Genomic DNA, 60,948 nt, shown 5'->3' with positions numbered 1-60,948 from the left:
TATTTTATTCACTGATACCAATAATGGGGCATAATTCCCTCCAATGACACCAATTATGGGACACTATTCCTCACAATGACACCAGCAATGGGGCCAAATGACACCAATGATGGGGCACAATTCCTCACAATGACACCAATGATGGGGTGCTATTCCTTCCACTGACACCAATGTAGGGTCATGGTTTACTTCCACTGACATCTGGACCTTTTCTACTTCCACTGGCCGCAGTCCGGCCCCCTCATAGTCTAAAGGACAGTAAACTATTCCTTTGTTTAGAAAGTTTGGAGACCCCTGGTTTACAGCTAAAGCTGTCCTTATATGGGCCATTTTTTGAATCATCCAGTGGGCCACACAGTGAAGATGTTAGGAAAAGAGATGAAGATATTTTACTACATGGTCTTCACTGAGTGGATTGGGGAGAAGCGTCCACTAAAATTGAAGTTGTCTTTTTTTAAATTTTGAATAGTGTAAAGGAGAGTTAGAATCCCTGACAGGTTTTTTTGCCATCTTTGTCCAATTAGGGAGATTTCCCTTCACTTCCTGTCCCATAGCCAAAACAGGAAGTGAGAAAAAATCCATCCAAAGTCAGAGAATCCCTGGTTGTCACCAGGGTCACCAGAACTAGTGTCCTCATTGGAAGATCTCTATTCTAGTTCTAGTGACAACCTAAAGTTTAGAATTTTCTTTTCACCTTCACTTTCGGCGATTACAGTAAACAGAAAAAATAGAAAAGGTGAGTCTCCATAACAGGGGGCACAAACAGGAATAAAGACCTGACAAAAGTAAGCAAAAATGTTTTGACCTTAGTTATATGGCACATGTGCTCTGCATACTTATTCATTGAACTTTTAATCAGTTTGTAGTTTGGATTTAGACAGGAGTTTATATTACCTGCAAAAAACTGGACTGGGGTGGAAAAAAATCTACACAGCATTCCAAATGATTTTCATGCAAACAACTAAAAAGTATTACACCCTTGATTATAAACAAATGTAAACAATTGTGAAAAATTGCTTAACCACTTGCCTTCCAGAGGATTTACCCCCCTTCCCGACCAGGCCATTTTTTGCGATACAGCGCTGCATTACTTTAACTGACAATTGCGCGGTCATGCAGCGCTGTACATAAATGAAGTTTACATCCTTTTTATTCCCACAAACAGAGCTTTCTTTATATGGTATTTGATCACTAAAATGATCATATTTTCATGCAAAAAGCTGAAAAGTATTACACCCTTGATTGTAAACAAATGTAAACAATTGTGAAAATTTGCTTAAACACTTGCCCTCCAGAGGATTTACCCCCCTTGCTGACTAGGCCAGTTTTTGCGATACGGCACTGCTTTACTTTAACTGACAATTGCGCGGTCATGCAATGTTATACATAAATGAAATTTATGTCCTTTTTTCCCCACAAATAGAGCTTTCTTTTGGTGGTATTTGATGACCTCTGCGTTTTTTATTTTTTGGTTATAAACAAAAAAAGTTCATAATATTTTTGACTTTTTGCTATAAAACTTATCCCAAAAATTAAAAAAATAAAATGTCTTCATAAATTTTAGCCAAAATGTCTTCTGCTACATGTCTTTACTAAAATATATTCCAATATATATAAATTAATTGGTTTACGTGAAAGTTGTAGCCTCTACAAATGGCGGTATATATATACTGGAATTTTTATTTTTTGTACTAGTAATGGCGGCGATCAGCAACTTATAGCGGGACTGCGGCGGATATTCTGACACTGGGTGGGAACTGACTAACTGCCACTGACATACCCACGGACAGTAATACAGTGATCAGTGCTAATAAAAATCACTGACACTGTACTAATGACACTGGGTGTGGGGGAAAAGGTTCATTTCTAATGCCTGTCTAAAATCTACTTTAATAATTCTGAAAAATACCAACATCTAATTTCTCCCTCACAGATAGAGAACTTTGATCAAATCAATACTGAATGTTTATTCTGCCACTGTTTATTCATATCTCTAGAGTGTCATTTTAACCTGCCCGAAAATTGTTAAAATCACTCCAGCTACAGATACTGAACTTTGGATTCCTGCAAACCATAGCACTTTTATATAATAACAACTATTAGAATGAGATCATTTTATAAAATATGCTTAGCTATTGATGTTCTGATTGGTTGAATTGGTATTGGTTGTAATAATCTTTTTTTCTTTTTTTGTTCCTTAAAGTTTATTAATAAACTCAGAGCATACAATAAGTACAGGTAATACAAGGTATCAGTCGGAAATACAATAGGAGGTAATGCACATACAGCAAACAAAAAGATACATAGCAATACATAGACAAAGAATCAGACATAAAGACAAAGAATCAGACGTAAGTCATCCCAGGGAAAAGAAAACGGGAAAAATGAGAGCATGCGAGCGCAGGAACATTAAAGGCATATCTGGTCTCAAGCCCTTATTCAGCATATTGGAATCACAGCACTGGCAGATGATATATAAGCTCAGTTACCGAGCAGCAGCAAAGAGCAGGGCCAGTGAGTCAAAGGTATGCATTAGAAATGTATACAGTAGGTGTGGAGGGGGGGGGGGGGTGCAAGGGCTTGTAGGATATGGCCTTGTACTTTTGATGAAACTGAGGTAACCCACTACAGGTTGCCAGCACGTGGGTAAAGGGTTCGGGAAAGGAGATATGTAAAAGTAAAACATATGCGCAGCTAGATTGGAGATAGGGAGCAGGGCTCCTATGAGTAGAAAAGTGTACCAAAATAGAAAGGGGAGAATGAAAGCTAAACTCTGAGTAAGAAAGCAGCGATATGGGGATTAAGAAATTAAGAATAAGCATGAAAAAGAAGGGAAGTGAGGAGAAGAAGAAAAAAAAAAAAAAAAAGGGTGGGAGAGATGGGGGGTTGGGGAAGGGTCGGACAAGGAGGAATAGGAGGGTAGGTAAGTCACCTTTACTCAAGACTCCCAGGACATGAGAGATACACGCAACCCTGGCAGAGAAGCGAGCTGGGGACAGCTGCAGGCATATCAGGGTGCCAAGCGCAGCTTGCTCCAAGCAGTACAGGACATCGAGACAAAGGACCTCAATCACAACCTTGAAAAAACAGAGAGCCGATATATTGCCAGAAACACTACGGGGTATCAAAGAGATTCAGAATCAATCAGCAAATCCCATGAAAGAACGATATTCAGGGGTAGTTCAGAAGTGAATCCAACAGGACCACGTATAAGAAAATTTTGTAGGGTTATCCAGAGAAGAAGCAATCAGCTCTTCCATTTCAGCAATTCTGTTCAAGCGTATGAACTCGCACTGTTGGGGTGTGAACAGACCCCCAGAGAACTGGTAAGCAGAGTTTAGCCGCGTTAAGCATATGCAAAGCCAGAGATTTGAAATATAGACGTTTGGGAAGAGGAGTGTGGTGGAGGAGGAGTTGGGCCGGAGAGAACTCAATATCAAGAGTAGACACCAAAGAAGTAATCCGATGTACCTCCTGCCAAAAGGGCTGAACCATAGGGCAGTCCTACCAGATATGAAGAAGAGATCCAACAGGAGCCCCACATCTCCAACAATTACTAGGTCTGGATGGATTAAAATTATGGATTCTAGAAGGTGTATTGTTCCAACGTGTTGCCAACTTGTATCCGTTTTCTTGTGCCGAAACATTCAAGGAGCACTTATGAGAAAAGGTAAAGATTTGGTTCCAATCAGAGGAAGAAAAGTCAATGTTTAAGTCTCTTTTCCAAGCTTTGCAGGCGGGAAGTGAATCAGAGGTTCTGTCACCAAGAAGAAGCAGATAGGTAAATTAAACTAAATGCCTCCGTGGTTCAGCCTTTGAACAGAGTGACTCAAAGGAGGTGAGAGGGCGGACCCATTTATGGCGATATGCAGGAGAGAGAAGAAAATGTCTGATTTGAAGATAGGCCCAAAAGGGAAAGGTGAGATCACCCATAGTACTTGCTAGGGAAGAACAAGACTTCAGCTGACCTTTGTGAAAAAAATGGTTCGCCAATACTTGACTGTGTGGCCAATGTGCTGGTGGAAAGGACTTATGCATACTGGGAGGGAAGTCTGGATTGAGAGGAAGAGAAGTTAGTGGGTTGGGGGCATCCGAAATGGAGGCCGATTTACAGGCTAAGCGAAAGGTTTTAAGGGAAGGACTGATTATTGGGATGTAGGAGGAGGTCTTGAGGAATGTGTTTGATCAGAAGCCACGGGGTCAATGCCAAAGGGGAAGTGGAACAAGAGTGTTCCAGCTGGACCCACGCTTTGGTGGTAAAGTGAATATTCCAATCGTTTATCCTAGTAAGATGGCAGGCCCAATGGTAAAGTTGCAGGTCAGGTAATCCAATCCCCCCTTTGGATTTGGGGAGCACAAGTTGGGAGAAGCAAATATGTGGCCATTTATGATTCCAGAGAAAAAGAGAGCACATTCTTCTGCATGAAATGAAAAAGGCGGGTGGTAAATGGATAGGTAAGGTTTGAAATAGATAGAGGAGGTGCGGGAGGATATTAATTGTTAGTATAGCAGCCCTACCAAACCAGGAGAAGCATGGGCGATGCCACCTAGTTAGGTCTTCTCGGATTGGCACCAAGGGTTGGAAGAAAGTTTTTGATAAAGATCAGAAAAGTTACTCGTAAGCTGTATTCCCAGATAGGTAAGGGTGTCCCTTTCCCATTGAAATGGGAACTGTGACTTACAAAAGGAAACCAGGTCTGGAGGAAGAGTAATGTTTAAGGCATAAGATTTGGAATGATTAATTTTGAGGTTCAAGATATATTGAAAAAAGGAAAAATCCTTAAGTAGGTTGGGCAAGGTGATCCGGGGCTCCGTCAAAAACAAAAGAATGTCGTCTGCGTAGGCAGCAAGTTTGTATTCCTTGTTTGCCATGGAAATACCCCTGATATCTGGGTTTAAAAGGAGTTTGCGTAACAATGGTTCTAGTGATATCACAAAAAGAAGCGGGGATAGGGGGAAAACTTAGGCGCGTACCATTCCCAAGAGGGAATGGATGAGATAGATGCCCATTCACATGGACCTGAGCTGTTGGACCAGAATACAGTGCCATAATGAAATTGAGCATGGTGTCCCCTAAACCAATCGCCTGTAGGGATGCCTTTAAGTAATCCCAGGACACCCTATCAAAAGCCTTCTCGGCATCTAGGGAAAGAATAAATCCTGGACTGCAAGAATCGTGAAGCCGGTGGAGAAGGTTAAGAGCCTTGAATGTGTTATCCCTTGCTTCCCTTCCTGGGATGAAGCCCACTTGGTCAAGGTCAATCAGGGAGGGTAACAAGGGAAGGAGACGGTTGGCTAGGATCTTTGCATAGATTTTGATGACTAAGTTCAAAAGAGAGATGGGTCTATAATTGGTAACCAAACTGACATCTTTACCTTCTTTGGGGATGACAGTGATATGAGCTTCCAGGAGGCGATGATGTTGTGTGGAGGGTGAAGAGAAAGTGTTGAAGGCGGAGAGGAAGGGTCCACTCAAAATATCTAGAAACTCCTTGTAATATGCCACAGAAAGACCACCAGGGCCCGGGCTTTTACCAGGTTTCATTTGCTGGACGGCTAGGGAGAGTTCCTCCGCCGTGATATGATGTTCCAAATCCTGAACAGTATCATCAGGTACAGTGGAAGGACTATAGAGGTGAAGAAAGTCAGAGATTAGGGTGTCTCTAGGCTTATTGGCCTCAGAAGGGCGACGTTGTAGTATTGCTCGAAGTGAGATTCTATATGCGCATTTGAGGTGGCCAAAGAGCCATCCGAGCCCCTAATCTTGTGAACAGTTACAGTAAACTCGACTTTTTTGTCTGGAGGGATCTGGCTAAGAATCTCCCGCTTTTTTAGCAAATTCATAAAAAAGTTTGTGCGATAAAATGAATCTGCGCTTAGCTGCCTTGCCTAGTTTGTTTAAGAGCTGTGTGCGGGTGTCCATAAGATCAGATAAAGTCGAGGTGGCCTGATTATGTTTGTGTGCCTTTTCCAGGAATTTAATGCGATCTAAGAGTTGTTGTAAGCGAGTCTGTCTCTCTTTTTTACATTTTGTGGCCATAGCTATTAGGACTCCTCGAATGACGCATTTATGTGCCTCCCATTGAGTTAACGAAGAGGTATCTGGAGTTTGATTGTTTGAAAAGTAGTCCGTTAATTGGGAGCGAACCTCTGCTTCATTGGCTGAGTCAGAAAGAAGAGAGGCATCCAAACGCCATATCTTAGAACGGGAATTTTTCTTCGGAAATCATAATGTCATAGTGATAGGGTGATGATCAGAGATGATCATCGGTTCGATGGAAGAATCATGGAGGAAAGAGAGGTCAGCTTGCAAGATAAAGAGGTAATCAATTCTGGAATATTTGTTGTGTGGAGGGGAGAAAAATGTATAGTCTTTGACATTCGGGTGGAGGACTCGCCAAGAGTTGTGAAGTTGCAGATCTTGAAGTTGAGTGTGAATCTGTCTAATGGATTTATACGACAAGAAAGAGCTTCCCAAGGAAGAGTCCAATAAAGGGCATAGGGGAACGTTAATATCACCTCCCAAGATTAGGATACCCGTCAGGAAGGAGGAAAGTGAAGAGGTAATGGAGCGGAAAAAGGATACCTGTCTAGTGTTGGGTGCGTAAAGATTTGCTAAAGTGACGGGCCTATTGGCAAAATTACCTTTTAGAAACAGGAATCTACCATCCGGATCTGGAAGTGACTCTGTGATAACCAGAGGGAGGTGCTTTGCAATCAAATTGGAAATGCCTTTAGATTTAGCATGAGGGTTAGGAGCATGATAAACTGTCGGAAAACGGGAGTTAGTAAGCTTGGGTATGGCATTGTGACGGAAGTGAGTTTCCTGAAGAAAAACAATATCCGCTCTCTGTTTAAAAAGGTGCGAAAGCAGGAGAGAGCGCTTTTCAGGGGTATTCAGACCCTTCACATTAATAGACAGAACTTTCAGCGAAAGATGTCCTGACAGGGAGTTGAGAGAAGGCATGTCCGGGAGAGTAAAGGGGACTTAGATCCAAAAAGAAAGAGTCCGCCGGTCCATGGACCTTAAAAAATGCAAGAATCGGGGAGGGTGAGCACAATTCGTTTGAATGAAGATATAGATGGGGACACAATCCAACATCCGACATAATGGGTGAGGTAAGACGCAGCAACAAGCTTAGGGATATCAGAAGGAAAATGTAATAAATGTCATGAGGGCAAGGAGACTGAATATATATCATTAGGGCGTTAAGTGGTGGAAGTATTGTATGTAGGGAAATGAAAAAATGGAATGCAGTCGTGGCATGATCCTAAAGTTGTGGGCAGAGTTGTGGTATCGTAGGTGTGCCATGGTAGGGCCAGTGTGCGAGTCCATGCTGAAAATAAAACATCAGTGAAAGCCAGATGGTAAACCTGCATATCATTAAGATGAAAAGCAAATCGTATCATAATCTGTTTATGGCAAAAACATTGCAACATCACAGAAACAGCAGGGCAACCATTCAAAAAAAAAAAAAAGCAACCATCAAAGGAAACAACTGGGAAAAATGAGACATAGTGCACCATTTCTTTTTGGAACCCTAAGGTATCTCTCATCTGTCCTAACTCTTCTCTTCCTGGCTCCCTCTCAAAAACTCAAACCATCCATCTCCCACCCCGCTCCCGCAGGACTCCACAACATTCTAAAAATCAAGTAGCACCTCGTGTCTAAAAAGAAAAAATAGCGGTAGCTAGGCAAGGAGAGAGGGGAGAGGATGGGACTGGGGGGGAGCTCAGCAGAAACTCCGAATGATGGTTTCAAAACCTGTAAGCAGTAAATGTGGTTTAGATGGGTGTTATGACATGAGGTGAAGGAGGGGGCCGGACCCCGCAGGGAACAACACCTGGAGAGTGTAACGAGGTGATACTTGATTTCAAACAGATATGTAACATAATAATAGTATGGAAATGACAGCCTGGGTCCCGGATCCCCTCCTCCCCCCCAATCCAGTCTCCCCCCACCATCCCACACCACCCCTGCAAAAGTTATAAAGGCGAGCTGGAGTATGAAACCTCTCACAGTAAACTCTAATGAAGAACAGTATCGATCATGGTCAGGGAAATACAGACAATATGTAATGGAGGGCATGGAATTCACCTCTGACCACTGCAAGATCATCAAAAGACCCCTGGGAGGCCATACAACCAAACAGGGTCCGGGCATAGAGGGTCTGGAGATCCATACTCTCCAGAGACCATATGCAGTGTACAAATCAGCATATACATTACAAACAGGGCTATAGAAAGACTGTAGGACCATCCGCCAAGCTTCCATCAGAGGTAGTGAATATGCAGCAATATAAAGGCCGGTGACATGGGGGGTGCCTGTGGAGGTACATCAGGACTGGCGGTCCATTGGAGAAGCTGAGACGGAGAGGGAAAAGGTATTCATGATTGATGAGGCGAATTTGGCAATATCTGCAGGGGCATCAAAAGACCTGGACCGGGGCGGATGGGTTAGAGAGCAGAAAATGAAATAGTAAAGGTGTCCAGTTAAGGGGCCAAATAGGACCCGAGGTGCTACTGGCATGGTCCTGGAGTTGGATGAGAGGGATCCGGTAAGATCATAATCTGGATAAGTATTGCTGATGAGAGAAAGTCAGGGAAAAGATCGAAGAAAGGCCTTTAGGCATCATGGCGGGGTCTGTGATGTGCAGGAGAGGCCGTCGGGCTGTTGTTGGTGGTGGAACCTCTGGCAGGAAGTCTCGGAGGAGTGGAAGGGACTGATCGGCGGTGCCAGTGAGGGGGGCCTTGCCAATCCATGTCACTTGGTACTCGACCAGATTCAGTAGCATATGGAAGACGCAAAGATCTGTACCAATCTGGAAGCTTAACTAGAGGAATGTCCAGTGTGGAACAGAAGCTGGGGAGATCCTCTGGAACTCGCAGGTAGGCTGTGAGCTTGAGCAGAGAGACAGAATGGAAATCGCCATCTGTATGGTATGTTATGAGAGTGAAGTGTGTCCAGCAGGGGGCGAAGTTCTCGCCTTTGTTGCAAGGTTATGGAAGAGAGGTCCTGGAACAGGTGTATCTCATTACCCTGAAATAAAAGGCGTCTTCTTTCTCTGGCCCTTCTGAGAATGTCTCCTTTGATTGGAAAGCTGACCAAGCAACACACCACATCTCTTGGGGGGTCAGAATCTCTGCCTCTGGCGCGAAGCGCTCTGTGTGCACGTTCCAGATCAATGGGTGCAGCAGGTGGATGGCCCAGCAGATCATTGAAGATCGCAATTACTGTTTTCATTCAGGCAAGCCACGCAATCTGATATTATGTCTGCGACCTCTATTATCCAGATCTTCAATCTGTCTATAAAAATCACGGATATGAGATGTGTGCGATACTGACAACTGCTGGATCTCCACTATGGCATCAGCATTAGATCTGCTTGTGAATACCACCTCTATTTCTGTACTTAACAAATAAAGGTCTTCCCTTAGGTCATTGAGGGCTGTGGTAAACGTAGCTTTAATGTCAGCTGCAACTGCCTGCAGATCTCTTAAAGAAAGTGTATGAGTGTCTGAAGAGAGATCATGCTGTGGGACAGATGCAATTCCAGCCCCAGTGTCTGTGCTCTGTACACCCTGAGCACATGCTGCTGTAGTGGAAGGAGGAGGGGGGGAGAGGGGAATGCTGCATGTGGTCTATCCCTCTGCTGAGAGCTGAACAGCTCCTGAATATGTTTGGACTGCTGGGGGTTATGTGCCCGCAGAGAGCGGGAACGGGAGCCGGTGATCTTCCGGTCTGCTTTCCCCATCATGTAATGGCTCTGTCTCACCCGCTCCTCTGCTAATATCGATGCAAGGTCTCTGGCTGGCTGTATCACATGACCATCTTGGATCTCGGCAGACCACGCCCCCCCCGGTTGTAATAATCTGATTGGATGGAGGGACATCCTCCCTCAATAACTGTATTTAATTCCCTCTCATGCTACCAATAAATGAGCACACTTAGAGCCAACCTGCCTCTGTGGTCTTTCATTGTGTGCTCCCAGAATTCTGACGGGGTCTCCCAGATTATCCAAGGGGCCAAATTAACCCCTTCCTAACACTGGGCAGGAACAGGTTAACATCTGGGGCGATCAAAGGGTTAACAGTGTGCTGTTTTACATAATGTGTTGTGTGTGTTTTACTAGGGAGACATGCTGTTGTGTATTACACAGCAGCATGTCCTTGCTGGCAGGAGAGAGACCTGTGTCATTTACATACAGGTCTCTCCCCTGTCAGCTCTACACGGTGATCACCGGGGAATCTCCGGATTGACAACGGCTGCACGGGTAGGGCGGGTCGTGCCCCTTACCCGGAAATGTAAATCACGTATATGAACTTGATTTTGTGCAGACCTTATTCCCTGTAGCAGTAGTTCTTCTATAGTGCGGTGGGGAAGTGGTTAATTGTTTACGCCCCTTAGGCCACTTTCACAGGAAGGGTCCAATCAGGTCCAACCATCAATTTTTTAGGAGGACTTGATCGGACCCTCCATTTACCCGTATGGACCGATGGGTGTAAACGGGTCCATTTATACCCGCCCACCTACAATCCTATCTGGTCTGCTACAAAAAATGGAAGGGGATTTGTCCCCTCCAACTAAGAGGATCAGAGAGCAGTTGGATGCAAATGGAAAGTGGAGAATTTTTACACCCACCGGTCCATAGAGCAGAGCAGGCCCTGTCCATTTCTACTCTTCATAAACTGAGCGGACACGGACCTGTTGTCTGCCCACTCTGCTCTGATCAGCAGGGGATCAGTGGACAGATCCCCTGCTTATCAAAGCGGAGTCTGCCATGTGGGAAAGGGGCCTTACTGTAAAATCCCTATAACAACTCTGGTGTCACCACTTGCCTGCAGAAGTCTCATAATTTATATATACTACAGAAATGAAAGGAAAGTGAACATTACTTGTTCTCTGAGATAAATCAGACAGCATAGTACCTGATACACAGTTCTCACAGCAAAAAAAAAAAGGGAAACAAGGCATTACAAGGCCCTACATAACCATACTCTTAAAGGTATGACAGTAGGAACGCCAACTGTAAATTTTATTTGAAATTTTAGTTTACACATTTTTATTTTTGCTAAAAAGGTATAATCAGTCAGACACCAGCTGTAATGTGTAAATCCAACATAAAAATAGGGTTTATAATTTCTTTAAATCTACTTACCTTACCATCATATGATACAATAGGAAAATTAACATACCTGAACAGTTTGCATTCCACATCTGCTTTCATTTCAGTATTTTTTAGTAGATGCTGCAGGTATTAGTATATTAGGTTTATTGAATAAAGAGACTTGGTATTATTGTTCCTGTTTGTGTAAATGTAATCCTGTGGTTTTACTATTGTAAAGCTTTTATTCGCATTCGGTTTCTCAGTGTGTTTAACTCTTTCTTATGTAATCAATGTCCATTCATACACACACACATTAAGCTAGATGATCTGGCACAGTTACACAAAAAGGTGGAGCTCTATTAGAGATCAAACAAAAGATAGTAAATAGAGTTAGTAATATGGGAAAGACAGATATCAGAAAAGAGAGAAACACCCCAGGGTTTATAGTTTCTGAACTATGACAGGGAAAGATTTAAAATACACAGGTAGAATTTCATTCAAAACTGTTGATTTTCTAATGGTTTTCTAGTGACAAGGAAATTCAAAGGAGAAGGATGGAAATGTTTTCTTGTTTTTGATCTAATCAAATAAAAATTCTAACCATGAATGTGATTCCCCATCACAATCATATTGACTACTGTTCATCCAGAAATTAAATGTTCAAAATTGGAACATTATCATAACAATTGAACACAAATTTTCAGGACTTTTTTTTTACAAAATTTGTATATTCACCAACAGTATGACTGAATGTTCTGATGAGCAATTGTCGTGCAATTGTTCGCATGAATCTCACAGTGCATGAACAGCTTTAGCAGTAAAACAATGTTTAGGTTTAGCATTCTTTAGACTAGTGTTCCTCAACCTTTTTTCAGTCAAGGCACCCTCTACAATTATGGACAGTGCCGAGGCACCCTTTAAAATTATGGACAGTCTTGAAGCACCCCATTCTAAAATGTAAAACACTATTCTATCAGTTTTATATATAGTTTTATTTAGCACAGCAACATCCACATATGTAAGACACCCAACGTTAGTGGTGATATATTTTTCCAAAGCAAATACACTTTTGCACACTGGTGCTGACTAGTATTCCAGTGTTTCTCTTCTCCCTCAGTTTTTCTCTATCACTGAGCTAATGTGAACCCAGCATTGATGGAGAGGGGCAGGGGAGGGTCAAACTAGGATGCTGTGCAGGCAACTGACATCCTCCTTATCAATTGATGACATCATTGGTTGTCAGGTCGCCCGGACCTAGAAGGGTGTAATGGTGCACAATGAAAACATGTGGTTTTGTTTAACTAAAAGGCTTGTTCCACCCACTGGCTTGTATGCAGTAGCTAAATGGTTAGCACTTCTGCTTGGCAGTACTAGGGTCGTTGGTTCATATTCCAGCCATGGCACCACCTGCCTGGGGTTTGCATGTTCTCCCTGTGCTTGTGAGGATTTCCTCCAGATACTCTGGTTTCCTCCCACACTCCAAAGACATGTTGGTAGGTTACTTGGCTCCTGTCTAAATTGGCCCTATTATGTGTATGTATGAATGTGAGTTAGGGGCCTTAGATTGTAAACCCCTTGAGGGTTAGGGACTGATGTGAATGTACAATATATATATGTAAAGCGCTGCGTAAATTGATAGCGCTATATAAGTAGCTGTAATAAATAAAGTATACAAGTTTTGGGCACTTTTTAGACATTTTGCCAAGGCACCCCTGAAGAAACCTAAAGGAACCCCAGGGTGCCTGGGGACCCTGGTTGAAAAATGCTGCTTCAGACACATACCAATGGAGGTCCCATGGCCAAGGTACAACTGGAGTGGGTTATCTGTGTAGCTAAGATAAATTTGATGCTAAATATTCAACTTTATCCAGAATACACATTAGAAACTAGCATAAACTCAAATGACATTAGGTTTTTAGTCTGAATGCTGGTTACTACAAAATAGAAAATTCAGAGTTGAAAAAAATGAAGCTGTTATGTTGGTGGGATTAGCATCATGTTTTCATGGAGGAACAAAGACAAGCTAAAAATACTAATAATGACAAACTTGCTCAAAAGCGACAAGAAGGTTTTGGGATTGGCATTCACTAACACATGCAATGTGGAATATCATTATTAACTCCATTCCAAGGTAAACGCTATTTAAGTCAGAAGATCGACCAGTATTCATCCGAAAAACACCTCTAACAGCTCTGAATGTTTACAGGTATCAGGAAAATATAAGCCCAATAAAACATGAAGGAGACAAAAATGGGTAGAAGAGCAATCTGATTATGTTGGACATAAAAACGTTACATGTTAGGGTGTGTCCGAGCCACACAGGAAGATGGCTGCCTGAGACAGGAGCTCCTCACAAACCCTGCTGTAATAGCAACCCAAAACGACATCAGGCATCAGAGATAGCCGTGACATAAACAGCAACAGACCTCAGACCAGTAACGCTTACCACCTGCAATGACAAAGGGGAAGAAAATCACTAAAGGACCAAAGAAACTCACAGAGTTCTTCTCACAGCCTCACACAGCAGACAGGCAAGATGGCGCCGGCTCTAACATACAGGAACTGTCAGAGCTGCAACACGAAGACACATCACTATCCTCATCAGCCTCTGATACAGATATAGCTGATCCTCTGTCACCAGTGAAAGAAAAGAGCAAGAGACCAGCTTCATCTCCTCTCCTATCACCGTGTACAAAGGCTCCTGTAAGTAAAAAGAAAACAATTCATACTTCTGCTGAAACAACAGATCTGACTGAAGCAATACATTTAATGACAGAGCTGCCAGCTTCAGACTCCCCTGTCACAGCCATTACACTGAAACAGATGCTATTGTCCTTTCATAAAGACATACAATCTGATCTTCAAAAATCTGTACATTTTATTCAAAAACAAGTCACCCAAATTGAAAAACGTACAGATGCAGCAGAAAGGAAAATTCAGGAATGTGTTGTAGCACACAATTCCTTAATAGATCCTTATGAGACACAATCACAAGAAATCATAAAAATGAAAGAAAAAATGGCTGACATGGAAGACCGCACAAGGAGGAATAACGTTAAAATCAGAGGGATCCCTGAATCAGTCACTCCGCCAGAGTTATCCATCTACCTGGGAAGACTACTGAAAACACTTCTACCAAACATGTCACAATCTGAGCTCATTATTGATAGAGCCCATAGACTGATGAAACCTAAACATCTGCCAGATACCGTCCCTAGAGACGTTATTGCCAGAATACATTTTTTTTCATGCTAAGGAAGCACTCATGATAGCTATGAGAAAACTTAAAACACTTCCAGCTCCATATGAAAAATTTGCTATATTTTCGGACAGCTTCGGTTAAGCTTATACCGCACAAAAACGCAAAGAATTCAAAAGCATCACATCAGCTCTAATAACCCATAAAATAAGATATCAGTGGGGATATCCCACAAAAATCTTAGCCAACTTTCAAGGGAAATTAATCCCAATTCTGACTCCTGATGATGGGATAAAAATTCTGGCATCATGGAATATCGCTATACCAGCAGAGCTGCAATATATGCATAAAGAAACGCACACTAAAATATCCGCAGACTGGGTTATAATCCCGACAACCTGAACACTGGGACTTTTGGTCTCTTTTATCTTTTTCCTATTGGGATGTCTCAGTGCCTACTTCCACATTAGCAGGGAAGAGTTAGCCCCTATACTTCTCAGGTATACTACACACTCCACCAGATAATGAGTCTGTTATGCACACTTATACAAGTTTTTGTTTTGTTGATGTTTTCTTATACTTCTTACTCTTTTATATTCTTACTATGCTTATTACATTCTCCTTATCTTCATATTCAGATAGCATTTCTATTGATGAATACATCTCAAAAACCAGATACCCTTCAGAGCATGGGGAGGGATGATCAGTGCTGTGCTTGGTACCTACAACTTATAACTACAATACTAGCTACTTTAGAGCAATTATATAAAACCCAAAAATGGTCATCATAACGTCCTTTAATGTTAAAGGACTTAATAGCTCTTACAAATACACATCTCTATGGAGAGAATCTTTAAAAACCAGATCTGATATACTGTGTGTACAAGAAACACATTTTAAAAAAATTAACCCACCTACATGCAAACATAGGAAATTCACACAATACTTTTTTGCAAATGCTAATAAAAAAAACAAAGGAGTAATGATTGCAATAAAAGACACAATAGCTATACAAATTCAATCAATATTCTCAGACCCACAAGGTAGATATATTATCTTAGTTGCACATATCGACAATTTCTTAATGACACTGGTAAATGTATATGCACCAAACAAAAGGACATAAAACCTTCTTCCAAAGCTTATCAAACAAAATTAAACTACTAAGACAAGGAGCTTTAATAATTTGCAGAGATTTTAATGAGGTAATAGATACAAACCTAGACTCCACTAACAAACTACGCAGACAATCACATACTCTAACATCATTTATAGAATTAGCAGATCTATATGATACATGGAGATGTCTCCATGGTGACAAAAAAGACTATACATACTTTTATCACTCCCAAAATTCCTACTCACGGATTGATTTATTTTTAACAGATAAAAGATCTTTACAGCAAATATCTAGAACCGAAATTGGCTCCATCACATGGTCAGACAATGCCCCGCTCCCATCAGAAATGTTTACAACACCATACCCTAACAACCTCTCTGTATGGAGACTAAACTCAGCCCTAATTACAAACCAACATTATAAATCTCAAATAGAGAAGGAATTACTCTCCTATTTCCATATCAATAACAATACAGTTGTTCTGTGGAATGCACACAAGGCATACATGAGAAGAATACTCATCAAATCAAAACCCAGACCAAATGATTTTATCTCAGCTACGCTCTCTATGAGAGAAACTAAGGCTTCAACTCATGGAGCAATATGACTTTATGATAAAAAAAATTTAATTTATATCATACACGCAAGCAAATAAAGCAGGACCACATTTAGCAAAACAATTTAAGCGATATCAATCCAAATCGAAAATTGCATATCTAAAAGACCCATCTAAGGGAAAACCTATAAATCCACTAGATATAGCCAATGCTTTTAGTAGATACTATGCATCACTATATAACATAAAAAACTCTTAAGAATTTACACTTCCTACTGATAACCAAATCAATACCTTTCTGGAATCACTCCAACTTCCTAAGATCTCCACAGAACAACTAGACTCCTTATCACAACCCTTCACCACCTCTGAAATTAATAAAATAATTCATGATCTCCCTTTTCACAAATCACCAGGACCTGACGGTTATACCAATGAATATTACAAATCCTTTGCTCCAACCCTTATCCAATATCTACATAAATTTGTTAATGAATTCACAACATCTGAAAATATCCCAAAAGAAACATTAGAAGCCCTTATTATCACACTGCCGAAACCAGGCAAACCTCCCACATCACCAGCCAACTTTAGACCTATATCACTTTTAAATACAGATACAAAAATGTATGCCAAACTACTAGCCAACCGACTTCAATCATTATTACCAAAACTAATTAATTCAGATCAGGTTGGATTTATCAACGGATGTCAAGCACCAGACGGCACACGTAGATTGATAAATTTAGCTCAATGGGCAAATTACACACAAACACCATCTCTACTCATCTCATTAGATGCAGAAAAGACGTTTGACAGAATCTACTGGCCATACCTACAACTGGTACTAGAAAAATTTGGAATAACAGGTTCGTTCAAGAAAGCAATTATGGCTTTATATACATGCCCTAATGCTAGAGTATGGTCATCTGGTATACTCTCTGACCCATTCCATATATCGAATGGTACAAGGCAAGGGTGTCCCTTATCACCTTTAATCTTTGCTTTATGCATAGAACCATTGGCAGAAGCGATATGTATACAACCTGACATTGGAGGTATCAAAATAGGTCACGAAACACATAAAATAGGACTATACGCTGATGACATCATTGCTATGACCGACCCCATCATCTCAATAATAGCATTGCAAAAGGTTATCTCACAATTTAGCTTATTATCCATGGTTTCACGGTCCACCACCCCTGATCTAATACGGGATCCGTCAGCTAAAAATATATTTAAAACCACCTCTTTCGTTTGTAAGAGGATCTGCTGCTGAGCTGCGAAGTCCAGATCTATAAAGCAGCTACATGCTCCAGAGTCTACAATTGCCATGGTTACCACAATTCTCCCCGGCAGCTGAAGTGAAATAGGCACTGCTAAATAACTGATGTTGTTCCCATTCTTAGAAGTAACTGTAGAAAACACAGCAGAACACTTACTCATCTTGGCTGGATATGTACGTACTACATGGCCTGCTTCCCCACAGTAGAGGCAAAGATGGTTTATTTGACGCCTCTGGCACTCCTCAGACGTAAGTGGAGGCTGAATCCTTCCTGATGGCCCGAGTCCCGATGTATCCGTGAACTCCTAATATTATATAACTTTTTGTAATACTCCGTAAACACTTTAATAATCTCTTTAGTTGAGTGGACCAACTCCCCCTTTGAACTTTTTATCTTTTCTATATAGTTCCTATTTTTCTTTTTATTCAAAGCTCTCATTAGATATCTTCCTGGTCTGTCTCCCCATCTATATCTCTCGTTCAAAACCCTGTTGTATACTCTTCTCTTCTCCTCATCCATCAACCTCTCTAGCTCATCTTTTTTGTCCAATAACTTCTGTCTCGTGTCTTTTGTTATTTTCTTCTTATGGACCTGCTCCAAGTCCAATATTTCTTTTAAAAGCCCACTGACCCTCTCTCTTCTTTCCTTTTTCTTCCTTGCTCCTGCCGCAATCAAGATTCCTCTTATGAATACCTTGTGGCTTTCCCAGACTGTAGCTATCGATACTTCCTCTGTTTCGTTCTCCTTAAAGTATACCTTATTCTCTTTCACGATTTTCTGAGCTAAATCCTCATCCAGAAGAAGAGCCTCATTTAACCTCCATCCTAATCCTCCAGTCCACCTTCATCCCCATCCCATTTTCATTACGACCGGGCGTGATCCGAGAACGTCCTTATCTCTATGTCAATTTTAACCAGATGATCTATAAGTTGATGGTCTATTAAGATGTAATCTAATCTCGAGTATATCTCATGTGCATTAGAGAAGAAGGTATAGTCTCTGTCTTTCATATGCATTATTCTCCAGATGTCCACTAGTTGATATTCATGCATCACTTTTTTCAAAGCTCTCAGAGACCTACTCCCCTCTCTTTGCACGGAAGAGGTATTATCCTTTTGTGGGTCCATACAGAAATTTAGGTCTCCTGCTACTATCAAGCGCCCTTTTTTGAATTCCATTAATTTTTTCAACAGACCCCTTCATATACATCTCCGGGTTTTTATTAGGGCAGTATATATTGACAAAAGTACACTCAATCCCCTGAAGTCTACCTTTTAAGAATAAAAACCTCCCCTCCGGGTCGGTTCTTCTATCCTCCAGCTCAAATCTCATATTCTTTGCCAAGCCTATTGCAACCCCTTTTGCTCTTTTAATTGGAGAATCTGCATAATACCATGTTGGGTAGTATTTGGATTTCAATTTCACGTTTGCCTCTATCTCAAAATGCGTCTCCTGCAAAAACACCACTGACGCAGCCCTATGATGTAACTCATTAAACAACCTAAATCTCTTCCCTGGACAACTCAGCCCGTTCACATTATAGGTTATAAACTGTATTTCTTCCATCTTTCCCAATTAACTCCATCTCTCTTCCAAATTGCCTCTTCCTCTTTATCCCTTCTGTCATGCAGAGTGTTAACCCAATACCTCCTCCCCTCCCTCCCTCCCTCCCACCCAACTCCCGTCCCCTCCTCCCTCCCATTCTCCCAACCCACCCCCCTCCCTCCCCCCCCCTCCAACCCCCTCCCTCCCCCCTCCCCTCCCCCCTCTTTTTAGGCCTAACATTTGCCTACTAATCATTTATGGATTATAAAGTCCACTTTTGATTTGATCCTTGGGCTAAGACTCCGACCATGGACGACTTTCCCCTTGTCTAACCTCCCCATTATCCCCCAAGCCCCTCCCAGATTTATCATAGACACAGAAAAGAAAAAACGAGGGCGATAGGGTGGGGATAGAAAAAGATAAAGATAAAGGAGACCTATTTCTCTTCCTCCATCCCTCTCCCCCTCTCTCCTCCCCTCCATCTCCCCCCCCCCACATATTGCCAGTCCTCTTCATTCTATTTTCCCATTGTTCTTCTTCCCAGCCAGGAATTTCCATTCTTTGGATTTTTAAACTGTCACAGAAATTTTTCAAATCTTCTGGAAACCTGAGGTATGCTGTAGTCCCATTTTTCCATCCTATTAGGCATTCGGGAGTCCCCCATCTATATTGCACATTTTGTTCTTTCAACCTTTCCAATAGGGGTCTCAAAATTCTCCTTCTCCACAAAGTCTCTGGAGCCAGATCCGCATATATCTGTATATCTCCTCCTTCATACTTAATTACTGATTTTCCCTTGGACTTCTTCCAGATTTTTTCTTTATCCCGAAGTTCATAGAATTTAGCTATTATATCTCTCGGCCTTTCTTTCCCCAGATTTCTCAGAGATTTTCCTTTTCTAAAGGTTCCTTCTATTTTAGACCCTTCCATTTCAGGGCTGTCTGTTATAGTGTTAAATATTTTACAAACCACCTCTTGCAGATTTTCTCCCTTTGAGTTTTCTGGGACCCCACGTATCAAGATGTTCCTCTTCCTGTCTTTATTTTCTTGTATCTCAACCTTATATAGCAGTTTTTCTTGGGCTTTCCCTATATTGGTTAGTTCTTTTTCAAGTTCAGAGATAGCCTGGGTCTGACCTTTAACTTTTTCCTCCGTTTCTTCAACTCTCTCCAACAGGTGTCCCAGATCACTGCGAATATTTACCATTTCTTGTTTAATTGTTTTCTCCAGTTCTTTAAACATTTCTGCCATTTCTTTTTTATTAGGTATTTGTAGATCTTTTTCCATCTCTATATTGCCTGGTATTTGCTGATTACTAGTATCAAGGCCTAATGATACTCTAGGACTTCTTTCCATACTAAGATCTGCTTCTCCTTTTTCAGTCCTGCTCTGGGGTCTTTCTGGGGTTACGTTTCCTTGGGATGTATATTTTTTAATTGTACCAGTCTGGGACCCTTTAATCCCACTTCCTTTTACATTTTTATTTTTCATTTTTCTCTATGGCACTTATCCTTCTTATAGTCCTTTATAAATTCGTGGGTAGGGAGGGGAAATAGTTCTTTAAAACTTTCAAGTCTCTGCCCTGTCCCCCTGCTGGTTTTCCTTTTTCTCCTTTTTTCCTCTTCTTCCTTCCCTCCTCTCCCCCTCCTTCCCCTTAAGCCTCTCATCTTCTCTCTGGGAGCCTCTTCCACCTTTTGAACATTCTCCAGGGGTCCCCCCTTTCACTTACACTCTATTTCTTGGAGGTCAGCACAATAGTTCCTCAAAAGCAAGTCACAGTTCATTCATAATCACTCACCCTCCTCCTATGTCCTCTTCCAGTGAGTGCCTTCTTTCTCAGTTCCTCTGAGGGTCCATTCATGGGGGGGAACTCCCCAGGGTCTCTTCAGACTGCTTGTCCAGGTCTCAGTAGTTCTCCTTGCAATTTCTTTTAGGCTCAAGGGGTACTAGGGGGATAGGGGGAGAATGTGTCGGCCACCGGCAAACAGGTCAGCGTTGCTCTCTCACTGCAAAACGCTGTCCGGCCGGCTTCCCGATCTCCCAGTGATGCTTTGCGGCCGGTCACGTGATCGCACCGGCCCCCTTCGTCTCCCAGCGTCCAGGGACTCTCTCTCTGCCAGTCTCCAGCCGCTCCTCTCTCTCCCCTCGCCTGCATCAAACTCTCCTCCACCGGGAGCCGTCAGGCCGGGTAAGTCCCACACCGCTGGGCTCTAACATGTCTCAGGGGCTAGGCTTGGAGGCTTGGGGAGGTCAGATAGCGGAGCTCCGTCCACGAGCTCCTACATTGAGCTCTCCCCTGCCGCCATGTTCAGGCCCCGCCCCTCACCCTGGAGGCTATCCGTGAACTCCTGATTACGGTTGACCCATAGGGACTTAGGCTGGGCTGTAACATGAGATGGTCGCCCGGTTCGTCTCTGATCTTGGTTGGACCTCTCCCGCCTGCGTTCCCGCAACCGGCGGTCAATCTGAATAGATAAGGTTATTAGGCCCTCAAGAGTATCGGGCATGTCTACTCGGGCCAGCTCGTCCTTCAATGGTTCAGCTAAACCCATGAGAAACTGGTGATGCAAGGCCGCCTCATTCCATTGAGTGTCACTACCCCAACGCCTGAATTCAGCTGCGTAGTCCTCCACTGCTCGGTGACCTTGCCTCAGTGTATGTAGGGACATCTCGGCTGTCGCGGCCTGCTGCGGGTCGTCATACAAAAGCGCAATTGCTTTAAAAAACGACGTTACTGTTCCTAACTGTGGGTCACGGTTCTCTAGTAGTCGGTGGGCCCAGGTTTGGGGTTCATCCTGTAGTAAGGAAATAATGAACCCGACCCTCACGGTTTCTGATGAAAACGTTCGAGGCTGGAGGTCGAAGTATAACTGGCAGGAATTACGGAAACTCCTGAATCTACCTCGATCCCCATTAAAGTGTTCTGATGTGGGTTCCGGTGCAGGTATGTAAACTAGTGTTTCCCCAGGTGTTTCTCCAGACTGCCTGGTAGGTGTGGCTAAGGTCTGTATGCGGTCACCCAATTCTGTATAACCCTCCTGGAGGACCCTAACCCCCTCTGTGAGGATCACCAAATGTCGACATATGTCATCCAGTGGGGAAGTTCCCTTTCCAGGCTCAGTCATGGCCGCAAGGTACTGTCAGACACTGCCCAACGGGATCTCTAGTGATCCACAGAACAGGATTCCCCAGGACGCGGAGTCTAAGTCCCAGTCTGCCTTTTCACCAGAGCCCCTGATGGTGCGGATGGACTTGGTGCAAGACTGAAACCAGGTCGCGACCCCTCAGTGCACCCAACTGTGGTAGAGGGGTCCCTGCTGAGGGTATGTGCCAGGGGTGAGCCTAAAGTGAAGAGACTGACAAGTCCAGGTCCCGAGCGGGATGGATGGATGACAGTCAGGAGTGAGCGTAGTCAGACTAGCTGGGTCGGTAACAGTGGAGGCAGGTAGGTACCAAGCAGAAGACAGAGAGTAGCCGGGTCACGAGCCAAGGATCAGCAACGGAAGGTCCAGTAATAATATAACAACAGGCAGAAGAGTAGTCAGGGACGAGCCGGGGGTCAGAGCAGGAGAAGGTCAACACAATTCAGGACATGCAGGATCGGCAACAGGAACGTACTTCAGAAACACAGGAACAGGAATTAGACCTTGCGGCAACCTGATCACCGCCTGGCCAGTTTAAATAGTGCGCCCTGCACCGTCATTGGTGCCAGGCGCATGCCCGCTTGCGCATGTGCGACCGCAATTGCCGCCACGGACGCCCAGGTCCCAGTGCCTGCACATTAGTGCGCCTAGGCAATCTGCGCATGTGCAGACCGGTGCGCCGCGGCGAGACCCGCAGTCCCTGACAAATGGCTTCATTCCTCTACTCTCCATATCATCGATAACACCTGATCTAGAACTTAAATCCTTGTCAAAAGCAGGCCTTCAAAATCTTGCCCAACTATATGCCAATGGTACCCTACAAACATTTCAACAACTTTCTGAAACATACAAAATTACGCATAAGGACTTTTTCAAATATCTAAGAATTCGTCATGCATTACGCAACCTGGAATACCAAGAAGATTCTCTCCTCAGATCTTTGACCAACTTTTATGAAAGAATAGATTCTCACAAACGAGGTATCTCATTCATATATAATATCCTTCTTCAACATCGTCACCAAGGAAAATTACCAACGATGCATAAATGGGAACGAAACAATTCCAGATTCAACAATGGCAAACAGCAGGAAACTGGACTAGGAAAACTACCAAATGCATTAACCATTGGGAATCAGCCCAAAAGATATTACACAGATGGTACATAACTCCACAACATTTGGCAGCACGTTCATCCAACCGCTATTCCTCATTATGCTGGAGGAACTGTAACCAACAAGGATTCTTGTACCATATATGGTGGGAATGTCCACAAATTACTCCATTCTGGTCAGATATCTTCACGTTTATAACATCAATTACAAACTCCTCTCCAATTCCTGATCCAGCCCTGGCACTTTTGGGAATAGGAATAGACTCCTGGCCACCACAGTCCAGAACTGTACTAATGCATAGTTTGATAGCGGCACGATTGAGTATTGCCAGGCTTTGGAAACAAACTACAACGCCCCGCATTCACACAGTAACTGAAATCCTGAACAAAAACACAGCCTTCGAAAAAACCTTTGCTCAAATACACAACTCATCTGCTAAATTCCGGAAACACTGGGACTTATGGCTCAAAGATCATCGATGTACCATTACATAAGAAACTACAAGATGTACCAATCAAACACCACTAGAGATACAGCTACTCCACCCTATTATTATCACCCTATTATCCAAAAAAAGAAAATATGTAATAATTTCAAATTTCATTCTTTATTCTACTTCTCTCTAATCTCTAATCTCCACTTCTCACATCCTTCCTTTCTTCTCTAAACTAATGACTTACTGAATATTTCAAACAAACAATGCATACTCATCAAAAAAAAGAAATGTATTGACAGTATTGACTACAAAGTCACATTGTTTATAAGCTGAATATTGTAAGATGTTGAATATGCTCATACTCTGTTATCTATATCCTTTACAAATCTGTAATACATTATTGTGACAATACTGTTAATTGTTGTAAACAATCAAATGAACAATTAAAAAAACAATAGTTATAAAAAAAAAAAAGTTACACGTTAGATAAAAACTTGCATAAATGGACTTTCATATTCTTGTTTTCCTCGCAGGCATTGTGCTTAAGCAAAGGAAACATTGATGGCTACAAAAGAGGTAGCTGTGGATCAGATGACAAAGTACGGGAAGAGAACGGGCCACAGAAAACCAGAGGAAAGAAAAAAGCATGGGTGTAAAGATCAACAGAGCAGTGGCACCAAGAGGATACAGCAGAGAATTGGAAACAACCGAGTTTGAAATCACTCTGCTATACACAGTAAAACTGCTCTATTTCAACACTATATTTATGGAAGAGACTGGGGACCAGTGGTAGTAATACAGGATCACATAGACACTGTGGGTTTGATTTTCAAAAGAAGTATGTTCATTGTTTAAAGTAAATTTTCACCTTGCACAGTGAATTTTCGCTTAGCTTAATGAATGGGATTAAGTAACCGGTAGGTGAAAATTCACTTTGTAAAGAAACACAATTCATTATAATGGACAATGATCATAAAAATGCTTTCCTTTAGTGTCCTAAAAGTAATGAATGATGAGAAGAAAATAAAAGACAATTAGAAGTATAAATCTGAAGGAACACCGTCATTCAAGTGTTATGATACAATGAGAAAAAGAAAATGGATTGGCAAAAATTCAAAATGAAAGCCAGGATTCTAAAGAAAGCACAAGAAGTCCTGGAAAATGTTCATTATATGAATGACAAACACAAAGACTTGAGAGTGTAAGTCCCACACAACAAATTGCACAACTGAACAGGTGATAGTTGGCAAGGAGGAGGCACATTTTCCATTATGTAAGCAAAGGATGTAAAAGCACAGGAAAGAAAAATCAAAGGCACTTGCAAGAAAAAGGGAATGTGAGAGTCTTTGTAGCTGCCATGGGTTCAATAATAAAAGTAAAAGTGCTTGCGAAGGCTGAAGGTTTTTTATCTTCATGCATTCCATATGTGAAGGTAAAAAACCTTCTGTGCGCAGCAGTGCCTCAATACTTACCTGAACCTCATCGTGATCCTGCGGTGTGAATAACAGCCTCGGCTGTCCCGGGTCTCTGCTTCCTCATTGGCTGAGACAGAAAGTGGGAGTCATTGGCTCCCACTGCTATCAATCACAGCCAATAAGCCAATGAGGAGAAGGGGGGGGCAAGCCATGACTTTGTGTGTGAATGGACACATGGAGCAGTGGGTGCCCCCATAGCAAGCTGCTCGTTGTGGGGGCACCAAACAGACAAGAGGAGCCAGTAGAGGCTGTAGGGGACCAGAGAAGAGGAGGATCCATTGCACACAGTAGGTAAATATAGACAGGTTTGTTATTTTACAACAAAAAAATTAACCTTTAGAATTGCTTCAATATTGTAGGTCAAATGCATTCAATAAAAAGGACAATATTGTTGAACAGTATTATGATAGCAGTGACACCATTGTAAATGCACCACAGTGGAATATTTTACAAAACAAATGTGTCCGAGATACATGAACCTGAGGACCTACACCCATGGCTTCTCAAAGAGCTAAGTTTGTTCATTTGTAATTTTAAAGGGCCAATTAAAGCCAAACTCCAGCCATACCTTCAGCTTTGTATGGTTGTACAGACTCCTCTCCTGTACTGAAATTGCTTAAAGTGGAACTTCACTCTCTCAATCAACATGAGCTATTTGTAATCTTTATGCTGCTAGCATTAGTAAATAGATAGGAAAGTGTATTATATTTACTTGTTTAAAACTTTTTTTTACATTTCTTAAATTATTTCTTGGCTTTTGTGCCTAGAGAAATGATCTCATACATCCCAGGAGTCTTCAGGAGAGTTCTCAGCTCAGTATATGCCTGAGCTGAGGGTAGATGGATTCCAGAAAGTAAATGATACATGAATCCTCTACTCAAGATGGCCATGGCCAGAAATGCCAGGGGGTGTTTTTCAAAGTGATTTCTCTGCAAAATAAAGCATGGAGACATGGATGGATTGGTGAGTTTGCTTTGATTATTAAAAATGAATTAAATAGCATTTTTGATTTGTGGTGCTCAGATGCAGGGCAGTTCCACTTTAATATAATCTCACTGTACACTGTGTGTTTCTGACAGTGTGCGATGGAAGCTGCAGCATGGTATCCAGCATCACCTAGTCATTTCCTCTCAACGGATAGAGGGCGCACTGGCCTAGTGCATTATCGTAAAAAAATATTTATTAGAAGGATAAAAAGTAAGTAACGTACTCACAATTGATATACAGGTCAAAGGCACATCACACTAAACAGCGGTGTCCAATCCACACGGCATATAAGTCCATAAATGGAACCCTGGACTTCCAACAGACTAACGCGTTTCGAGGACTCAGCCTCTTCCTCAGAGTCATTCATTTTTTAGTCAAGGAGACTCAGCAATACATGTGAGTGTTATCTAAAGAAGTCAGCATGCAAATACAGTGTGCCAAGCAAGCCCACTCCTCCACACTGACATCTGCCTATCAGGGCATGATATAACTGCTCTCAGGAGCCTGCACACTGCTTACATCAGGACTAGGGGCTAGAAATAAGTAATTGTGCCAGGATGGTTTTGAGGAAGCGATGTACAGGACCCTGCTGGCCCCTCACACAAGCCAATATCTGCCTGCATTGCATAGAGAAGCACAGAGACCTAGTATAAATACCAATGGGTCTAAAAGAAAGTATGTAATTAAAACAAACAGGTTCTATTTAAAAATGTAATTAGCATATTCATGGAGATGGGGGACCAGGGAAGCCAAAATATAGGCAGATTAAACTTTAGCTTTAAGGATAGAAACAAAAACAATTGATCAAGGTTACCACGCAGTAGTTACACAGTCGAAAGTACAGTGGGGCAAAAAAGTATTTAGTCAGCCACCAATTGTGCAAGTTCTCCCACTTAAAAAGATGAGAGAGGCCTGTAATTGGCATCATAGGTAGACCTCAACTATGAGAGACAAAATGAGAAAAAAAAATCCAATCACATTGGCTGATTTGGAAAGAATTCATTTGCAAATTATGGTGGAAAATAAGTATTTGGTCAATATCAAAAGTTCATCTCAATACTTTGTTATATATCCTTTGTTGGCAATGACAGAGGTCAAATGTTTCCTGTAAGTCTTCACAAGGTTGCCACACACTGTTGCTGGTATGTTGGCCCATTCCTCCATGCAGATCTCCTCTAGAGAAGTGATGTTTTGGGGCTGTCGCTGGGCAACACAGACTTTCAACTCCCTCCAAAGGTTTTCTATGGGGTTGAGATCTGGAGACTGGCTGGGCCACTCAAGGACCTTGAAATGCTTCTTACGAAGCCACTCCTTCGTTGCCCGGGCGGTATGTTTGGGATCATTGTCATGTTGGAAGACCCAGCCACGTTTCATCATAAATGCCCTTGCTGATGGAAGGAGGTTTGCACTCAAAATCTCACGATACATGGCCCTATTCATTCTGTCCTGTACATGGATCAGTCGTCCTGGTCCCTTTGCGGAGAAACAGCCCCAAAGCATGATGTTGCCACCCCCATGCTTCACAGTAGGTATGGTGTTCTTTGGATGCAACTCAGCATTCTCTCTCCTTCAAACACAACGAGTTGTGTTTCTACCAAACAGTTCTATTTTGGTTTCATCTGACCATATGACATTCTGCCAATCCTCTTCTGGATCATCCAAATGCTCTCTAGCAAACTTCAGACGGGCCCGGACATGTACTGGCTTAAGCAGGGGGACACGTCTGGCACTGCAGGATCTGAGTCCCTGGCGGCGTAGTGTGTTACTGATGGTAGCCTTTGTTACGTTGGTCCCAGCTCTCTGCAGGTCATTCATTAGGTCCCCCCGTGTGGTCCTGGGATTTTTGCTCACTGTTCTTGAGATCATTTTGACCCCACGGGGTGAGATCTTGCGTGGAGTTCCAGATCGAGGGAGATTATTAGTGGTCTTGTATGTCTTCCATTTTCTAATAATTGATTATTGATTTGTTCACACCAAGCTGCTTGCCTATTGCAGATTCAGTCTTCCCAGCCTGGTGCAGGTCTACAATTTTGTTTCTGGTGTCCTTTGACAGCTCTTTGGTCTTCACCATAGTGGAGTTTGGAGTGTGACTGTTTTAGGTTGTGGACAGATGTCTTTTATACTGATAAGTTCAAACAGGTACCATTGATACAGGTAATGAGTGCAGGACAGAAGAGCCTCTTAAAGAAGGTACAGGTCTGTGAGAGCCAGAAATCTTGGTTGTTTGTAGGTGACCAAATACTTATTTTCCACCATAATTTGCACATAAAATCTTTCCAAATCAGCCAATGTGATTGTCTGGATTTGTTTTCTCATTTTGTCTCTCATAGTTGAGGTCTACCTATGATGCCAATTACAGGCCTCTCTCATCTTTTTAAGTGGGAAAACTTTCACAATTGGTGGCTGACTAAATACTTTTTTGCCCCACTGTATATATAAAGAGCTCAGAGTGACTTCAATATCCCCAATTCATCACTTCCTCAAAGATCGGTGAGAGGCAGAGTATGGATAAAATGCTCACTCACCGGATGCACAAAGGTATTGCTCAGTCTATAAATAAATGGAGGTCTGCCAATGGGTCCCTTTCAGGATGGAATCAGCCCGGGATGAATGGATAGCATCAGGATGAAATATTTAACCGGAGGTCCACTTTAACCGCTTGCCTACAGGGCACTTATACCCTCTTCCTGCCCAGGCCAATTTCCAGCTCTCAGCGCTGTCACACTTTGAATGACAATTGCGCGGTCATGCAACATTGTACCCATATGACATTTTTATCATTTTTTTGTGACAGATAGAGCTTTCCTTTGGTGGTATTTAATCACCTCTGGGTTTTTTCTTTTTTCTTAAACAAACCAAAAACCGCTGAAAATTTTGAAAAAAAAATGTTTTTTCTTAGTTTTTGTTATAAAATTTTGTAAATAAGTGATTTTTCTCCTTCACTGATGTGCGCTAATGAGGCTGCACTGATGGACACTGATAGGTGGCACTGATGGGCACTGATGAGGAGGCACTGGTAGGTGGCACTGATGGGCATTGACAGGCATCACTGATGGGCACTAAAAGGCAGCACTGATATATGGCACTGATAGGCGACACTGGCACTGATAGGTGGCACTGACTGGCACTGTTAGGTGGCACTGACACTGTTAGGCGGCACTGACGGGCACTGATAGGCAGCACTGATGCACACTGATAGGCGGCACTGACTGGCACTGATAGGTGGCACTGATTGACAGCACTGATAGGTGGCACTGATTGGCAGCACTGATAGGTGGCACTGATAGGTGGCACTGACTGGCACTGATGGATGACACTGAAAGGCAGCTCAGATGGGCACTGATATGTGGCATTGATGTGGCACTGGCACGTGGCACTGTTTAGCACTGACAGCTGGCACTGATGGACACTGACTGGTGGCACTTCTGGGGCCACACTGATCATCAGGGCACACTGATCATCAGTGCCCTGATGATCAGTGTACATGTCCTTTCCGTGGAATGCCGATTACCGGCTCTCCTCTCCTCTCGAGCTGTCAGTGTGACAGCTCGAGAGGAAAGAAATGCCGATAATCGTCATTTCCCTGTTTACATGTGATCAGCTGTGATTGGACACAGCTGATTACATGACCGAGCCAACATCTTTGGCTCTTTCCATAGATCGGTGATCCGCTGTGTCCGAAGGACACAGCGCACTGCCGATCGCCACGCTGCACGCTCCCTGAGCCGTGCATGTGCGGTGAGAAAGGGAGGACATCATATGATGTCCTCCCAGAACAAGAGAACCACCTTGCGCTCGTCATTGGACTATATGGCGGGCGGGAGGTGGTTAAGGACACGGGTGCAGCCTCTTCAATGTAATGGGATAGTCACCAGGGGGAGCTCTAGGGGATTAAATGCTTGCAATCGTCAATGTCTGGAGAGTCCTGTCCGCCTGGGCCACCTCTGGGCAGGTTGGGGTTATATCCGCACACTTGTGGCATCCATCCCGGCGCTGTTTATTGGGAATGATTTGGGGAGACACAAATTGAAGGCTTGTTAGCACATGGTAGCAGAGCAGGGCGGACGAGCAGTAGGACCCGAGAGGATGGCCAGCCTGCAGGCAGCACTCATGAAGCTCTCTCCCTCTTAGTACAGGCTGGTTATGGCTGCACTGTGTCTCCTCAAATCATTCCCAATAAACAGCGCCGGGACTGTCAAGAGACAAGCCCTGTTTCTTAGAGCATCAGTTGCATCAGCATGTGTGTATGAGTATGGGCCACTGGCTTAGCATACCTGGTGTAGGAAGAGTTAGCTGCTATCCAGTGCTATACTGTGCTGAATTGTAGATTACAACAGGTTACTATAGACTGCAGTGTGGTGGGTTACGAATTCTTGTGTACATCCCTGTGTGCTCAGTTCAGAGACATAACAGTCCTTTTTAAGACTACCTTTTTGTGTGTGTCAGCAAAAAATAATTGCGGTCAATCTACTAGGCTCCTCTTGCAGTCTTTTTATTGTTCTTTTTTTCATTTTCATTTGGATTTTCGTTTATGCATATTTTTTTATTTTCTGCCAAGTTAATATTTCAGGGTCTAATTTGGGTGGGAGAATATATAATTTTATTTTTCTATGGCCTTCTATCTATTTTATGTGCATTACATACTATTGTCTTTCAAATAATACACTCTAGTTTCTATTTCAAGTTAAACCCTGCCTTGTCTATCCCTCTTATATTGCAGCCTAACCAAGCTACTTACATACTATTCAGCAGCTGAACAATATTTGTGGCTATTGTGACTATTCAAGTGCTTGTTGACTGTCCTAATGCTAGCCAGTTTCTACCAAATATACAGTATACCTGTAATGTATATTTTGAATATTTGAGGAATAACTGGAGAAAAAAGGATGGAATGGGGTTCGGAGAATGTGGAGTTGAGGTTTATGTGTTTTTTTTACTCTGTTTTGCCACTATAACACATTTTTAAAGGCAATTCAGTGCTCTACTGTGAAAAAAGCTCAGAAACTATGCTATTTAATTGCTTTGCCTGTGGACAATTTATACCGAGTTGATCACTTTAGCTTTATTTTTTAAAAGTAAACTTTTGCAAACTTTTGCAAAGCTATTAAATCTGTTGTGGCTACTTTCTCCAGTCTTCCAGTCAGTTCAAACATATTACATAAAAAAAAAAAATCAGGTGTTACAGCAAAAACTACACAAAGTTTTTCTTTAGTTGAAATAAATCATAGTGCACTGCTGCTGCATTTAAGGCAAGCTAAATGTAAAAAAATAAAGTATACATCCAAAACAAGTGATGCCTGAATTCAGTATCAATGACACTGTTCATGAAAATTGTAATTAAAAAAAAGATTACACTTTACCTTTTTAAATACAATTTGCAGTAAGGAAAAATACTACTGTCTGAAGGTGGATATCTCATCAGTTGTAATATTCTCTATAGTGAGCTATTGAGAAGTGCCTTCAGTCAGCCATGTCAGCCATGACACGTTCTCCTCAGAAACATCCTAAAGGTAAGAAAAATTATTATTTTAGGTTTGATGTGTAAATAGGAACAAACATACAGTATAATAGGGTTTTCTCAAATTTAACTACAAAGTGTAAATACAGTTTAACAATTTTACTGCCAACACCATATGTCTTATAAAGGTGATGGCAAAGGGGTTTTACATACAATCCACAAGCCGACTGTTGGCTTTCTAAAGCCATCCAGTAGCTGTGCAGCTGCCCAATTGTTTTCCCCCCAAAGTGTTGCCTCCCCCCCAGCGCATCCCCCATCTGCCATTCTTCCTGGGCACCACTGTCCCTCCTGTGAGCACAGGCTTGGCAGGCATCTCTGGATGGAGAAGTGAGAGGCCAATGAAAATCTGTTTGCTGATCTCACCTAGCTAGAATAAACCCAGGAGTGATGTGTAAATCATTACTTCTGGATTCTGTTAAAAATTTCCCTAGCCCTTATGGACAGGGAAGAAGCTAGTGAACTGCGATTTGCATTCCATTTAGCTTTATCAAGAGGCAGGTTAGACATCAGGGGTCTAAATACCCCTGATGTCTCATTAAAGAGAATCTATGTTAAAACACTATATCACATAGGGGTCTTTTTGTTCCCATGGGATATGAATAAAGTTTTAGTGAAAATAAAAAAAGATAATGTTACATCCAAGCACTTAACCCCCCCCCAAAAAAAAATGTTTAGCCCATGCCGTCCCCAAGTATGCACATAAACAAACGTAAACCTCTGCCGAGGGCGCCTAGTCATAAAAATGTTGCTTGAAATACACTTAACATAACACTACGCACACTGTAGTGAGAGCAATAATTTTAGTGCCATTATGCGCAACTAGTTTTAAACTGATGACCTGTAGGGGATTATACAGCTTTGCCTCTGGAAAATATAGTATACAAAAGTTTGTCATTATTTTGCAGACAAGCAAATTCAAAGCTCCACATATATTGTGTTTTTGTGAACTAAAATCGACTTTAGTGTGTTTTTTTACAAATATAGTGTGGCATAAAAAAATGAAACTACCATCATTTTATTCTCCAGGGCTTCTGCTCTTAGAAAATGTATATTTGGGGGGGGGGGTATTATCTAATCTTTCGGTATAAAATTTTAATAAAATTTTAAACGTGCAAAAACTGAATAAAATGGCTGTGGCAGTAAAAGGGTTAAATGCATGTTCCAAGCATGTAATATAAAGTATTGGTACTTTTTCCATGACACCCTCAAAAGAGCACTGAACGGAGAAATCTCTCCACTGCATGATATTGTAAATTTTTTTTATTTTCTTCATTAAATGCCTCCAAATGGAAGTACCCAGTTCCCCGTGCCTTCTTTTTTGGCTTTGAAAATGGCCAGAATTATTATTATGATTTAGATTTGCCTCCCTAGACTGTCTGGGATCACTGTTGAGTTCGGGGTTCATGAGTTTTAAACAGAATATTACAAACACCCTTTGCAAATCAAATCTAGGCTATGGTACTAGCAAAAGAAACCAATGTATGATTGCTCCACTGCAGCTGATGATTGAAATGGCATTTTAGCCAACTCTCTTCATAATATCTTCAGGTTGGCAAACCCAGGATCACGAACTTCAACTACAAATTTCTAGAGGTCTTGTCCCACATACTGTGTAGCACTGACAAATAAAAAAACTGGATGGTACAGGACCTCCTAGCCTTTCAGCTGGTGATTTGGCCCCTAGGATCCCCCATACACTCACTTACCCACTGACAACTGATGACAGACATCCAATTGAATTTTTTCAGACTTTTTTTGGCTCAGTGTCCAGGAGATAGAGAGTTAGTGGTTACAGGATACCCACAAGCATCAACATACAGTAAATTATCTCCACTCAGTAGTACATTGTAGCAAACATATCTTTAGCCCCTCCCAAAGGCTAATAGTGGACCGTTAAGCCAAGACCAACAATAGATTGAACAGAATTATTGGGAAGATTCTTCCTTTAGTAGCCAACTTCTGGTATTCCCGGGCCCTAGGAAAAGTCAACTTCCAATCTTTAGATCTTGCTCTGGAACTGTATCCTCCTCAGGAAGCAGTCCTGAGAGTCAAAGGACCTCTTCTCCTGGCAGGAGCCAAGGAGGCAAAGACCAGAATCCCTCACACCAGCATTGACTTCCAAATCTTTATCCCCTTCCCAGCTCACATCACTGACATAAACCTTTGTAGTGATGGGTTACGGGCATTCCAGTTTATGAAGGGGGATGCAAGAGATGTGGAAAGGGAGAAGGGAAATCTATAGCATTTGAACAAGGTATACCTCCAACCGCTTGTCTCAACACAAGAAAGCACAAATTTGAAAATAAACCCTTCACTTGAAAAATGAACCCTTAACAATCTAATTTCTTACAGATTGCCTCTTGTACTACAATATGTGTAAATTTTTAGAGAAGCATTTGAAAGTCCAGCAGCATGACTCTTTAAAATTAGAACAGTATTAATCACAATACTTGTACCAATTTTCAATTACATTTCTTGGTGGAAGGTGGGATACAAATGCCTTGGAATTATAACTGTAGACATTCCACAATATAAAATATGTTGACAAGCTCAACATTTCACACAGCATTATAATCAGATATTTGCATTGTAGTCTCTAGCAGTTATTTGTAAAGTAAATAAAGTGGAATCTTGCAGTAGCAGCAGCGAGCAAGTTGACTACGTGTTAGCTTGATGTGAGGTACTGGCTGACTAATTAGACTGACTGAACACGACAACATACAAGACATTCTGTTCCACAGGGTATGCATTTAATTATTTTTATTCCTTTTTAAATATATAATTATAATGAATAATTTTATTCACTGTGAGTTTTGCTTTGAAGAGAATACTTGTTATGAAATTTTAGATTATTTGCACTCTGCTGTAATAAAGTAATTATTTACTTTTACAGATGTTAGTAATTAGGATGTAAATAAATATTTAAGAGATTTTCTTTTTTTATGATAGCATTGCTTGTTTTTATTACTAAGGAAATAAAGAAATAAATTAGCGTAAAGCTCATTATGATCATGTAGACTATGATGTATTAGAAGGTGAGGTTTTACCATTTTATTATAATCAAGGTACAGTTCTAACCCAATCTTAAACTCACTGGACCATTTATTTTGTAATCGATTAGCTTGGAAGTTTTTATAATTATTATTATTATTATTATTGTAAATGGTTGAGCTAATTTTTTTTTGCAATTTTGTGTGTAATGTTGTTCTTGTAATGCTTCTTGCCTTATGTATAACAACACATGCGAGCTGTTCACAAGAATAACAATGATTCACTTTGTTACTTTTACAATTTGACAGTTGTCAACAATGGTCAAGATATTTAAATGGAGTTTAAAAATAAATGTAATTATAGCATACCATAATTATGTGTAATGAGATTTGGTTCTCTTTGTTGTTCATATTTGGTATATTTGTATGCTATTTGACCATTTAGAAGTTTCTAACTCGTACACTAGTTAGTTGGTTTTTTTTTATTGCTTCAATAACTTTCAATGTAGATATTGCTGCATAAGTGCTCATAACAATACATAAAGTTTACTGTTAATTTTTATCTTTATTGTATTTGTCTTTTAAATCAAAGTTAATGATATGGTGCGTTATAGTCTTGTTTATCCTTGACTGCACAGAGCTCCAGGGAAAACCTGTACAGTGCCAGTCACCAGTGGAGGGACCGATCACTGAAGCAAGCTGGTCAGTGTGCATTCTTACTGTACATACCAACATATAAGATCCAATCTTTTACTAAAGTTCAAGAGATTGTGTTTAACCTCCTTGGCGGTATTCCCGAGTGTAGCTCGGGGTAACATTTCAGTACCAAGAGCGGTAACCCCGAGCTACACTCGGGAATACCCTGCGGCACTGCTCCGGCATTTGTTCTTCACTTACCTTACCCTGCGCTCCCACGATGTGTCCCCTGCAGCGTCCCCGGCCATCTCCTTCGGCCGATGCCGGCATCCGGCTTCTGTGTCCTGTCCCTGTGACGTCGGGATGTACGGGCGCCGCCGGCGGCGGGAAATTTAAAAATTTTAAATAATGTCATTTTTTTATTTTTACATTTTACATAGTAAAACATTGCTGTCTCAACCAATTTCACATACATTTTGTCCCTAGTGCTTTGTCCTGTGCCCTGCCTGCATTTTTTCTGTTCTTTCTGCCTGGAAACTGATAAACGTCCATGGCGTCCAAAAAGTGTCCCTTTAGGTCAAAAGCGGTTTAGATCAGCTAGAGAACAGCGATAGTAAATCAGAACCACTTGCAGAATTGAGTGATAATGATTTGTGGGGAAATTGGTCAGACACTGAAAACGATTTTGCGACTTTGCTCAGCAATGTGCGAACTTATTATGGCGCTATATTTCGAATTTCAGTGTTTTTGGTTTGATTATATTATTGAATTAAATGTATTATTATTATATTATTATTTTTTATGATTATTTATTAAATTATAATTTATGATTTTGTGTTTCAAATTTTATCATACCCGGGATGTTTAATAGACTCTTGTTCGGACAGATTTCAGTGAGTTATTCCTAAATATTACAGCCTACAATAAAAAAACTACATATTTCCATGCAGAATAATGGTACCGCTTTCAGCACCAAAAATCTGAAATAATCATACCGCCAGGGAGGTTAAATACATTCATAAAAATTGCACTAAAACATTCTAAGCTAGTGGAAATATACTGTAATTCACATTGCCATAATACATTAGCAAGTAAAAGTGAAATAGTCATTTAAAACATTTTATGGAAAAAAAGTGAAATGAGGACACCCAAAAAGCATAAAAATTGGACATGTGGCACCTATGGCTCTTCTAGAGACTATGCCATAAAAAAAAGTCTGACAGGCAAAGCTCTAACACATCTGAGTAGCTCCCTCCAGCCCTTACATACTGTATTCTTTCTGGCCCATCACTAAGCCAATAGAAGGCATGAAGAGGAAGGCAAGCTTTGGTGCTATTAAGAATATAACTTTGCTGGTTGTAATGGCCAGGCATTCAGCTGTAAAAAATGTCATGCTGGATATCTATACTAATATGGACTGGGTAATGTAATGAATCCCCAACCGTTTGATGGAAATTAAAAATATCAACCTACAGAGGACTGAAATCAAAGACACCCCAAGAATCAAGTGAAAAAGTGATGCAGCAGGCTAGTTAATTTTGTTGAAATTTCAATGCAGCAACGCATAATGGTACTCAGTAGTTTGTATGGTTCCCACGTGCTTGTATGCATGCCTGACAACATCGGGGGATGCACCTAATGAGACGACTAATGGTGTCCTGGAGTATTTCCTCCCAGATCTGGACCAAGGCATCACTGAGCTCCTGGACAGTCATGCTATACTCTGAATAAAAAGTGTTCCTTTAATTGTTTTGAGCAGTGTATTTTCTGAAAGCAGTAGAATAAAAAATAAATATGCTGCAAGGACTGTGGCTGCTCTGATAGGGTTTCAGATTTACTGGCTGTTTCTTCTCGGCATTATTTTTGTGGCTGCTTCTAGAGGGCCCAATACTGCACAATAACTTTTTAGGAAAATGTCCTCCAAGATCTGCAGGTACTTTTGAGTATCCTACACTCTCATCCCTTCTCTCTGCATTTTTCTAAGGATCTGTAATAAAAGGTAATAAAGACCCTGAAGCAGTGCCTGAATTCGTCAGTATGCTTCTAGGACTGAAAACCAGGTGGGCAGCCTCTGAGCAGGATTGATATTTTTTGTGCCCATTTACAGTATCATATATTTCTAATCCTGCTGAATTAATTGGTCCTCCCCCCAAATGGGTGCCTGTGGCTCTCCACCGTTGCGACTTTGGTTGTCGCGAATTTTGAACAAAACAGAGCATTTAACATTCCAGGGACCTGGGTGACATCTAACCATCCCAGAATCCAGAGGAGGGATATCCATACCAGACTGCATTCCCATCCCACCTTTAAAGGGGACCTCAGGCTGATTTCAACACATTATTATACTGCGCATTTAAAATGCGCATCTGGTGAGTGTGCATTTTTACCATATCCTGGACGTTACCGGAATATCTGTTTATGCACCATTGAATTATCAGGATAGATTATTTGACATCTGAAAATTGAAAATCTATCACGCAATGTATTATTCACACTAATTATTGGGACTATCACTCATCTCTTTATTTATCCGTTATAAATTGGATTTACTTGGACATTTATTACCATACACTTGCTCACTTTAACGGTATATCTAGCACTTTATAATTTATGTATTTATATTGTTATAAGCGCTGCACTTTTACAATATCACATGCTATTTCAGAAGGTTTTTGTTTTCCTTTTTTAGTGCATTAGCTGCGTCCATTATTAAGCACTCGCTGAGTCCCTTTGTTTATAGTAGAATAAAAAGATAATAATAATTTTTTTGTCGCATGATATTTGTGCAACTGTTTATTACGTATTTTCAATAAAAATACCAGAAAATTAATTTTAGTGCAAACACATACAATATAGTACCCAACATTTTGATAAAAAAATAACAGGTGAGGTTGCGTAAAGTGAATACATACAAAAAATGCTAAGTCCTAAAATTGTGACTATGGTACCCAAAAATCTCCATAGACAATGCTTAAAAGCCTTTACAGCTCATCATTTTAGACTTAACTGTGAGCTCTCATGCTGGAATTATTGCTCTCACTTTGATGTTCATGGCAATACCCTGTGCTGTCGTTTGCATTTGCGGGTGTGTGCAGGGCAGTGGGGGTTACATTTAAGTGAATGCATGCCCATGGACAATACAAAGCCTTGCATTACCAAATCATGCATTTCAAAGTTAATCTTCCTAATCAATTGGGATCCACCAATGTATTTAACCACTTCCCACCCGTAAGGCGTCATATGATGTCCTGGACTCCTGAGTGGAGATACCAGGATGATGCCTGCAGCTACAGGCATCATCCCAGTATCGTTTTTTTCAGCCGACGATGCTCTGTAATGTAAAAGCAATCCTAGTGGCTAATTAGCTGCTGGATTGCTTTTACAAGTGGTGGGAGGGCTGCATACATTTTGGATTTAAAAAATAAAAGTATTCCAAAAGACTTGCTGTGAAAATGATAGGAAATGTTCAAGTTTGATGGGACTCCATATTTAAAGAGAAGCTTTATTCAGGCTTGGCAATCCCTACAGTATCCACAGCTTCAATATGAATGCTCAGCTGAAAAAGGAAATGAATTACATGAATGGCGTGATTGTCCAAATGCTGTGCACCACTTCTAAATGTGACAGATTCCATATGGCACCCCCACCCGTTCAACTGTCATCCAGGACAGCCACTGACAGCTGAAGTGTAAACAAAGGGGCATGATTGATCATACTTGGTCAATTACATCAGAAACCAGCTCTGCCCCTTTATTGATATTTCAGGTGTCAAAGGGTGAACTGTGTTTGGCAAGTGTAGTGATGGGAAGCTGACAGAGAGCATGGGCCTCTGTGAGTTATTGTTTCAGTTGTTGCCCTTGATGAGGATCTGCATTTATGGGCAACATGGTCGTTGATTGACTTTGGGGGGTTTAATTTTTTTTATTAAAGGACCTGTAAAAAGGTGTATGAATTTAATACTCACTCTTTTGTTAAAGAGCCCCCTATATATTTTCATGGGGGGGGCAGCAACTAAGGGCCCCCTTATTTTTAAAGTAGATTCCAGTAAGCCCCCTGCATGCAGAGCCCCACAACCACTGGGCCAGATCTGTGGGGAAGAGTGTTTGTTCTCCAAAACATAACATGGAAACACTGGCAAGGTATCCTCCAAAATATGGCCTGATATGGTTTAGGGGTTGGAGAGGGCCTCACACTCACCCCCCCCCCACCCCTCCTTTCCTCCATGCTTGGATTAGGGTCCAGTGTGTATTTTTGAGGATCCTGTTATTTTTTTTTCTTGTGTAGGGTCTCCCCTTTTTTTGCATGAGGTTCTCTGACATCCATACCAGATGCTCATCACAAGGGTCTGGTATTTATTTGTAGGGAGAACCATACTTTTTTTGCATGGGTTCCCCCTTAGGGTCTATACCAGACCCTTGTGTAAGATAAGGGTCTAGTATAAGTGCATTTTGCTGTAGTACATTGTGTCACTTCACAGGTAGATTGAGGGTATCCCCAAGCATATTACTTAAAGGAATTGTTCATTTTCATGCCATTTGTTTTGAAATCCCTTTATTAGTGTAGAAAATGGCCATTTCTGATTTTTAAGTTTCAGCTCTCATCAACTTCAGTAGATTCGGCACCCTAACTTCAGTACAGTTCAGTTCCACCCCAATCCGAACCCATGTACATGTACCTCTTCACTACAGACAACCTTCACTGTTCTTGATTCAAATTGATTCAAAGAAGAAAAGAGGTGGATCTTGAGCCAAATCTCAGGAACAGGAAAGCAGAAACAGGCAGACATCTCCAAATGTCACAAAAGCATGCATTATGTATCTATCAACAGAAAGATTAAAACCTGTACAGCATGTTAATTGGGGTTTAACTGCAATATTGATAGTGATGAATTTTTGAATGGGGCATTGCCAAGAGAAAGATGAGAGACATAAGACCGAACAATGCAGAAGAGCTGAAGGCCATTATTGAAGCATCCTGATCTTCCATAACACCTCAGCAGTGCCACAGGCTGATAGCTTCCATGCCACGCCTCATTGAGGCAGTAATTGCTGCAAAAGGGGCCCAAACCAAGTACTGAGTACATATGCATGCTTATACTTTTCAGAGGTCCGATATTGTTCTATGTACAATCCTTGTTTTATTGATTGCATGTAATATTCTAATTTTCTGAGATTGTGGATTTGGGGTTTTCATGAGCTGTAAGCCATAATCATCACAATTTTGACAAATCACAGCTTGAACTATCTTGCTTTGCATGTAATGAGTCTATCTCATATATTAGTTTCACCTGTTAAGTTGCATTATTGAAATAAATGAACTTTTGCACGATATTCTAATTTTTCAAGTTTCACCTGTACATTCCCAGCTCTACTCATCTTCACAAATAGGGGTAAGAGTTCTGTAGTCCTTATACACTTCTTGTTCTAGGGTGCCAACACTGCTCCTCCATAGACACAGAATAGTGTTTGGGTGTTGTCACCCAAGAGTAGAAAGTATGATACTTGCAGGATCACCAGGTGAAAATAAGCCTGAAAAAGGAAAAATAATGGATCGAAGGACTGGTGAGTTGCAATATCTTACATTTTTGTTCTTGGATTTAGATATTCCTGAATCTACAGAATGTGGTCATCTAATGGTTGATATATACTTTTTTGTATTTCATTGGTTACTTTATAGGTCTTGAGGATTAAAATGGACAAATGGGGTTCTTAAAAAAAAACTATACTCACCTAGGTGGGTGCAGCATTGGTCTGATGGTGCATCTGTCCCCCACTACTTCTAAGACTGAGAACTGAGCAATCAAAGATCGCTGATCACTTGGTTCTCAGTCATCAGTTAGCAAAGAGCCATGCCAGTCAGTCTCCGGATCTCTGCTCTGCCTTTCCAGCACTCACTGGAGCGCTGGGCTGTGGAGGGGATGAGAGAGGCTGGCTCAGGCTCTCTGCGGCTAACTGAAAGGCTGAGCCAGCTGCCGGTCCACACATCTAGGTGGATCCCAAGCGGTGAAGTCGGGATCAATCCAGAGCCTGACTAATGTCATCTGACAGCAGGCTTTAACCTGCTGTCAGCTGAAAATGGGTCATAGGAGTGCCAAACTAACTGAATTCTTGTGATCCATAGAAGTAGGGCTGGAAAAGCTTTGTCCATACATCTGCTTTAAGTTAAATAAAGTAACTATTACACTTAAATCTAATGTAATTAATTTAATTTAATTAAATATATTGTTAATATTATTAATTGATTAATGCATTCTTTAGTTATTTTTAATTTAATATTGGCACGTATATTGGCACCAATAAAGTCCTAATATTTATGTTATAATGTCCCAGTAAGTGTATTGCTGAACCTCCCTATATATATATACAGTCATGGCCGAAATTGTTGGCACCCTTGATATTTTTCCTGAAAATCATGTATTTCTCACGAAACGTATTGCATTAACACATGTTTTGCTATACACATGTTTATTCCCTTTGTGTGTATTGGGACAAAACAAAAAAAGGGAGGAAAGAAAGCAAATTCGACATAATGTCACACAAACCTCCAAAAATGGGCTGGACAAAAGTATTGGCACCCTTTCACAACTGCGGATAAATAAGAATGTTACAAGCATGTGATGCTCCTGTAAACTCACCTGGGGCAAGTAACAGGTGTGGGCAATATAGAAATCACACCTGAAAGCAGATAAAAAGGAGAGACGTTCACTTAACCTTTGCATTGTGTGTCTGTCTGTGCCACACTAAGCATGGACAACAGAAAGAGGAGACGAGAACTGTCTGAGGACCTGAGAACCAAAATTGTGGCAAAATATCAACAATCTCAAGGTTACAAGTCCATCTCCAGAGAACTAGATTTGCCTTTGTCCACAGTGCGCAACATTATCAAGAAGTTTGCAACCCATGGCACTGTAGCTAATCTCCCTGGTCGTGGACGGATGAGGAAAATTGATGAAAGATTGCAACGCAGAATAGTCCGGATGGTGGATAAGCAGCCCCAAACATGTTCCAAAGACATTCAAGCTGTCCTGCAGGCTCAGGGAGCATCAGTGTCAGCGCGAACTATCCGTCGACATTTAAATGAAATGAAACGCTATGGCAGGAGACCCAGGAGGACCCCACTGCTGACACAGAGACATAAAAAAGCAAGACTACAGTTTGCCAAAATGTACTTGAGTAAGCCAAAAGCCTTCTGGGAAAACGTCTTGTGGACAGATGAGACCAAGATAGAGCTTTTCGGTAAAGCACATCATTCTACTGTTTACCGAAAACGGAATGAGGCCTACAAAGAACAAAACACAGTACCTACGGTAAAATATGGTGGAGGTTCAATGATGTTTTGGGGTTGTTTTGCTGCCTCTGGCACTGGGTGCCTTGACTGTGTGCAAGGCATCATGAAATCTGAGGATTACCAAAGGATTTTGGGTCGCACTGTAGGGCCCAGTGTCAGAAAGCTGGGTTTGCGTCCAAGATCCTGGGTCTTCCAGCAGGACAATGACCCCAAACATACGTCAAAAAGCACTCAGAAATGGATGGCAAAGAAGCGCTGGAGAGTTCTGAAGTGGCCAGCAATGAGCCCAGATCTAAATCCCATTGAACACCTGTGGAGAGATCTTAAAATTGCTGTTGGGAAAAGGTGTCCTTCCAATAAGAGAGACCTGGAGCTGTTTGCAAAGGAAGAGTGGTCCAAAATTCCGGGTGAGAGGTGTCAGAAGCTTATTGATGGTTATAGGAAGCGACTGATTTCAGTTATGTTTTCCAAAGGGTGTGCAACCAAATATTAAGTTAAGGGTGCCAATACTTTTGTCCAGCCCATTTTTGGGGTTTTGTGTGACATTATGTCATATTTGCTTTTCTGCCTCTGTTTTATATTTGTTCCAATACATACAAAGGGAATAAACATGTGTATAGCAAAACATGTGTTAATGCAATACCTTTTTTGTGTGAAATACTTGATTTTCAGGAAAAATATCAAGGGTGCCAACAATTTCGGCCATGACTGTATATATATATATATATATACTCTCAAATCAAAAGAATACCATGATGTGCAAAATAAAATTGACAACCTAGTATTGCTTAATCCTAAAAATACACATACATTTTAGCATACCATATAAATTGGTAATTACATATATTATAACAAGATATGGTATGCTAAAATTGATGTGTATTATATATACAGTATAGGGAGATGCAGCAATACACTTACTGGGACATTATAATTTATATTGTGGGAACACTTTTTTTGCTTGCAGTCACCCCAGTTTAATATTTGTAATTTTGGACACCAGAACTATTATTATTATTATTTGGAAGATGCAGGATAATCATATATTCTTTATATATGGCACAAATATTTATTTATAAAAAGACAGCAACATTTTTCATTTATTTATCATTATTGTTTTTCATGTTATCATTGACATTTTTTCCTCTTGCAGATTGATGTTAACATACAGCAACAATGATAAAAACCTTAAGGATTTTTTTAGTAATGCTATGTATGACAGCTGCTGGATTTCTGTATAAGGTCACATACAAAGGCAGCAACTTTCCCTACTTTTCCTACATCTTTATAGAAAGCATGGGACATGACACTGCAAATACAATTGTATCTGTAAACCAGTCAGATGGCGCCACAACTGTGGGGACAACTAAACATTCAAAAGTCACAGCAGAAGAGATCCTGAGTGGTGGAAACAGCATCGTATTTCTGGAGACCAGTGAAAGGATACAACTCCCTTCCTTGGTCTTATGTGCAATCGAGTCAGCAGCTCAAGTCTACCCAGACAGATCAGTGGTTCTTTTCATGAAGGGATTAAACCATACAAATGCAGAAGATCAGGAGAATGTTCTCAGTCATTACCCAACCCTTTTATCTCTGGACAATATTCACATCTTTCCTCTGATAATGGAAGATATTTTCAACAATACGCCTCTTTTCAACTGGTATGAGAAGGTAAGATTTAGAAGACTTCGAGGACTAAAATACAAAATGGGAGCTCTTTGTCATTACAATTGTATTCCAGAACAGCTTCGATTCAGTCTCAGTTGTGCCAGTCAAGAATCACAACCCCATTTAAAGCTGAATCTCAGGCAGGTAGAAAAAGAACAGTTCACTTATGTATCAATTAAAAATTGCATTTATTTTGACTAGGTTAGGCTTGATCTTCAAGTCAAATATAAGTTCAACTCAAACATCGGCCATTCATGTGGTTGGCGAACACACGAACAGTAAGGGCATTCGCCCACCACGCCCCACAATGCACTGCACCCTGACAGTGCATTGTGATTGGCCAAAGCAATGCACCTGACCACAGGTCAGATGCAATGCTTTGGCCAATCACAGTGCATGATGATGTCAAAATGGGGCCCCCTTGTGAAATCATCACAGTATTTAAGAACTGTCAGGCTGGTGCAGCTGTCAGATGGCTGGAGCCAGTGTCTAGAACAGAGCATTTTCTTTTTTTTTTTTGGGGGGGGGGGTCAGTGGTGGTGGGCATCATGATTGACATTAGATCTACTTTTTTGATCTTTGTTTTTAATAAATTACTTATCAAACACTGTCTTCTGTAATTTTTTTACACCACACTTTTTTTTGTGAATTAGTGGTACCATGTACCCCATACTCATTCACATGGGGTGGGGGGCGGGATTAAGGGGCTTGTTAAAGGGAGCTTCCAGATTCCCTTAAGCCCCCAGCCTGCAGACCCCCGTAACCATTGGCCACAATTATGGGGAAGAGGCCCTTGTCTCCATCAGCCCATAAACATGGGGACAAGGTGCTTTGGGGGGGAGCCCCCCATGTTGAGGGCATGTGGCCTGGTATGGTTCAGAAGGGGGGGGAGAGCTCACTCGTCGTCGTCCCCTTTCCTGAACTGCCAAGCTGCATGCTCAGATAAGGACCTGGTATGGATTTTGGGGGGACCCCATGCAATTTTTTAATGGCAGCTGACAGCTGAAACATTAAAGAATGTTTTCATTACTAAAATACCACATGACTTAACAATAAAACTCATACGATATTTTAGTAGCTGTGCGGTATCTTACTGCTTACTCAGATACAGTGAGATACTGCTTAGTGAATTGTCCCTGTTCAAAGTTCGCGGTCGAACCTTCGTTAGGTTTGAATGTTCGACCGAGAACTGAACAGGGGGGTGTTTGGCCCATCACTTATTTGGACAAAGAACTGATAAAAGTATATAAATTTGCAATTAGTTTCCTGTAATCTGATATGTAGCAGCCCACAGACTGGGAGAAGGAGGGACAGCATACTTTGCCAATAAGGGCTCTATGGCTTACAGACGTCATATTTAGATGAGGGTGGGCACGTGGCCCATCAGTGTGCTGCTGATAAATATTTTTCCAGACAAAATTTTCACTCCAACTCCACCAAAGTTGTCCTTTAAAGTATATCTAACATCAAAATGTTCTTGCTTTTTAGTTTTGGATATAGCAGAGAATAGTTAAATTGGGTTTTTATTTAATCTAACACTTCCTTTATTTCCTGTCATGTAGACACAACAAAATGGAAGAGAAAATCTGTTATCCAAGAAGGGTCCTTATTATTGTGATTACCTAGCCAAGTCAAATAAGGGTAAATTACAATGGTGAATAAGCTATGGTTGTATTAGTTCCATCCTGCTTGACCTCTGTTTCAGGGGATTCTTGGCCAGATTTAGTCCCCTCTTAACCAAAGCTGGCCATACACGTATAGATTTTTTTCCTTTATCCACACTTTACAGAATGGTATACAAATCTTCCACTGTGGCCTTTGTATTTTGACAACTGGCCCAAGGAACTAGCTGAAATTTGAACAGTGTATGGCCAGCTTAACTAACATACATACAATTATACAAAGCACACTTAACAGGGAGGCTTTGAATTGCCTCATATGCCATTTATTTTTTTTTTATATACAATATTGGTGTTGCATTGGATGCATGTTTCAAAAGCTGGCTAGAAATGCTTATACTTAGCACAATGGCAAGCACTATCTGCCTAGAGTTTGCATGTTCTGGCTGTGTGGGTTTCCTCCGGGTACTCCGGTTTCCTTCCACACACCAAAGACATGCTGGTAGGTTAATTGGCTCCTGCCCAAATTGGCCCTAGTATGTGTATGTATGAATGTGAATTAGGGATATTACATTATATTGTAAGCTGCGTAAATTGCCGGCGCTAAATAAGTACATGTAAAAAATAAATAATTTGTTGGCGGTTTGAATAAATGTTTTTATTGTTTATACTATATCTAGGATAGTTTGGTGTAGTTTTTATGTAGCACCTGTAGGTTTGGGAGTTTGTTTACTAAAGGCAAATAGACTTCTCACTTTACAAGGGAATTTCCCCTAGAACTTAGTGAATGAAATGAAGCTCTGCTGACTTACATCATTCTATCATGTGCAATCAAAAAAGCTTTTTTTTATGTTCCTTGCTTATGATTGATTCACTGAAAAATTTCACCACTTTCGCAAAGCTATGGGGATACTTCCCTTGCAGAGCAACTTCCTTTGCAAAGCAAACAGCCTATTTGCCTTTAGTAAATCAACCCCTTAGTTATTGATTGGTCTACCTACGTACAGGACAAGGCACACTCTTTTGAGGACAGTAAGGTACATATTTTAGACATAAAGAAAATGTAGCCCAAAATACAGGTCATTTCAAAATTCTGGTCAGATTAGAACAATCTATACCAAACAAAGGTGAGGGATTGCAGAACCATCTATAAGTATCATACAATGGTGCTCCAACAATTTTGCGTCAGCATTTTAACACTTTCAGTTAGGTGACTCCCATTCAACAGCTGCTTCATTGAGGTGCATTTTTACCAAGAATGTACTCCAGTTAAAGCAGAACTAAGCCCTTCTATCCTTTTCAGCTAAAGGATCTTTTCACACTGATGGTCTGATCGGGTCCACCTGTCTGTTTTTCAGGCGGACCAGATTGGACCATCCATAAATCTCTATGGACCGGTTGACACCCGCTGGCATCCAATCCGATCTTGTATGCCAGCGGATTGGATCAGATGAAAGTTGGGTGGAAAGGGACTGGTAGTCCATTTCCATCCCATAGGAAAAAGCAGACTGTGTCTGTGTCCGCTCTGCATCAGCGGAGCGGGCACATACCTGTCATCTGCTTGCTCAGTGGGGATCAGCAGAGAGATCCCCTGCTGAGCAAAAGAATCCGCTGGCCGGTCCGTCCCATCTGAAGGAGACCTTAAAAGCTGCCATCTTAGCTTCTGTTTGATCTTTAACTGCCATGAGGCTGCACATGTGATCAGTTATGACACCAGCAATTTGATGGTTTGACAGTTTGATTGAGAACACAAGCAACTGTGACACTCTTCACTCTGAGGAAGTCACGTGGATCGTGACGTAAACGCGTTAAGGTACGCACTGACATCATTTCCAGTGGCACAGTGACGTCATTTTCGGCATCGGCGCCATTTCTGGAGGGATTGTGGAGCAAGTGGAGCTGCATGCATTTCTTAGCATGAGAAACATGGAAACACACCCATGATATGGGAAAAAGCTGATCTTTGTCATTTTACATTACCTAGGAGATAGGAGAAGATATTGGAGGGATCTATCCATACGTTCCATCCTTTGATGATAACTTATTGGGTGCATAAGGTCACCTACATAGCTATTTGGCCCAGTGGGTCGCATCAAGGAGGTGAGGGGCCATCTTGGCCATCTGTGGATTGACCGCACACTGAGTGGCACTGTGATCACCTCACGGAGTTTTGCTGTGATTTTTCACCATCATTGGCATTTATGGACTGCTGCACATAGTATTCATTTTATGAGCACCTAACACTGAATATTTATTGTGCATTCTATATGTGATATTTCCATTTATCTCATTTGTATTTTAGTATAGGTTGTTAGCGTTGCACTATTTTTTGTATTTTTAAGCAAATGTGACAGTTAGCATTCCCAGCATGCCAGGAATGTAACTGTTTTTTGAAACCAGTGAATCAGTGGGGTTGGTTCCGCTTTAACTTCTGCATGACATTATAGTGATTGGTAAGGATGACTGGGATGGCTTTGTTGAAGTTAAAGTAAAATAACAACAAAATACACATACATAATTAGGAAACACACTAGGGAAAGGATAATGTATCTGTAAAAAAGTGTGCACTATTGTTGTATTAGCCCATTCAGACTTACAGCAAGTACTCTGTTCTTGGGGGTCTTTAAGTAACCTCCTTTGTCCCAGACCCATTTCCTTCTTACAAATGTTTAGGTGTGAACCTAGACTAATACAATATGCTGCTTGTTGCTATCCTCACAGTGTCCTCTTGAAGAAATCCATTGTGCATTATTTGAATTAGAGCTTCATTCTCTATTACATTCACATTGTAAGATCGACAGTCACTATGCTGTGTATCCCCGCAGCCACCGGTCTTTCCTCTGACCCACTGTAGTTCTTTACAGCAAGCAGGGACTATGTCCTTGCTCACTGTAGTGGGCAGATTGAGAAGTCTTAGACTCATTGTCTGAGCCTCCCACAATGTGTATGTGACTGTGACTGGCTATGTTGACATATCCAAGATAGAGCCCTCGGAACCATCTCCGTCCTCCACTCCTCCTTTAAAGTGTTACTAAACCCACAACAGTAAAGTCAATATGTATATGCAGTAAAGCATGCTTGTTATACTCACTGTGAAACCTAAGGGGTTAATCTTCTGCATTGTGTAAAAAGGCTGTTTGATCCTGTCTTCCCTGTTCCTCCCCTTTTTAAACTAACCACCACTCCAGACTGAACCATAGGCATGCACATTCTCAATTTGGTGTATATTGCTAGAGAGGTTTTTTTTTCCCTTGGGAGGGTGCATGTGATCAGCACAGGGCCAATCAGCACTGTCCGGAGAGAGGTCAGGGGATTTCTATGCTCCTAGAGCAGAAAGAAAACTCCTTCTACAAGCTTTAGCTAGTGCTCAGCTGGACACTGATAGAAGTCCCAAGACTGCTCTAACTGCTGATGAGAAAAGGTATTTAACAGTTTATAGTTACTAAAATAATTGCACTTCTATGTTGTGTGTACTGTGGGAGACCAGATAGGGTGAATGCAGGGTCCTGGGTTTACTAACACTTTAAGTTCATTGCACATTCTGTGTGTGACTTCTTGCATTTCCCTTTGCATAATGGGAAACTTTCCCCACATGGATATGATGTGCAACAAGAGATAAAGTCCTCCCTCCTATGCCAGGAAGGACCATTCTTTTCCAAGGATTTCATGACGTCACGGGGGCTGAAATTTTAAAATTTGAACAAAAGTTGTCAGCAATGTAACAGAGATTAGGGAGAGGGACATGCATTTGCAATATAAGCTAAATCTCAGAGTTCAGCTTTTAATAATAAAAGCGGATCATTGTAAGCACCCCGGTCAGAGCGAAATGGTTTGTCTCATCTTTTGTTCTTTTGAGAAACTAAATACTTTCTGGCTGAATCACCAGGTGAAACTAAAAGAAAGGAAGCAAGCCTAAAAACAAAAACTAATGCAGCCACCACCAGTGTTAATTTTGACGTCAAATTTCAATTTAGTTTTAATCATAGTCTCATAGTCACAGATTTAGCCATTGTAATATATAATGTCTTTATAAATAGAACCAAGTTTGGTTACAAGAATATTGCTTTTTTGACTTTTCAGAAGAATCATTTTAAAATATATATATAAAAAAATGTGAAGGGCGCATGCGCGGAGGCTGAAGATGGTGGTCACACATTGACCTTGCTCAGCTTCACCGCTCTCTCTTACAGCTCCTTCGGAGATAACATCAGCTACTTAAAGCAGAGAACAGGTATCGGACTCAGTACCACTTGCAGATCCCCATGGGCAAAATCGGGCATCAGAAATACCTTCCATCTCCCACCAAGCATTTGCGACCTACACATATGGATAAATATGTGTCACGAGCCGCATCCCCGGCCCCGAGTGATCACACAATCCCAGCAGCAGAAGCGGATAATCCGACAGGTCGTGAGGCAGAGGTAAGTCATCCCACTGCTCTATCTCCCCCATCTCACAGCAGACATTCTGGATGATAAGTTAAAGTCTTCTGCAGAGTTTATCCCATAATTCTGAGGCAGTGGGGAAAATAGCACAGGAACTCAGAGGGGAGATAGCATTGGTGGAAGAATGTACAGACCACCTAGAAACCAAATTTGATGATTTGGTGCAGTATGTACATGTACTGGAGGAAGACAATCATACTTTGAAACAACAGATGTCCCACCTACAATCCCTGCAGAAAGATCTGAAGAATAGGGAGCAGAGACAAAATCTCTGTATACGAGGTGTTCCTGAATCAAGAGGAGATGCGAATCTGCAAGATTATCTGCAGAGTCTGTTCACGCATTGGCCCCGGAGATTCCAGACATAGATTGGCAAATGGATAGGGCCCACCGGTCTCTTGCCCAAAAACTTCCATTGGACACAAGGCCAAGAGACATCATTGCCCGGTTTCACTACTATGATTGTAAGGAATCTCTGCTGAATTGTAAGCACAACACTGCCTCGGTTGGCTTTAAAGGGGAAAAAAATTCAAGTCTATAGTTATTTGTCTCCTATCACACTGAGACGTACACTTTGTCCGCTTACTCTCCACCTTCAGAAGCATCGCATTGTATACAGATGGGGCTTCCCATTCAGGTGAACTGTAACCAAAGATGGCACTCAACACACAATCAGAGTTCTTCAAGAAGGAGAGGCGTTTCTGCGTAACCTATGCTTATCCCCTCTCCCGGATGAAGCCTTAGCACTACCTCTACCCAAGCCAAGAGCGGTCAACACTCCTAACAAGTTGTGGACCAAGGCAAGATCCAGAAATAAGACGCGCCTCCCGATTCCGCCTGCTTCCCGGTTTTCTTCTGTTACCTGATGACATCATGCAAAGTGCAGCTGTTGATACTTAAGACTCAATGTCTACAGCAGTGATGGCGAACCTTTTTGAGCCCGAGTGCCCAAACTGCAACCCAAAACCAACTTATTTCTTTCAAAGTGCCAACACTGCAATGAAACCTGAATATCGAGCTTTTGGTTTAGAAAAAACAACTCGTACAGTAGTGCAAACTAATTAACAGTACAGGGATGACCAGAGACTGCGGACACAGTACAGGGATGACCAGAGACTGCGGACACAGTACAGGGATGACCAGAGACTGCGGACAGTACAGGGATGACCAGAGACTGCGGACAGTACAGGGATGACCAGAGACTGCGGACACAGTACAGGGATGACCAGAGACTGCGGACACAGTACAGGGATGACCAGAGACTGCGGACACAGTACAGGGATGACCAGAGACTGCGGACACAGTACAGGAGATGACCAGAGACTGCGGACAGTACAGGGATGACCAGAGACTGCGGACAGTACAGGGATGACCAGAGACTGCGGACACAGTACAGGGATGACCAGAGACTGCAGACACAGTACAGGGATGACCAGAGACTGTGGACAGTACAGGGATGACCAGAGACTGCGGACACAGTACAGGGATGACCAGAGACTGCGGACACAGTACAGGAGATGACCAGAGACTGCAGACACAGTACAGGGATGACCAGAGACTGCAGACACAGTACAGGAGATGACCAGAGACTGCGGACACAGTACAGGAGATGACCAGAGACTGCGGACACAGTACAGGAGATGACCAGAGACTGCGGACACAGTACAGGAGATGACCAGAGACTGCGAACAGTACAGGAGATGACCAGAGACTGCGGACAGTACAGGAGATGACCAGAGACTGCGGACAGTACAGGGATGACCAGAGACTGCGGACACAGTACAGGGATGACCAGAGATTGCGGACACAGTACAGGAGATGACCAGAGACTGCGGACACAGTACAGGGATGACCAGAGACTGCGGACAGTACAGGGATGACCAGAGACTGCGGACACAGTACAGGAGATGACCAGAGACTGCGGACACAGTACAGGGATGACCAGTGACTGCGGACAGTACAGGGATGACCAGAGACTGCGGAAAGTACAGGAGATGACCAGAGACTGCGGACAGTACAGGGATGACCAGAGACTGCGGACACAGTACAGGGATGACCAGTGACTGCGGACAGTACAGGGATGACCAGAGACTGCGGACAGTACAGGGATGACCAGAGACTGCGGACACAGTACAGGGATGACCAGAGACTGCGGACAGTACAGGGATGACCAGAGACTGCGGACACAGTACAGGGATGACCAGAGACTGCAGACACAGTACAGGAGATGACCAGAGACTGCAGACACAGTACAGGGATGACCAGAGACTGCGGACACAGTACAGGGATGACCAGTGACTGCGGACAGTACAGGGATGACCAGAGACTGCGGACAGTACAGGGATGACCAGAGACTGCAGACACAGTACAGGGATGACCAGAGACTGCGGACAGTACAGGGATGACCAGAGACTGCGGACACAGTACAGGGATGACCAGAGACTGCAGACACAGTACAGGAGATGACCAGAGACTGCAGACACAGTACAGGAGATGACCAGAGACTGCGGACATAGTACAGGAGATGACCAGAGACTGCGGACACAGTACAGGGATGACCAGAGACTGCGGACACAGTACAGGAGATGACCAGAGACTGCGGACACAGTACAGGAGATGACCAGAGATTGCGGACACAGTACAGGGATGACCAGAGACTGCGGACACAGTACAGGGATGACCAGAGACTGCGGACAGCACAGGGATGACCAGAGACTGCGGACAGCACAGGGATGACCAGAGACTGCGGACAGTACAGGAGATGACCAGAGACTGCGGACAGTACAGGAAATGACCAGAGACTGCGGACAGTACAGGGATGACCAGAGACTGCGGACACAGTACAGGGATGACCAGAGACTGCGGACACAGTACAGGAGATGACCAGAGACTGCGGACACAGTACAGGAGATGACCAGAGACTGCGGACAGTACAGGGATGACCAGAGACTGCGGACACAGTACAGGGATGACCAGAGACTGCGGACAGTACAGGGATGACCAGAGACTGCGGACACAGTACAGGAGATGACCAGAGACTGCGGACACAGTACAGGGATGACCAGTGACTGCGGACAGTACAGGGATGACCAGAGACTGCGGAAAGTACAGGAGATGACCAGAGACTGCGGACAGTACAGGGATGACCAGAGACTGCGGACACAGTACAGGGATGACCAGTGACTGCGGACAGTACAGGGATGACCAGAGACTGCGGACAGTACAGGGATGACCAGAGACTGCGGACACAGTACAGGGATGACCAGAGACTGCGGACAGTACAGGGATGACCAGAGACTGCGGACACAGTACAGGGATGACCAGAGACTGCAGACACAGTACAGGAGATGACCAGAGACTGCAGACACAGTACAGGGATGACCAGAGACTGCGGACACAGTACAGGGATGACCAGTGACTGCGGACAGTACAGGGATGACCAGAGACTGCGGACAGTACAGGGATGACCAGAGACTGCGGACACAGTACAGGGATGACCAGAGACTGCGGACATAGTACAGGGATGACCAGAGACTGCGGACACAGTACAGGGATGACCAGAGACTGCAGACACAGTACAGGAGATGACCAGAGACTGCAGACACAGTACAGGAGATGACCAGAGACTGCGGACATAGTACAGGAGATGACCAGAGACTGCGGACACAGTACAGGGATGACCAGAGACTGCGGACACAGTACAGGAGATGACCAGAGACTGCGGACACAGTACAGGGATGACCAGAGACTGCGGACACAGTACAGGGATGACCAGAGACTGCGGACAGCACAGGGATGACCAGAGACTGCGGCCAGCACAGGGATGACCAGAGACTGCGGACAGCACAGGGATGACCAGAGACTGCGGACAGTACAGAGATGACTGCTGACCTTTGGGGAGGGAGGGGGAGCGGGTACCTGAATTTGACAGGTACCCGCTCTTACTTCCGCAGAGTTTTTTTTTTATCTTACCTGTTCCTTTATCCAGCCGCGCGCTGTCTTCCCGGCTTCTGTAGTGTGGGCGCTCGTCGGACAGCCGGATGCCCAGTGCGCATGCGCGAGAAGCGCTGCGCTTTGTGATTGGTCCGGCGGCTTCTGGGATCTGTCATGTGTCCCAGGTACCGCCTTACCATTCACAAAGAGCACTGCTTCTTGTGCATGCGCACTTGGGACCCGGCTGTCACACACACTACAGCCGGGAAGACAGCGCGCCGCTGGATTCTCCTGGCGTGCCCACAGATAAGGCTCGGCGTGCCGGCTGTGGCACGCGTGCCACGGGTTCGCCATCACTGGTCTACAGACATGCTTTGCCCGTCAATTTTGATATCCACTTTAGGATACCTCCGATACCCTATCAGGATCTTCTCAGATGTTGTGCTGTTATTTGCTGTTTAATTTGGAAAAGAGGAGTTAAGTTACTGTTTAGTTTTCACCCTTCCCATGGCGTCCCCAAACATCTACAACCATTGCTGTAGATGCCTGGGCGGCCTTGGCTGCTCAGGGCTCCTCCATGTTTTGGTATCTTACTATGTCTGCAATTTTGCTCTTTTCTTAGATTTGTTTACTTTGTGTCTGCTAGTAATTTTGCGAGGCACTGGATGCGTCTTTCTTAGTCAATGTTTTTTGCGTTATTCTTTGTTGGAACAGCATGGTTTATTTGTCATACTGCCCTGCATACAACTGCCCCATATTCAGAATACGCCAACATGTCTTTATGACTTTACTCATGTAATTTTAAGTGTTTAAGGCCCTCAAGTATTTTCCTGTAGCATACTCCGCCATGGATGGCACAGGTAAAGCAGGTGTTGCTATTCTTATCAGGAAAGGTTGCCCTGTCCGGGTGTTGTCCTCTGTACTAGACACCCAGGGCAGATTTATACTACTTCAGTGTCAATATGGTGATGTCTATATTTCACTTATTAATGTTTACGTTCCTAATACTAATTCATTGGTATTCTTTAGAGATACTATTTCCCCACGTTTGACATCTTCACACCCTTTCACAATTATTGGAGGAGACTTTGATTTATCTATATCAGCTGCCCGAGATAGGAGATCTCTTCGGGGCCAACTGCCCTCAAAACATGTTTTGAAACAGTCCACCTCTTTTCATCAATGGATCAGAGGACATAAGCTGTTTGATATTTGGAGAATACAACACTCGAATGCTAAACAGTATTCATTCTTTTCCCCTGTGCACCACATCTACACCAGACTAGATTACTTTTTGCTTTCAGCCCCCCTACTTAAACGGACAGTAGGCTCTGATATTGTCCCCAGCTCCTGGTCCGATCACTCTTTTTTGGCTCTAGATCTGTTGGTAGATCGAATAAAATTCACGCACATGCCATTGGTGCTTGAATGACACACTTCTATGTCAAGCAGGAGTCAACACTTCTATTTCAAAAGCATTGCAATACTGGATCTGTGTTAGCATCTTCAACTTTGTGGGAAGCCCATAAAGAGTTTATTAGGGGTCGTTTTATAATGGAAAGCTCAAGTCTTAAGAAATCCCTGCTTCATCAGAAAACTGACCTTATGAACCAATTATCTCAAGTGGAAAAAAAACTAATCGATTCACCCTCTTTACCTAAACTTTGCTTAGTGGTACAACTTAAAGATCAACGTAAGTCACTTGAGGACAGTTCTATAGCGAAGAAACGTTTTACCAATACGCTAATAAACCTCATAGGATGCTGGTTAATAAATTGAAAACAGATTCGACTACTCACGCTTCTGATTTTTTGTTTCAAAGGGATAGCACCCCCATGTATAGCCCCCAACAGATAGCCCAAGTGTTCGAAGACTTCTGTCATAAGCTTTATAAATGCTTATCGCCTGACGTACATCCCACTTTCCATGGAGATTCTTTCAATTTTTTCAGCATTTCATTTCCCTAAACTTAAAAGGGAAGATAGATTAATCCTAAATGCACCCATTACTATGGAGGAGCTATGTGCAGTTGTTAAGGAACTACTGTTGCACAAAGCGCCAGGCCCAGACAGGTTTTCTTACACATACTACAAGCAATTTCTCGCGGATATAGGACCTGCCCTATTGGAATTTTACTCCTCTCTGCTCAGTGGGGCGGAATCTCATTCGTAATTCCAACATTTTCATGTCACAGTCATTCCCAAACCAGGCAAAAATCTTACGAACCGAGCTAATTACAGGCCCATAGCATTACTAAACACGGATTATAACATTTTTATGGAACTCTTAGCTAATCACTTAGCTCCTCTGCTTCCCAAAATCATGCACAATAATCAGGTAGGATTTATCTTGGCAAGACAGGCAGGAGACATCACTAGGCGTACAATCAATTTAGTTGATATACTGAATGGCTCACGAACACTGGCTCTACTGCTAAGTTTAGATGCTCAGAAGGCATTTGACCGGTTGGGATGGCCCTGTATGTTTTAACTACTGTGACGTGGGAATACAAGGACCTTTTTTTAAAGCAATTACGGCACTGTATTCACTAGACAGGGATGCCCTCTGTCCCCACTCTTATTTGTGTTGTGTCTTGAACGATTAGAGCGCACCCTGACATAACAGGAGTGACTGTGAGGGGAAAGGAATACAAACTCTCACTTTTTGCAGATGATGTTCTATTCACTATTGCTAAACCACACTTGTCCTTGCCTACTTTGCATAAACTTTTACAAGCTTTTAGTGATCTATCTGGCTATAAAATAAACACTTCAAAGACAGAAGCTATGCCCCTTAATATCCCACCCCAAGACCTTCTACTGCTTCAAAAACATTACTCATACCATTGGTGTATGTCATCTATTAAATATCTTGGCACTCATATAACTCCAACTTATGCTCATTTGTTTGAGGCCAACTATCCCCCACTGTTTCGGGAAATCTACACTCCCCTAAATCAGTTGGATGCCTATAAGATATTTTTCTTGGGTAGGGTAAATGTGTTAAAAATGTCTATCTTGCCAAAGTTACTTTACCTTTTTGAAACTCTCCCAGTGGCAATACTGCAAGCTCAACTGCAAACTTTACAGCAAGCGTTTCTTAGATTTATTTGGCATTGCAGAAAGCCTCGTATAGCAAGAATGGTTCTTCTGACTCCTAAAAACAATGGAGGGGCTCCGGACCGGATATTACCAAATACTATTTAGCCACTCACTTGAGACAAACGCTGTCATGGTTCACCCAAAAACCCCAGAACAGATGGACGGAGATTGAATTAGGATATATTTATCCAATTCACACATGTTCATTGCTACGCCCTTTTCATTGAGCACTGCCCCTATCCCCTTCCCGCCTATGCTTGAATCTATGAAACTCACCCTCAAAATATGGTCAGCCTGTGTGAAATCCCAGCAGTTGTTATCCATATGCTTTCCATTGTTGAATGTTTTGTACAATCTGGAGCTCCCAGATAGTCTATCTTACCCACAGATGACCTCTTGTGCAGTTAGCGGGATATTTCAACTCCGTCATCTGATCAATCCTGTTACATGCAAGATTCCGTCATTTGAGGAGCTTAGGGCTGGAAATCCACATTACCTGCATCAGCCAGATATACCTATTTGCAGTTCCATCATTATTTCCATATCCTGAATTCATCTGTGACTCTAGCCCGCCCTACAGATTTTTAGAGGATAGTTGCTAAAGGCCCCTCCCAACAACATCTTATCACCTCTTTACATAAGCTACTCCTCAATAGCGGTCCTCTTATCGATAACCCCCACCCGTTACATGAGGAGATGGGAAGACAAACTTCAATGCTCAATCTCTCTGAAATGTTGGCAGATGATTTGAGACTCTGTTACTAAAACCTCTCATTGTGTTGTGTATAAAGAAAATTTATATAAATATTGATGCATTGGTACAAGACCCCTGTAGTGCTTCACGCAATCAACCCAAATCTGTCTGACAAATGCAGGAGGTGCATGGGAGGAGTAGGCACCTTAACACACACATCTTTTGGTTCTGTCCACAGATTGTGGGTTATTGGACTACGGTTAAAATGGTCTTGGAGCAGGTACTCAATGTTACTCTTCCCCTAGACCCGCTACACTATCTTTTGGGGCTACCCTTTAGGGGTATTTCTAAGCAATCTAAGAGGTTGGGAATACATAATCTGATGGGTGATACCACGATTCTGGAAATCAGTCGATATCCCCACATTAAATCATCTTTTAAGAGTGATCTCTGAAATCAGAGAAATGGAATATATTACAGTTCGAGTGGGTGACTACTCAGGTCATTTTTGATCTGTTTGGGAACCATGAGATCACTCTCTCTCTCTTTGGTAGAATTTCCTCCTCACCCCCTCTCCCCCACCCCTTATATAGCTCAGATACCTCTTTACTTTTCAAGCCTCTGACAATTATTGTAACCCAACAATGTGCAGGTTTAGGTTGTCTTGTGTTTTTGTAATGTACAGTTTACCATGCTGTCTAATTATGTTCACATTTCTTTTGTTTCTGTTCTCTTTTATATTGATTGTGGATTTCTTTCACTGCAACGTGTTGTAACCTTGTTCTGAAAAATGGGCTTTTGGTCCTTAATAAAATTTTACAACAATAAAAAAAATGTAATCTCAATTGCCTGTAATGCCTTGATACATATTACATGAACTTTAACAGTTCAAGTAACTAAACACAACAAAAAATGTCTACAGCTATAAGTACAGGCACAGCATAGCACACAAATATACTCAAGGGTAATAATAATTTCTAGAACCAAAATCAGCTTACTGTTCACAGAAAAAGCAGTTTATAGCGGAAATTCACGTGGTAAATGTCCCTCCCTTACATTTTTGTTCCGTGTTCATTCGTTGACGAAACCTGGAATTGATTTTCATAGTTTTTGTCGATTGAAAACAATTCACTGAAAACATGCCGTCAACAAAAACTATGACGAAAATATTTTCATCAACGCAAACTACCACGAGCCACCACATCTAACAATTGGTAAGCTGCAATATAATAAATGTTTACTTTTGTGTTTAATACCACTTTAGGCTCTAACAATAAACTTGTGACACTAAACTATACAAGTATGTATTCCTAACTCAAAAAACTACCTTCTCATTTCAGAGTAAGGTACTCACATTTACAAATATATAAGAGACAGAAAACAACTCAGCCACTGTTGCTTCCGACGGCATGATGATGTCAACACAGGCTCTGCCCCAACGTGTTTTGTCGTAGGAGACATCAGCTGGCCCCTTGAGAATGTTGTTCTCAAATTAATAAAAGAATCAGGCGATTTTAAACTATGAAGCTTTTGTCACTTTTTTTCTCACTGAAATCCTGATAGATGCTGAGAGGCAGTGCTGCTTATAGCTGATCCCTACTGGTGTACCCTGTGGTTCTTAATCTCTATGCAGGATTGCTGCAAAGGTCCCCAGGCATCTAAGAGCATTTTAAGATTTCCTACAATTTTGGGTTCTTTCTTTTTGGTAAGAGGATGATTTTTGGAAGAGGTGGTGGAATTCACAAGGGGATTTCAAATGTCACTTCATTATGTATAAATTTTTGTGGACCTTATTTTTTTTCCACAATTGGGTGATTAGTCATATTTTATATACGCATTGATTTCATTATATAGACAGCACAGCAATTTTTATTTCTGGATTTATCATACATTTATATTTGAGTGCAGCTGTACATATATTTATTTATCCTTTTTTTACATTAAGCACAGTTTTTTTTGTTTTAATTGCTATTTTCTGAATGATTTGAAGTTGTAAGTGGCATGCCAGGGCTCTGTCCTGGGATCAATTCTGTTTAGCTTGTCTATAGACAATATAGTGATTGAAATAACTAGTTTAATCTATCTATGTTTACAAGAAGACCTTGATAAAATAGAGGGTTGGACAGCTATATGGCAACTGAGGCTTAATGTTGAAAAATGTAAAGTAATACACTTGAGAGCTAAAAATACATCTTTTGAATGCAAGACACCCATTAAAGGGGAAAGTGGGAAGTGAGAATGGATCCTGGATGGGTCCATATGCACCACATACTCAACCAGAGCATGCAATGCAAAGCTAAATAAATAAATATATTGGTGGAGCACTGTTGCATAATGTAAAAACAAAAAATATATAAACCATAATCATATTGTAATTTCATAAATATACATTGTGATAAATCCAAAGTGATCTGACCCTCTAGGGATCTAAATGTGACACACCTACACGTGACACAGCAAACGTGAAAAACAAAATGGTCCCAAATTGACCCAATATAGTAAAAACAACAAGAAAACACAAACAACAGACAAAAAAACCCAAATCCCTAATTGGGATTTATGGCTTAAAATGAATCAAATAAAATAAAAACCTAGTGCCACATACTGTGAATCCCTGAAAAAGGGGATATACCTCCTAAATTAAGTGATATGTGCTCAAACAACACAAAAACCACAATTAAATACAGATGTAAAAAACTCTACCCTATCATAAAGCACATAAAGAACTAAACAATCTAATATGAATAAAAATATTGTATAGTGAAATATACAGAGATAAATATTTATAAAAAGTCCAAAAAAGTGGAAACCAGCAAAGTGATCCAATGATTCAAAACCATGCAGGTGATGCGGTGAATGTGCTTTCAAGCCAATGATAATAAATCCTTAAATGGCTGGATTGCCCCCTCACCTCCTTACCGCTACCCAATGGGCCAACGGGTCTATTGGATCACACCAGGATCCTTCACGATCAAAATCTCCTCAGTGGATGGTATCCATAGAAAATCCCCATCAATGGTGGCACTTATACATCACAGGCTCCCCTCCAGATATAGTTACCGTAATATAGCCAACTCACATATGG

At 42.0% G+C, this 60,948-nt stretch overlaps 1 protein-coding gene and 1 long non-coding RNA gene across 2 annotated transcripts in view; both read left to right on the top strand.

The window, feature by feature from the left end:
• Positions 1-13,425: 13,425 nt before the first annotated feature.
• On the top strand, positions 13,426-25,945 carry LOC149467767 (uncharacterized). Its single transcript, XR_016311862.1, has 2 exons — positions 13,426-13,811; positions 24,044-25,945. It is a non-coding gene; the product is annotated as an uncharacterized LOC149467767 (long non-coding RNA).
• A 17,651-nt stretch (positions 25,946-43,596) lies between these two features.
• LOC149467766 (alpha-1,4-N-acetylglucosaminyltransferase-like) overlaps positions 43,597-60,948 on the top strand; it is a 20,022-nt gene continuing 2,670 nt past the window's right edge. The window contains exon 1 of the mRNA XM_089671262.1: positions 43,597-44,074. Within this exon, the coding sequence (XP_089527388.1) occupies positions 43,610-44,074 (465 nt within the window). The 5' untranslated portion in view covers positions 43,597-43,609. The remainder of the gene's footprint in view (positions 44,075-60,948) is intronic.

The sequence above is a fragment of the Staurois parvus genome, unplaced genomic scaffold, assembly GCF_062004578.1.
Source record: "Staurois parvus isolate SC_StPar_1 unplaced genomic scaffold, SC_StPar_1.0 ptg000102l, whole genome shotgun sequence".
Classification (NCBI taxonomy): domain Eukaryota; kingdom Metazoa; phylum Chordata; class Amphibia; order Anura; family Ranidae; genus Staurois; species Staurois parvus.
This window is presented reverse-complemented; position numbering and strand designations above follow the sequence as displayed.